The 72,089-nt window shown below is 35.1% G+C and overlaps 3 protein-coding genes across 6 annotated transcripts; 1 reads left to right on the top strand and 2 right to left on the bottom strand.

Annotated features, from left to right (window-relative positions):
- Positions 1–4,265: 4,265 nt before the first annotated feature.
- Positions 4,266–5,830, bottom strand: LOC142349309 (uncharacterized). The gene has a single exon (XM_075400780.1). It carries the CDS (start codon positions 5,629–5,631, stop codon positions 4,426–4,428), a length of 1,206 nt encoding a protein of 401 aa, XP_075256895.1. The 5' UTR covers positions 5,632–5,830; the 3' UTR covers positions 4,266–4,425.
- A 19,856-nt stretch (positions 5,831–25,686) lies between these two features.
- Positions 25,687–45,671, top strand: LOC142349452 (uncharacterized). 4 transcript variants are annotated; one of them, XM_075401026.1, is made up of 4 exons: positions 25,687–25,843; positions 26,267–26,373; positions 41,763–41,952; positions 45,306–45,671. In XM_075401026.1, exons 3-4 carry the CDS (start codon positions 41,818–41,820, stop codon positions 45,519–45,521), a joined length of 351 nt encoding a protein of 116 aa, XP_075257141.1. In that variant the 5' UTR covers positions 25,687–25,843; positions 26,267–26,373; positions 41,763–41,817; the 3' UTR covers positions 45,522–45,671. The 4 variants fall into 4 exon arrangements, with proteins under 4 accessions (XP_075257141.1, XP_075257142.1, XP_075257143.1 ...); XM_075401027.1 differs by having other exon boundaries at positions 25,688–25,794; XM_075401028.1 differs by lacking the exon at positions 25,687–25,843 and having other exon boundaries at positions 26,231–26,373.
- A 6,512-nt stretch (positions 45,672–52,183) lies between these two features.
- LOC142349577 (epithelial sodium channel subunit gamma-like) lies at positions 52,184–67,516 on the bottom strand. Its single transcript, XM_075401233.1, has 5 exons — positions 67,275–67,516; positions 61,905–62,051; positions 60,614–60,934; positions 58,863–59,051; positions 52,184–52,680 (listed from the first exon to the last, which is right to left on the bottom strand). Exons 1-5 carry the CDS (start codon positions 67,405–67,407, stop codon positions 52,274–52,276), a joined length of 1,197 nt encoding a protein of 398 aa, XP_075257348.1. The 5' UTR covers positions 67,408–67,516; the 3' UTR covers positions 52,184–52,273.
- Between the last annotated feature and the right edge of the window lie 4,573 nt (positions 67,517–72,089).

The raw sequence follows: 72,089 nt of genomic DNA, 5'->3' as shown, positions 1-72,089 counted from the left end.
TGAGGACTTCGAGCAGTTACATCGAAAGTCAAAAACTTTTTGTATACAGAGTCAGTTAAGAGAGCACTGAGACTGTTCATGATAACAAAACAAAATCAAACTTGTCAAAAATCATGCATCTGAAGTATCCAGTATCATTTTTTTCTGTGTGAAATATTTTGCGCAAACAATTTTTCAGCTGCTATTATACCTACAGCTGAAAACCCTGCTGACCACATCTACACGTTTAACCGAGCATCCGCTTTAAACTGTACAAGGAAAAGCGCAAGATCAAGCAAAATCTGCACTAAAAGACAGCTGGGTTTGTAAATGCTGAATGCAGAAGAGTTTTTTGGCCTTCATTGAATGCTCTCAGTAGTGAATCTCTTGCTGCTCTGACAAAAAGAAAAGCTTTGTTTTACTAAAAGCAGTTGGCGAAGTTTTGAGTCGCTAAATGCTAACCTGCCTCACTAAGCAAGCAAAGATTGACGCAACAGAGGTGTTTGACACATTTTTAAAGAGTTGGCTTCGGTACCCAGTGCAACGTTTCCCGGTAGAAATGGAGTTTTCCCGGTAGTTTTCCCGATAAATTTTCCTGATTTCCCGGCGGGAAAATACCAGGAATCCTACGGGGAATGACATTTAATGGTAACTTACGGTAATTTCTTGACATCGCGAGCGGGATTACCAGGAACTTTGTCAGGAAAATACCAGGAAAATCGGGAATCATATCAATCTGTGATTTTTCCAGTAAATCCTGGAATTTCCTGACAGGAATTTGGCGGACCAGGAATGGTAATTTTCCTGGTTTTCCCGCCAGGATTTACCAGGAATCATCCCACTGGGTAGACTCTCAAAACAAATTATTAATTCATCACTGTGCTCATATAGCATATAAAACAATATTTATTTTGGATCACATCATGGAATACTACAATTTTTTTTCCAGAATGCGGTCAATTCTGTCGAGCAATTTTCAATTGAAGACTGCTGCCATAGTTATTTTTACTCCACGAATAGCAGCGTTCACCATTATTTTGCTGCTCTCGAAATATGTTTTTACAAAAGCAATTCAATTTAAATTGAATCAATCAACAAAAAAACGACTTGAGTCCCCATCAATTCTTCTCGTGTTTACGGCTTTTAAGGAAAAAAATCTGGCCCGTTGTTCAACACTTTTGGCTGGTGGAAGATCGTCCCGTCCCGTACTGATTGCCCCTTCTCGAAAAGTTTTATCAAAGAAAGGCCTGACATCTTGAACGAACATGTCCTACAAAAGAAAACTTTTCTTGATAAGGACAAGTGCGAGCGATTTCTGGTCCGAAATGGAAATGACCACAACCGATCCAAAAATCTGAAATCAAAATTCTTGAACAAAATAATGGTAAAATTTACCCATGACCATGGATGAAGTCGTTTATGTCTGCAAGAAAACTAGTCTGCGACTTGTCTGTCAAAGAACCTCGAGAGCAGTTTACGGTGGCCTATATTGGCTCAGTATTAGCAATCACTGCCTCACTATTAGCAATCACAGGTTTGATGCAATCACAAGGGGGGGGGGGTCAAAAAACCGGGGTTCAAATTGCCCTCGTACATGCTGTTATTATTTAGTCACAATTTCAATCATGTCAGGATAGTGAATGTCCAATTATTCATTGCATAATTTTAGTTGAATGCAAAAATCATGAAAACTTATTAGAGTTTGAGAACTTGACTCTTAAAATTTAATTAGAATAAAGCTGACTGTAACTGATCTGATCTGAATCGGCTTACTTTCCTGTTATTTTCATTCAGCAATTTTCATTTTGAAAGAGATACGAGAATTTACTCATCCCATTTTGGAAAGTTTTTGTGTTTTATTACCATACAAAGCATTTATGCCAAAAAATGTAGGATAAAAAAACATCTTAACAACTCATAGAATCCCATACATTCCTTATTTCTGCAGTGGGTTGTCGAACTTGAACGCTTGACTGTTTCCCGACTTTCAGTTGGCTGTGCTCAGTAAAAATTCTGTTTTGAACTTGATATTGAGAAACGAGAAATATTAGCATTGCAAAAATTAGAGGATGAATTCAAAATCGATATTTTTTATTAAGAAGTGATTCACGCTGCCGGTGAAATAATATTAGGCAGGTAAAAGAAGTAGTAGATTGAAAATGATAAACTAGCACCTTCAAAATTTAGCCACGGGTGACCTCTACTAATGCATTTTATTATAATTTAAGTTCACTAATTACAGAAAAATTATGGTGTATAGTGACACGTTTCCCTGTCTGTAACATTTTGCCGATAGATATTAATTGAATTTGAAATATAAGAAAATGAATAAAATATTATTATTTTTCAACGGTTACTTAATTATTACTTTTTTGTTATGAATGGCTAGTGATATTAGTAAGTAGGTTTCACAAATTTTTGACATTCAGATAGCCATTGAATTACTCTCGCCATCAGATTTGGGAAGAGAATAGTTTGTCCTGGGTTGATCCGTGATTCAGTTATTGAGAAGGCATCAGTGAACGGCGTGAGTTGTTTTGATTTCTGGTGGCATTTGCCCCGCGGTCTCACGGGCGGTTGCAAATACCCACGGGGGGCTTATGATGTTGAAAAATTCCAGCATCATCTTGCCGTCTGTGAGGTCTTGGTAGTGAAAGCTCTGGTGGCGATGATGTTGCAGAATCACCTGGAATCTCGTATTCATAATGTCTGAATTCATTATCGTATACCTACTAACGAGGCCTTTTTTAAATTCAATTACTGCCTGTGGGGTGATTTGCATCACGGCAATACTTTGAGCTATTATTTGTGTTAAGACGACTTCATCTGGCTGTCGAGGTGTTTGAGTTTTTTGGCAATATATGACTGTTGCTCAGTTATTCGCGCTACAGATCAATTTTGGAGATTCGTCATGCGAGCACACTTAGCGTGTGCTATGTTAGAAAATTCTATGATACGCCGCTTGCATTGAGACGTCTGCAATGTTTCAATTTCTACCCAGTCTGCGCATGAGTGAACACTTTTACGTAGGGTTCAATTTTGGCTTGTGACGTTTTGCCAAGATCTCATGGGCCTCGCCTACCAAAAAAAAAATCGTTAAATTTTGCACTCTGCTCTTGTCCCTTGAAAGTGTGCTATTTCTCACAGTTAGTTATTTGTCCGAGTTCCTCAATTTTAGATCTATATTGATCCGTTTTGTAACTACTGTTTCAGGGCCAGAATTGTTTTAATAGCTCACAACTTGTCTATTTGTCAAAATTAGGCCACGCAAGTTTCATTCAAACGTTATTTTGCTGCCCTCTATTTGAAAATAAATTTGTCTCAGAGACATATTATTGTTGATTTTTTCTTGAATAGAACTTCAAGAAATATCTTTTATCGTGAAAAACTTCTAGAAACGTTAGTAAACAGTTTTCACTGTTAAAGAATATGTCTCGTTGAACTAAGAAATATTTATATCGGCATATATGTTTCAGTGTTCTCTTGGAAATCAATGCTGAGTCAATATGAACAGCCCAAAAACCAGAAATGCTAGTTTTTTTAAAAGAGGAAACCAGAGCGTCGACGTATGTTGTTAATTTTAAAAGTTTTGGACGCTTTGAAATTCTTAGAGGTTTTCCATAAAAATCACTCTACCTTTGTCAGTTTGTGGAAAATGACCAGATGACAGCAGAGTATTTTTTAAGCAATATACGCTGAAAGCGTTTGGGTTTTAACCGATTGAGCGGAAAATCAAATTCATTTTTCTTTCAAACTCGGCAGTTTCTTTTTTCTGGTTTACACTATAGCTATATCGAACAATAAGAAGATCACGGGTTGAGTTTATTCTACTTTCGAAGCAACAAACCCTTAACTTTCAATAAAATGTATTATAATATTTTGATACTTGAATGCTTTGAAGTAAAGTTTGAAAAAAAACTTCAGTAAAATTGTTGTTGTTAAAAATCTCTTTTTATGCCACCATTGTCAAATTTCGGCACTGATTTCATTTCCGGCAAAAATTCTGTCTCCCATGGAAAAGGGGAAGCATACTCTAATGTTGTTAACTGTTAAATGATTTAACTGTATATTTTATGTTTTTAACTGTTGATTCAAGAATATTATACATATTGAATTTAATGATACTTGTAGCTCTTTCAACAAGACTAGGATTATTGTCATCTACCAAGAACTTTGGTCGGAACTATTTTAGCTTGAATTGTTAGAAAACAAAATTTGCTGCCGGTATTTTTGCTGCCAAGTTCATATGAAAATTGCAGATGTCTGGTCACTCAAAACGCAGGAAATATTTGAGAATGTTTTAATTAAAGTTATCAATTGAATTATATCTTTGAATAATTTAGACAATAAGGGATAATATATTTTAAAAAAGACTTCAATGGTTTGAAGTGAGGTGTTCATGCAATTCTGTGTTCTAATTTAATGAGTTAGATTATCTCAATTAATTCATTTCTGCTTCATGTTTTCGAACACTCGAGCAATATCTCCCTGTGCTTTTTTGATCTCTTCAATCAGTTTCTCATCCGGCTGGAATCCCATATTCTTAAATGCATCCACAGCTTCTTTGATCGCTTTATCATCTCGCATTGCAGAACTTCCCAACCCGAACAAGAAGTTTCCCAGCTCGTTCAGCGGAGTAGCCGCAGTGCCCAAGTTTGGTGGAACCCACGACGAAGAAGTTGGTTTATCACATCCGCGAGGTTTCGTCGATTCGGTTGCTCTCTTCGTCTGGTCGCCCGAGTCTTCTGGTTCCTTTACCTCTTTGTCTTTGTCGCCATTTTTGATGAACTGCTTCAAACTTTCTCGCATTGTCTGTGCAACTGCTTGACTCGCCCATTTCGCGGCGAGTTTTCCGAAGTGTTCGTTAACTTCTTTGAATGCCAGACGTTCGGTTTCTTTAACAGCAGATTTCAACTTCTTGTTCAAACCGCGCTGGTCAACTTTCACAATTGAAATTTCCGTTTCGGAATCGACGTCAGAATCCTCGCTGCTACTCGATGACGACGATTCCTTCTTCAATTTCTTAGGAATCTTCTTGGCAACTTCAGCTTCGAAGCCTGATTTGGTTTGCACTACAACTGCTCTTTTGATCGCCGACCTCAACGCCACCTCAATGCATCCTTCAATGTCGTCAGAAATCTCAGGTCTGCAAACGTCGGCAAGTTTCATTTTCGCACCATCGCAAATTGTTCCGGACACCAAGTTCAGCTTCTCTTTCTGCTCAGAGGTCCAGATATCATCGTCGTCAACATTTGATTCTGGGCTAGTCCGCTTCAAGCCACAAGGGCTGTTCAAATCAAAAGCAGCCCCCATTTGGGCCAGGTTTCCCGCAAGATTCTCAACAAAGTCTCTCAGGCCACTTGGGTACCCGTTTTGACCACCCTGCTCCATTTCGTCTTTGTCGGCCATGTAGACTTTGAATACCCCGTTGGACACGGAGCCCAGAGCGTCAATCAATTCATTGTCAGTGCTGAACGTGATCAAATCTCCGTCCGAATCTTTCCACTGCATCGCCAGGCGCCCTCTAGCGGGCAAATCGAAGAACGTGGATCGAATTTTTTCCTCCAGAAGCTCAAATGAAGACGCACTTGAAGCTTCGATAGGAATTCGTCGGATTTCGTCTTTGAAAAATGCTTTCACGGTCAGAGACATTTCGTTGCAGGCGTTTACTGTAAAACTTTCAATCTTCAATTAAAAATCTGCGAGAAACGAAATTTAACTTGTAGCGAAATTAGCTTTATCAGCGAAAGAAAAAATGGAAACGGTTTAAAATTGAAATAGCAGCAGCTAAAATTTATTGAGATTTGATCACAGGTGAATACGAAGATAGAGTGAACTTCGGTTTGGTTAATAAGAGCTTTTATACGAGCCGAAAGCGAGCTTCTAGATTATTCCAGTAACGTAACGTTCGATAACGTTGCTTACTTCAGCAAACAAAGCGTGTATATTGCTGTGCTCGACTGGTATATACTTGGTTGGTATATACTTACCACCAATATAACGCTGCTTTAGTATATTACGTCATTTCTATTACTAGCATGGTAGAACACTGATGGATTATAGAGGAAATTCAAGTGACGGTTAAAACAAATTGTAAAATTGTGAAGAAAATTGACCGAGGAATGACTCGCAAAATTTTGCACGTCACGCAGCAACCCACAGAGTAAATTAAGATTATTGATCACGAACGAAGTACAGCTAACGAGAACAAAAATGATGACAACTAAAAACTGCAAGTCACGGTTGTCGTTTTCGAAGAATTATTACTCCTAACATAAAATTACCATAAAAATGCTTAGAAGAATTATGTGTACGGGAAAATACAATTACAGTTTTCTACAAAAGTAAAAAATGTCTTTAATGCGGTTAAAATAACAAATACCTTAGACTGATTAGGGGGGGATTCAAAAACATCCAAAAATTGTTCTTTGAATAACTGAGCTATGATCTTCAAAAATCGAAACCATAGCCAGCATAATGCCAAATATAATTGTAAACCGTTAATTGAAGATACCACAGATACATAATTGAATAGGTTGACCAATCTATAAAACCTAATCAAATAAACAATTTATAAATAAATTGTTGTCGAAAAATATAAAAGTTCTTGTTTTTATACAACATGTTATTGTTACAAAAATAGCCGCCTTTATTACATAGACGTACTTTACTGACCTTGAAAGGGTTTAGAGTAACCATAATGACCTGCATATACGTTATGATAACTTAACCAATTACTCAAAAGACCTAAAAACTCTGGATAGGGAGAGTGACAAAAGACTACAGGTGCGCAAATTCCCAGAGTAATAACGAAAGGTCACCCAGTGCTAGAACGCGTGACCTGCATGCAAGATATTGGATTAACCACTGTGATTTTTCCAACTCCACGCAAGATCTTGGATATTCCAAGAAACATATTAAAGTTTCGAAGATCCTCCTAACAACTTGCGTGACTTTCCAGGTCATTCGCACTTTTATTCGATTAGCCATAAGGACTTGAAACGCAGACAAACTACTTTTTGTACGACACTTCGAGTGTTCTGGAGGTCTTACTGGAAAATTCATTTTTTAATCAAAAAACGAAAAGACCCGCAAGATCTTAAATTTCCATGGGTTTCTATGATCAGGCAAGTTCCAAGCGATAGTTTTCAAGATAATGGAAGTCTTTTGTTGTCTTTCAAAGATCTTGGAAGTTCATGCGTTATTATGCACTGCGCATTCAAAAAATTTGACCTGTTCTGTTCTTTTAGTGAACAACTGCAACACGAAAAAGAGCGTCACGTAATGGAAAAAACAAATGAATACAGTTATATACCTGCACTGCAACAAGTGTGTAGTTTTGCATCTTCAAACAACAGACCAATCAGAGTATTACGAAATGTTCAGAAGTTTATTGGTAATACCACAATTACAATTTATGCCACTTGTCACAGTATTCTTTTGCGGCAATTAATTGCCTCTCAACACAAGCGCGAAAAATTCAGCGCATTTAAACAAAAAACCTGCAAGAGCAGACAGCACAATTGACGAGAACGGAAAATGCAAACGGGCAAAACAGTCAACGAAGAAATTCTTCCAGAAACAAAACTCCGAGAGAAAGCAGCCGCAAATAAGATTGCCCGTAGAATTTGGTAAATCCTATTTTTTTAGCCATATTTGCTCGTATGAATTCAACTGCTATAAATTTGATAAAAGTTCTACAGTAATACGTTGATGTACTATTCATGCTCATTTGTATTTAGTGATGGTTCACAAATTGGTCAGCTAGGCTTACGTTAAAAGATTAGTCAGTTGTGATGTGTTGTGGAACTAAAGAAGAAAAAGTAAGGTAAGCATGGAGCAAAACCTACTGGTAGGGGAGACTAGATATATCAACTAGACGAACATAACATTTTTAAGATTAAAGTTGGTTAAGATGTGGGTCAGACGCCAGTTTTAGCAATTTTTCGGGAAAATAATAATGTAGAAGGGAGGAGTGTCGAATTTGGGAAATGCTATTTCTTAGCAAAATTTTGCAATAAAAATGGATACAACGTAAAATTCGAAAATCGGTCTGCAACAAGTTGTCAGCATGTAGATTGGCTTGGCTTTTTGAACACCATTTGATTAAAGGAATGTTAGTGGGACAAATCAATGTGGATCTAAGAGTTGAGTAGGTGCAAAAATTATCTCCTCAGTGGGTTCTTTTTTATAAACACTGGCCATCTCCGTGTATTTTTTCGTAGCGTGATCCAACATAGTAGTGTTGGGACATACATAGGGGTAACGTTTTTCGTTGACACTTGTAGGGAAATAGTTTTAGGGATATCCTGGGGGGACTTTAAACCTCCAAATAAGGATAATTTGCTTGAGCTGATAAATTGACCGATTGATTACCTGGTAGCGTCATAAATTTGATAATGCTTTCAATTTAGATTGAACAGCTGGAGTAGAAATCAGCAATGCATGAAGAAGGCGTTCAGGTCATTCAATTGTTCATTTGAAGTCATAGAAAAGCAGAACTAATGTGGTCAATAATGAGAAGTGAACAGACCCTTTTGTTTGGATAACTTTTGTACGTTGATGCTTGATTAGTTATTCAGCAGTGGAACCGCAGTTAGATCAAGTGGCTTAGTGGACTAATTAAGAGCTAAATAGAGAACTGCTTTTGTTGTTGAGGTAGAGAATAATAGCTCTTCAGTTGAGAATTTTGTTACAAAATTAAAGTTGTGAACAACCTTTTATAGCAAAACTCTGGTTGGATCTTGATTTAATTTTGTGATCTTTTCATATCTTGTTCATTCATTGATGTTATTTAATTACTCGAATTAATTCATTATTCGAACCGGAGTTTGTTACAGCCGACAAGAGCAGCATGGGGACGAAATAACCCTCCAGTAGAGGTCTGAGAGCCCCCTTTCAATTTATTAGAGTTTTGGGCAGTAGTCGGTCCCCAGCTATTCAGCCTAAACAAAGTACAAAAATACAAAGTTACGCTCATGGGTAGGCTCTCGGGTTTTCCTGAAAGTTGGAGTTGATTAACAACTGTAGTGGTTGTAGTTGAACGTTGGACTTTGCATGTGCTAACAACAGGAGATTGAAAGAGAATAGACGTGTGCGATGACGAGTGAAGAAGAAAGACAAATCCGTGGAAAGTTTCAAGATTGAGCTTGACTGAGACAAAGAGAGAGAAAGAAGAGAGTGCGAGTCGCCACAACAGTTTTCAGTTGAATTGGAGCTCGACTGTTGGTATCGTTTTCGCTAAGTTGCTCTTGAGACTAGAAGATTGAGGGACTGAAAATTTGACAGAGTCAAGAGTGTAAGTTGTGTGAGGCTGAATTTGTGTAGAGAAATGAGTACAGTGTCGGCTTTCTTAGCAAAAGTTCTTACTGAGCGCTGGTCCATATCAAGAGGCAAGGTAGAGAGAGGTGGGAAATTGAGGCAGTCTAAAGTGAGAGAAGTTGAGTGAGAGAAAGCTCAGTGACACAGGTTGTTCTTGAAGACGAAGGCCAGTTCAGAGTATCGAGAGATTAAATGAGAAAATTGGTCAGCTGGTATTTGGCAAGTGACAGTTGTGATTGTAAGGTTTGTGTGCACAGAGTAGAATAGAGTGAGAGAGAGAGAGAGAAAGAGAGACAGACAGAGAAAGAGAGAGAGAGAGAGAGAGAGAGAGAGAGAGAGAGAGCGATTTTCCTTAGGTTTAATCTTTACTTCAAACTGGAGGAGCACGAATTAGAGAATGTTAACTCTGAAGGAAAGAGCAAGGAGAAGTTTGCATAGGAGGCCAGTGGTGGTTCAACAGCTGCAGGACTTTACAGTAGAGTGGCACAGCAGAATAAGTCAGGTTAGAGGAACAATAGTTACTGATAACATTAGAGGAACGGGGCTTAGCAGAAGTGAGAAGCTAAGGAAAGTAGAAAGACATAAAATGAGGAACACCACGAAAAAGTACAGGAAAAAAGAGATACATAATTATGTGTTAACATGTATTGGAGTGCAGTCCTGTTTCTAGAGTGTTTTCCGTCGAAAAGGTCCCCTAATTGAAAGGACTGGAGGATGTACTACTTTGACGTTGTAGACACGTTACAAATGAGTGAGGATCAAGCAATGTCGTCATTGCTTTGTCTAATGAGGGGGTGGGCGCAGCAAGCGGATTAGGAATGGCAATTCAGATTCTGGTTGTCGCAAACTGGTGAAGTGGTAATGTCGTTAGGATAATATTTTGACAACATTGAGAACAGGCTATTTAACAGTAGGGAAGAAAACTGTATCGTGCGGAGGGTAATAGAAGTTGGGAAAAATGTAATGGAAGAAAAATTGGAAAAAGGGAATGGTCCACGATAAATGAATCCTTAAGCGAGAACTCAGAGGAAAAATTTGAGCTCAGTGAAGTTGGTTCGGAATTAGTGGGAACAAGATGCAGTAACCAAGATGAAGCATTGTGGAACTTCCAGAACGTGATAGATTGCTACAATTGAGTGAAGAGCAAGCAGAACAATTAGGTCTGAGTGTGTTGGGAGATGCAAACAGGGAAGAGCAAGTTTCTATTAAGTATAGATTAAAGAGCCGGACAGAAAATAATTGTGATCCCTAGAGGAATGGCCGAGACAAATATTGCTTCTACAGAGTTCGAAAAGAAGTATTTTGAAAATTTGATGGAGAAGCGTGTTGGGGAAAAGAGAATGTTTGTAAAAGAGGTGAACAACGCAAAAAATTTGGTGAAGAAAAAGAATTGAGGGATAGAGAGTTACAGTCACAAAATGAAAAAGAAGAGGAAGAAGGGCAGAGCCTTGAGACGTTAACGCATGTTGATATAGTGAGCAAGGAGCAGAAAAGAATACAGGAGGAGAATAGAGGAAAATTCTTGTCAATGACGGAGAAAATAGTCTCACCTGAAGGATTCCAGTACTATGTAGATCGTTCATCGGTGAACCATGGAGGAGATGACTGTCTCTTCAAGAGTGATTTGGACTATGAGGTCAGTGAGGATGAGGAAACTGAGCAGTTTTCTGTGTTCGTTGGAGGTATTCAAGAGACAGGCCTTAAGGATGCACATCTCATGACACCTGAGTTTTCGTCTCTAGAAAAAGGCGGTGAATTTAACCTGAGAGAGATAGAGTCTACTTATAGAATTTTTGCAGTATGCCTAGCTGAGGACAATCTTGGAGCTAATTTCGCCGAAAAGAATGGCACTGTATTTGAAGAAGTCCCATGTATAGTTGAGAAAAGGGATTGTGCATCTAGTGGAGATAAAGAGGAGTCTTTTCGAAACGAATATAAAGTCCAAAGGAAAATTGTTCCCGTTCGTCCCACAAGCGTTAGTTCTGGGCGTTGGCTAAGTATAGACTAAAAAACACTCAGAATTGGAGAAATCTCTAAACAGGTTGATTGGAGTTACAACCCGGGTGATTTAAAAGGAAAACGGCCAGAACTGTGTAAAGTTATTAATCCACTGGTGGATGTTAAAGTTCACGATTTAGAGTTGGAGGAGGAAACAATTACACAGGCAGCTCTTCAGTTTGAAAGTAACTGAGACTTCGATGTAAAGACATGCAAGATAGGTCTCAATTTCTTTCGAGGGGTTATGAAGCAAACCTGTACTAGGATACAGCAAGAGTTTTTGAATGGTGCGGAACAAGCAAAACAACTGCTGACTTAGAAGAGGTCTTTGAAACCTGCACTTCAATAAAAGAAGAGGAGAAAATCAGGGTCGTTTCGAAAGTTTCCGAAGGAGTTGTGTCTTGGGAGACAGCTGAGGTGTTCACGAAAACCAGATCGGCAAAGAAAACGGATCATGTGATTTGCAACCCTAGCGCGTTGGAACAAAGCGTCAGCGCTCAAGAGGCCATTGGAAATCGGTCAAGCTTCGTTATTGGTTTCACGCTAGGAGAGCATTACAGAATTAAACGAAGTTGAAACAATTGATTTAAAGAAATAGCTCTAAGTACTAGGCAGAGCTTGTGATATCATTGTGAAGTGGCAGGCTACATCGGTTTTTCCTCGAGTTAAAACAACATTAGCGTTGGTTAATATGTTGGCGAGCAATTTTCACAGCTGTAACGAGGTAGTAGAGACTATTAGTCGCGTTCATCCTTAGTCGAGACCATTCGTCGAGATGGAGGAAGCAGCGATGTTACGGATAGGCGAAGGCGTGCAGAGTTTTGCGATCTTTTGTCTGTTTTCAGGATTTTGGTTGAAAACGTTTTGAGTTGGTTAGAGTGCTTGCTTGTTCCTATGTTGGGTATCATGGAAAGTTTTTGGAAGTTGGAAACAGCCAATGATTCACAGATCTTAGCAGTAAAAGCGAGAAACCCGAATCAGCAGGACCTAATTTTAGGATGTTTATTGGCAGAAACAAACAAGTTGAGACCAGAACCAGGTTTGAAGAAGCCCAATCATGCGTTTAAGATTTTCGGTTCAAGGTTCGAAAAATGTCCATTAGTTCCGGGGAGTGCGATGGACACATCAAACTTCCCTCCGCTTAGTGAAAGTTTGCAGGGATGTGAATGGTGGCTCATACAACTAAGCAGTTTGGTAGGTAGTAATCAGACGCATTGGTTTAAGACTGATAATTAAAGTAGGTCAAGTGTTAGTTTCAGCAATAAAAAAAACCTTTTGCTAAAGATGTCCTCAGAGTGAGAGAAAGATGTTTGAAGTTCACTAAGAGGCGAAGTGTGAGATTTGGTTGAACGTATACAAAGAAGTACTTGCAGAAATTTGAGAAGTTGAATGAAACAAACAGAAAGCAGGTTGAACTAGGTAGAGAAAAGGAACTCCCCGGTTCTGACGAATCAATCGGTGACACAGATGTAGAGGAGGAGCAACCAGACTAATTTCGCCGAAAAGAAAAGCACTGTATTTGAAGAAGTCCCATGTATAGTTGAGAAAAGGGATTGTGCATCTAGTGGAGATAAAGAGGAGTCTTTTCGAAACGAATATAAAGTCCAAAGGAAAATTGTTCCCGTTCGTCCCACAAGCGTTAGTTCTGGGCGTTGGCTAAGTATAGACTAAAAAACACTCAGAATTGGAGAAATCTCTAAACAGGTTGATTGGAGTTATAACCCGGGTGATTTAAAAGGAAAACGGCCAGAACTGTGTAAAGTTATTAATCCACTGGTGGATGTTAAAGTTCACGATTTAGAGTTGGAGGAGGAAACAATTACACAGGCAGCTCTTCAGTTTGAAAGTAACTGAGACTTCGATGTAAAGACATGCAAGATAGGTCTCAATTTCTTTCGAGGGGTTATGAAGCAAACCTGTACTAGGATACAGCAAGAGTTTTTGAATGGTGCGGAACAAGCAAAACAACTGCTGACTTAGAAGAGGTCTTTGAAAACTGCACTTCAATAAAAGAAGAGGAGAAAATCAGGGTCGTTTCGAAAGTTTCCGAAGGAGTTGTGTCTTGGGAGACAGCTGAGGTGTTCACGAAAACCAGATCGGCAAAGAAAACGGATCATGTGATTTGCAATCCTAGCGCGTTGGAACAAAGCGTCAGCGCTCAAGAGGCCATTGGAAATCGGTCAAGCTTCGTTATTGGTTTCACGCTAGGAGAGCACTACAGAATTAAACGAAGTTGAAACAATTGATTTAAAGAAATAGCTCTAAGTACTAGGCAGAGCTTGTGATATCATTGTGAAGTGGTAGGCTACATCGGTTTTTCCTCGAGTTAAAACAACATTAGCGTTGGTTAATCTGTTGGCGAGCAATTTTCACAGCTGTAACGAGGTAGTAGAGACTATTAGTCGCGTTCATCCTTAGTCGAGACCATTCGTCGAGATGGAGGAAGCAGCGATGTTACGGATAGGCGAAGGCGTGCAGAGTTTTGCGATCTTTTTTCTGTTTTCAGGATTTCGGTTGAAAACGTTTTGAGTTGGTTAGAGTGCTTGCTTGTTCCTATGTTGGGTATCATGGAAAGTTTTTGGAAGTTGGAAAGAGCCAATGATTCACAGATCTTAGCAGTAAAAGCGAGAAACCCGAATCAGCAGGACCTAATTTTAGGATGTTTATTGGCAGAAACAAACAAGTTGAGACCAGAACCAGGTTTGAAGAAGCCCAATCATGCGTTTAAGATTTGCGGTTCAAGGTTCGAAAAATGTCCATTAGTTCCGGGGAGTGCGATGGACACATCAAACTTCCCTCCGCTTAGTGAAAATTTGCAGGGATGTGAATGGTGGCTCATACAACTAAGCAGTTTGGTAGGTAGTAATCAGACGCATTGGTTTAAGACTGATAATTAAAGTAGGTCACGTGTTAGTTTCAGCAATAAAAAAACCTTTTGCTAAAGATGTCCTCAGAGTGAGAGAAAGATGTTTGAAGTTCACTAAGAGGCGAAGTGTGAGATTTGGTTGAACGTATATAAAGAAGTACTTGCAGAAATTTGAGAAGTTGAATGAAACAAACAGAAAGCAGGTTGAACTAGGTAGAGAAAAGGAACTCTCCGGTACTGACGAATCAATCGGTGACACAGATGTAGAGGAGGAGCAACCAGACTTGACAACCGGTGTGTTGTGTGTGATCACAACCGAGAGTTGGATTTTCGGTCTACTATTGACAGTGAAATTGGAGGTTTCTTGGAACAATCAGCAACTTTAAATGGCATGACCATAATAAGAATGGTAGACAGCTACGTAGACCCCCAATTGAACACAAAAGTCGAGAGAACAGAGTAGTGTCAAAGAATTAATGAGGGAGATATGAGGCACAGCAATGTGTGGATGGTTGAAAGAGACTCCGCTGACTTGTGGTTTCGATTAAGAGTGGCATTTAACTGTGTTAGCAGGGGCCCAGGTCCTGAAAAAGATTGGTATCTCTTTTCTTTTAGGTCTTCAAACAACTTTGGAAGAGAAGCGTGGATGTTGATTCAATTCCTATTATGTGGTCCCCACCTATTGATAGCACAAGTGATGTAGTCCACAACAGAAGGGACTCTCAGTAAGTAGTCGAATTGCATTATGCGTTGATGGGATCGATGGTGGATGTCCACAGGGGAAGGGAGGAGTTCTGTCAGAGAGGATGCTGTTTCACCGGTTGTCGAGACTCGATATCATAAGAGAAAATGTGGCTTCAGACAATTTGGAAGTATAGATGGACCTAGCTGAAACTGATGAGGAGATGGTGCTGGGAGACGAGACCTCCAGAATTCAGGTATCGGTTCAATGAAGAGATAGGAGGACATCCCTTCAAGCAACGAAGGATTAATTTTTTTATTTAGTGCAGTCGGTTTCATAATCTTCAGCACGACAGTTTCTTATATTTGTATCTAATCTTTTTGTTTCAAATTAGTTTCTGTGTCTAACCATTTGTAGTTACAGTGCTAACCAAAATATTGATTAGTGGTTTTAAGTTTGTTTATGTGGCGAAAAAATGCTTGATTTTGTCATCTAAACTTTAACTGACAGAGGATGCATGGAGCATCAGTAGTGGTTAAACACAAAAATTTGGTTTGTGAATATTAAGTAGAGCTCGATAGTTGTATATTTTATAACACGGACGCGTGTAGAATTTGGGAAATCCTACTTTTTTCAACAAAATGTTGCAATAAAAATAGATACAACTTCAAATTCGAAAATTGGTCTGCAACAAGTTGTCAGCATGTAGATTGGCTTGCATTTTTGAACACTATTTGATGAAGAGAATGTTAGTGGGACAAATCAATGTGGATCTAAAAGTTGAGTAGCTATAATAACTATTTTCTCAGTGGGTTGTTTTTATAAATATTGTCTATCCCCTTGTGTTTTTCATGGCGTTATCCAACATAGTAGAATGTTAGGACAAAAATAGCGGTAACCTTATTCGTTGTCACTTGTAGCGAAATGGTTTTAGGGATACCCGGGGGACTTTTAACATTCAAATAAGGCTAATTTCCATGAGTTCATAGTTTGACCGATTGATTAATTGGCAGCGTCATAAGTCTGATACTGATTTCATTTTAGTTTTCAGTTTGAATAGCTTGAGTAGAAGTCAGCAATGTATACAGAAGGCGTTCAGTTCATTCAATTGTTCATTTCAAGTGATAACAAACTTAACGTAAGATAAGTAAGAAAAGCAAAACTAATGTGGTGCATAATGAGAAGTGAACAGACTCTTTTTTGCTTTGATCACTCTTTGTACGTTGTTGCTTGATTATTTACTAAGGAGTAGGACCATAACAGTAAAATATCAGTATCAAAACAGAACTGTAGCGTAGGAGTTGATCTGTAGAGAAGTTGTGATAACAAAAACATTGGTGAGAGATTTGAATTGACTTGAAGAAATCAGATCACTGGCTTGCGCGATTGGAGTTCAGAACACCAGAGAACACCAGAGAACCGCAGTAAGATCAAGCGGCTTAATTGAAAACTATTTGGAGTACTTATTACGCTGTTGAGAAAGAGAATAGTGGCTCTTTAGTTGTGAATTTGAATGCAAAGTTAAAGTTGTGAACCATCTTTTATAATAAAACTCTGCTTGAATTTTGATTTAATTTTGCGATCTTTTACATTTTTTGTTCATTCATTCGATGTTATTTGATTACCCAAATCAATTAATTGTTCCAAATAGAGTTCTTTCAAGCCGACAAGAGCAGCATGGGGACAAGATAACCCTCCAATAGAAGCGAGAGAGCCATCAAAACGCCCCTTTGAATTTGTTAGAGTTTTGGGCGCTAGTCGGTCCCCAGCTAGTCAGCCTAAGTAAAGTACAAAACTCTACATTGTCTACGTAAAATTAAAAATCAAATTAGACAATATGCGCAAAACGATCATGTGATTAAGAGCATAATTATGATTATGTGATTATGTGATCATACACACAAAAATGAGTTATTAAAACAATCAATGAATTATTCTCCAGATAAATGTTTTATGAATTTGATGTTTTTATTTTGATCCATTTATTGAAAATTATGATCCAATTTTCTTTAAAACCGACTTGCCAAGGATATTAATTGAATTGATTTCAAGAAACAATTGGAATTTAATTTATCAAAAATTAATCCTGTTTGGCAATAACATTTTCAATCAAATTGCTTATTCTGATTGTTATTTGGGCCCAATTCATCTAAAAAACTATATTTTGCCAAAGTAATTTTAGCTCAAGTCAATCAAAATTTGATAACTGATTACTTCTATTACTAATGCCCAAATGCATCCATAATTTTGCTTCTCTCATCTTGCAAAATTTTGGCTTATTTAACAAAAGTAAAGACGTTTACACTGAAAGGTTTCCACCAAACAGTTAAATAAGAACAATAGAAACTTGATGCTACAAAGAACAAATTGTAGTCAACAAAGTATGAATTGATAGGGTTTTGCAGGAAGATGGAGTATAATCAGACTTTAAAATACCGGACCGACAATATTTGAGTATACATTATGGACTTTTAGGATATGATAAATTAGAGTTGATAATATAGATACCGATTGGTTGCGGAAAAAAACCCCACGGAAAAACCCCCACTTCATTTTGGATAGGAAGTAAACCCCTAGGGAAATAAACCCCCACGGAAATAAACCCCCACTTTACCATTAAAGACATGAGCAGTTAGCGCGTTTGGCCATGCCTCAGCGTACTTGATATGAAACTATCAAAACCGAACAAATTATCGCGACCGAAATTCGATTTTAAAATGGAAGTTTATTTGCGTGGGTGTTTATTTCCTATCTAAAGTTAAGTGGGATTTTTTCCCTGGGGTTTATTTCCTAGACCCGATACCGATGCTTAATGAATAAGTAATTTCTAGAAAAGATCCTCATGAATAAGATTGGAAGATAAATCTTTACTCAAAAAAATCAAAAGAATTATGTTGCGTCAGAAATGGCAGCCAACAGATCTAAAAGTTGAAAACTTGTAAGAAATAGTTTAACTTGACGCTGCTTCAACTAAACGCATCAATGCCATCTTACAGAATAAATGATTGAAAAATGAGTTTATCATAAAAACAAGATATCAGGGTTCAGCGTGCATAAAACTGTTGTTCAATGTACGACCACAAACACATTATGTAATCAATAACTAGACAGAAAAAAAAAGAAAAGAGAAAATTAGGCGACATAACTGGTAGATAAAAGATAGGAAAACAATAATTTAGGCAACTCTAATTAAAGGTAATCTTAACTTTAAAACGGAGTTCTTTTTAAAGATCCCAGTCTGACCAGAATTTGATATGTCCACACCAAAATGAACACAGAAGGCGGGCGTCGTGCGTTCAAAATTATACGGCCTGGAAACAAGAATGAACGTACGAAAGTTAGTTACCATGGTAAAGATAGCTGTTAAGCTACGATATCCAGCTTTAATCATCATTCGGCGATACTTCAGAGACGTATTGATTAGTGAGGAGTTACTTTTTGAGGTTAATTTCTTGAGGTAATTTTTTGAACCCACTCAATCCTGTTCACGAGAGCCACTGAAAACTTACCGCCACAGGGTTGCAAAACTTACGAGCTGTTCAAAACAGCCCATTCTGCGGATTCTCGAGCATTTAAGCATTTATATCAAGTAATTGATTTTTTGGGCGATTGGCTCAAGTTAAAACCCATTGTGGTTCCATTTGTATGTATAGGTTTAACCAAGTGCTCAGTATTGTTAAAGTGCTGTTGTTGATTTTAATTTTTCAATTTCAATATTGACCTTGAAAGAATTTTAGTTGCTTAAATCTATTTACTGCTGTTGTGGCGTTACTGAAACAAACACTAAAAACAAAAAGGGAAACGTTATTTTGACAACGTAATATTTAGCAGACAAGACAATAACTTTCAATTGAAACTGTTGCTTCAAAAATATGTCATCTAACAATAATTTTAAAAGCAAACATACAATTATCCTCGAATCTTGAACAATACCAGGTTCTTTGAGAGTTTGCTTTTAAAATTATTGTTAGATGACGTATTTTTGAAGCAACAGTTTCAATTGAAAGTTATTGCCCTGTCTGATAAATTCCCAAACTTCATTATAAATTGAGTTTTATACACTTATGCAGTAAATAAATTAATTGATAAACTCAACAACGTTTCCCATATAGAAATAAGCACTCAATGAGTTACCAACACGAAACTTTAATCCAAACTCTTCAAACATGCAATAATATCATACTACTAACTCTCACTGAAAAAAAATCTCTGCGGTTTATTTCGGATTTCAAGCAAGGCTATGCAAACGCTTCTTGTGTTGTGCTTGAAACTTAGGATAACAACTATATCTCTTCTTCTTTTATCTCTGGTGTTGGTTGTCTCTGGTATCTATGAAGCTGGTTTTCATTCTACCCACCTGAGAGAAAAGAAAAGAGTTTTACATAAAGTAAAAACGTTCTTTTTCAATTTTTTCAAATCAATTGAAAACTCTACCGTAATGTTAAGTTTATTCATACTATTTGCCACACCTCAGTCAAAGAATTTTTATTGCGGAAACTTAATCAAAGACCTAAACTGTATCTATGGCTTCTCCAAAAATATAGATTTCAGACAGAATCCGACAACTTCAGAATCCGAAAAACAGGGAGGCGGTGTTTTGAATTTAAAACCAAAATCGTTTCAACCAAAACTAAGAGAAGACTTTGGACTGTTTTTACTAATTACGGGTAGAATTAACTATCGGGAAATGTTTAGAATGTTTGATCTTCAAATTGCCACCCTTCCGATCCAAAATGCTTTAGCAACAGCTTGATTAAAAAATGGCATTCAATTTGAACCTGTTTTGAACTAGTTTTCAGTTTTTGAGAATTTTCAAATCAGCTACAACTTGCATCATCAAAAGGTACCCGGGTCGAGAAAAAAATGCAAAAATATGTAAGATAAGCGGTGAAAAGTTAGTTTTTTCATCGCAAATTTCGTACATAATTTTGCGGTGAAATGCGGTGAATGCGGTGAAATTATGCAAGTTCATCGCTAGACTAAGCGGTGATCTTACAAAAATTCACCACAATTCACCGCTAAAATATGTAATTTCGCCGCCTTTACAAGGGTACGAACCTCTCACCTCCTGCATGTTATCCACTTCTTCTTCCACTGCGCCATCTCTCACTAAATTCTATTTTTTTGTTTGAATATAAATCGAATTCACTCTACTTTCTGCAAAACATGCGCGGTGAATTTTTGTAAGATTTGCAATTTTTAGCGGTGAAATTACATATTTTAGCGGTGAAATGTGGTGAATTTTTGTAAGTTCACCGCTTACTCTAGTGGTGAAATTACATAAATTCGCCGCTTAGAAAAAGTGTCAAAAAGATGTAAGAATAAGGGGTAGTTTTAGTGGGAAGGCAAATCTAACAATTCCTCTCACACTCACCATTAATTTCAACACATTCTTTCTTGATCTCTAACATCTTTAACAATTTTTTTTAAGCGGTGAATTTATGTAAGTTCACCACTAAGTTGAGCGGTGAATTTATGTAATTTCACCGCATTCACTGCTTATCTTACAAAATTTGGGCACTTTATTCGAAGCAGTGAGTTTATGTAATTTCACCGCTAAATTCAGCGGTTAAATTATGTAATTTCAGCGCTACCAGGCGATAAAGTTTTTTTTCACCGCATTCACCGCCTGATTTATGTAATTTCACCGCATTCACCGCTTATCTTAAGAAAAATTGCCGCATTAGCCGCTTATCTTACATAATTTTGCGTTGAATGGCGGTGACACCTCGACCCGGGTAGAATACAGTTTGACATTTTGCTCTTATTAGTAGTATAATATTTCCTTCGATCCTCATTTTGCTCACCTTGATCTCGAAAAGTTATTTTTTGGCAATTTCTGTTCATTGCAACGGATAGACGACAAATTTAAAGAAGCTTGCTTCATTTGTGAGAATATTTAAACAAGAAGAACGCTCAACCATATTTTTATTGCCTGTTTTGTTTCTGACGAAAGTGTCATTTTTTAGACGATATTTCTCTATCAACAAAAACAGAAATTCAGCATAATAATATCAAGCTCAAATCAGTTAGACAGCCAAGCGAACCCAGAAATAAAAACAAGGACGATTGTTAGCTTGAGTTTGCACATAATGCTCTGACCCCGCTTAACCACGTTTTTGACTTAAGTGTCCACCAAATGAAGAGGAGAAGGAAAACCTTCAAAAATCACCTATTGTTCGGAAATAATAGGTGTGTCAATTTAAAAAATCAGTTTAAGCTCTAATCACAATACAAAAGAAACAATAACTCACTAGAGGGCCAATTATGAATGCCACTCATGAGAGTAAGAGACAAGACAAACAAAACCAAAAAAACAACAAGCATTATACGAACAAAACTCAATGAAAACTAAATGAAAAAGTCAAACAAGAGTCAGATAAAAGGTAATCTAAACCAAATGACCTCCATCTCACCGGAGAGAGATGGGGCCTGTCTTTATTGAGCGATGAGACGAAAACTGGCCCTGCTATCTTTGCGCAGCCGTTAAAAAATCATGTTAAATGAAATAATGCAAGATAAATTTTCCGACAAAAGAAAACCTTAATATATCGAAAACAAACTCCGCATTTTTTAAAAATAAATATCGGTTTAAATTAGCAAAAGACAGCAAAATTGTTAATTCCAGCAGCTTTGATGTATGCAGCACCGGCTAAACTGGACAAAAAGTGGAACAAGTAGGAATATTTGACGCCATTTTTTTAAAGAAAAACAAATGAAATTGCTGAATTTTCAAAAATTTAGAACAAAAAATTGCCAAAAGAGTTATAACAACTTTGCCAAAACAATTTTATTATGTTTTAGCAAAATTTGATCACGATTTGAGCAAAACATACAAAAAGTGTTAACAAAATAACGGAAGCTTGCCTCCCATTCACATTTCTTTAAACCCCATTAGCTCCTCAGAAAAAGCGAAAAAACTTTTTTTTTTCAATTAATTTCAAGTTCTACGCTTGACAAGCTTTCTAATGATATCACTCAAAACTATTTATGATGAGTATATTGATTCTTGGAAAATGACTGAACAAAAAACCCAGCTGAGTGTATAAATCTTGCCTAACTAACAACACAATTTAATGGCGGGAGGAACTGTATACGCAAACGGTTTTTTGGGTCAGTTTTGGCCGATTGATAAAATCCAGGTAGCTAGTTGTGCGAGATATCATTAGAAATCCCGTGCAGTTTTGCATATGAAATTAAAAAGTTTTTTTTATTTTTGCTTTCTACGGGGAGTAATCGAGATTAAAATTTTGTGAATAGTAGAGTATATTCATTCGGTTGTTTCTTTTTCAAATTTTCCGTATTAGTTACCAAATTTTCGTCATTTTTGCTAAAATTATGTTAAAATTGTTAACGGTAGTGTTATTGATTTTATCTGTAAAGATAGAGGAAGTTTGCTGAATTGTTCGATCCACGTTTTTTTCTGGCAAGAGTTTATACTAAAATTTTCAAACTTCAGTCCTTTTTCGTCAAAAAGGGACCAAAAATACCTTTTAGCCCACTTTCCTTGATTTTATTTGAAAATAGACACCTTAAAACTGCAATCATATTCTTTGTAAGCTCAAAAAGAGAGCTAGTTGTACTCCCGCTGGATTTAAGGGTCTTCTGGAATTACAGTTTTGCCATTTCGCAACTTTAAATTCCATAATTATTTTGAAAGCATTATTTATTTTTGATATACTGAAAAATTTATCTGTTTTGCAAACTTTTGAACCTAAGTGTTATCTTAGCCGTGCAGTATTATCAGGTCTGATCTTGGTCTCACCATGGATGCCTACTGTGAAAAATGTGAAGATTTTAATCAGGCCGCGGTTTTTTATGTAAATATATACTGTTTCTCTAAAAAAAGGTTCAATAACCATATAATATGGTTTCAGAGTTCTTTTCATGGTTTTTTGTTTCTGACCAAATGTTTTTGTAAAATTTTATGGAATTCTTATGTTTTGATTTCATTTGTTAAACTTTAGTAGTCCAATGACAAAATCCTGTGAATAGATGATCCAGTTGGCTTTCTATGAGGTATCAGTGAGTCTAGACATTGCTTTCAGTTGTTATCTAATGTCTTTTAAGACCTTGAGTTTAGTTGTTTTAAGAAAAGGTAGGCGAATTTTTGAACTTTGCCACTTTTTTTATCTTATTGCACAAAACTTGTGGCGTAGTCTCTTTATATAATGCAGGAAACCCCACTTACGATGAGTTCGAAATAAACTTCTGTAACCACTTTATATTTAACTAATGGTTTCTTGTTTTGATATTACAAGTTTTCAATTTTTTGATTTTAGAGCATAATTGCGCATTTTGTAAGTTCATTTTGTTTCCTTGTCAAATTAGCACATTATTGACAGATCCATATGAAATAAAGCTTAGTTGAGAAAATGTAGAGAGTGTAAAAAGACGTATCTGAATATGTCAATTGATTTTGTTGAATAGCTTATGTTTTTGAGACAGAGTTCTCTTGAAAATGATGATTTTTTTTTAAATTTTTGCCCAATTTTGTCTTTTTTGTTGTTGTTGTTGTAAGACATATTCCTGATAATGAAAAATCTCAATTGCTTCCCAAAGACGTAATATTGAAATTAGTTGACGATTTCAGTTTACAGGTTTTTTAAAAAGTCTTTCAATTTAACATCGTTAAGATTTTACATATGAGAATATATATTAAGGTTTTTTTATATACGAACATATATTAAGTTAAAAGAACATGTACCGATGGTTGTATATTTTGACTGATGGTTTCGACCACTTAGTTCCATAAATGTTTCGAGATTTTTACACTGTTCATTTTTTACTTCAATTTTATATACTGCGTTTGTTTTTTGGAGTCTTCTTAATAACAAGCCAAATTGGGTTCCTCACTTGCTGCAACTGACTCCAAATCTTTTTGTTGAAATCTTATGTCTATGTATATTGTATATGTTAATCTTTTATAAATGTTATGTTATGTATTTATCTTTTTTCTATGTATATGTTGTGTCTAGGTATATGATAATCTTTTGAAAGAGTTTGTTTTCAAAATAATATTCGGAGTTTTGAGCTGCGCTATTTTTTCAATCGTTTTCGGTCGATTTGTATCATAGTCTCCGTAACAACAGGTCACAACCTGTTTCCAATGATCTATAACTTAATCTCTATAACGGTTTTGGTTTCAACCAATTGTTTTAGGGCTTTGTTACTGCTGTTACTACGAGATTTAATAAAACGATTGAGATTTTATTATATTTGTACTTTTTAAAGGACCTTTGTTGTCTTTCTATTTTATAGCATTAATGGCAGATCCCATTGGCTTCGAAATCTTGCAAAAATGAGTATTTTTAATGCTCTTAGTGACAAGTTTTTGTTTTTAACGGCTTCACTGCCATTTCTGTGCAAAGTTAAAATTGAACTTTAATTTTACTGGTATTTGTCCTTCTTTTTGTAGTCGTATGACGAACACTGCATAACGACATGTCTGAAATGCTTCATATGGCGATGCAGATGAACATCTTAGTTATTTCAGTTAATAACTAAGGATATTGGTCATTTTGAATTTAGTTGTTTTCAAAAATAGAAACGTGTTTTTGCACTTCGCACCTTTTTGCTCTTTTTTCGCGACTTGCTACCCACTCGCATTGAGGACAGATCCCACATCTTTTTCAATGAGATATATGTTAATTTGTTTATTTAGGTTCTATCTGATAATGGTTTGATTTTTTAAATGATTTTTATTAATATAGACAACGATTTTTGGTCGTAATAAATGTTTGTTAATTGATTTTTATTGTTGTCTTTTCTAGTGGTCCTATTAACAACAAGTTTCATCGGCCCTCTAGCGTTGCATTACTGCATTCCATTAGTGGTTTATTGAACGTACGTAGATTTTTAGAAGTTTTCTATCTCTTCATCATTTGGTCAATCTCTTCAGCCAATTAAGTCAAGAATTTGGATGAGCGGAGTCGGAACGCACATTTCCGAGCCTCTTTATTGTTAATTCGATTCAAAGAGTGAAAATGTCAGTAATATGGCTCGATATTTTTGAAAGTTGGCAACAAACTCATCGAAATAACTATCATGAAAAACCTTCAATATAAAAAAATGTAATTTCTACAGTTTTTCCAATGCTGCAACTTTTTACTTTGTACGGGAACTATCTCGATCACTAAAAGTGACAGAAAAATATCATTCGAGAGTACAGTTCCTCTATATAAATTATTTGTTCTTTCAATGATAATTACTGAAAACGACAGAAAACGACAGAAATTCTACTGGATAGTCCCTCGGCTTTCATCAAAAGCTTAAATAGACGTAATCATTAGATCCATAGGTCGAGATAAGTTACATTGCAATTAGACTACAATGTTACCTCAAGCCCAGATTTGGAGTTGAAATCCTTCGAGTTAAGGAAAGTGTTCACAGTTTTGTCTCAGTATAATTTCATACAGCAGTTAGAAACTCATCAAATTAATTTGGTAAAAGTTCTGACAGAAAATTCCCTATATGGGCTAATATTTTGTAAGATGGCGTGGACAGCTAAAAATATTACATGGAACGAACGCTTGTTGAAATGAAAAATCAATACCAAAATTGATTTGATCATCTTTTAAAAGGTAAGATTAAAGTATGATCTTGGACACAAAGTCAGAATGACAGTCAAAATGTTAAATTTAGACACAACCACTCAAATTTATAATTTTTGAGCTATTTTTGAGCTAAGCTTATCAGACAATCAATGTCGTCCAAGTGCAGCGAAAGTGTTTGAGAAAATTGATTTTTGACTTAAACGTAACTATTTAGATGATTTCGAATTACGTCAACGATTTTTCAATTATAAGAGATTACTTGTTCAGTTATGACAGATAAGATATCGTATTCAGCCCAAAATACGGTCATATTTCTTTTGAGGGCTTGCAAAACGGCGTCATAAAAATTTCAAAGAAAAAAACAGTTTCTTCAAAAACCAAACCTTAATTTGGTAAATTTAATCAACCCTCAATGAATCGGCAGAACAAAATATTGAATAGGTGGCGGTCAAGCAAGCCGGTAGAAAAGCAAGCCGAATTTTGAAAATGAGGTCAAGTAAGCCGAAAAATTTTTGGATACCCGTATTTTAAGTTGCCCCTGGCGGGCCGGTGGGCGGCGACGCGGCTTCGCCGCGATAACCGACCCGCTATTTCCGGATTACATCCCACAGCGGATAAGAGGCATGGCCATGGACAGCGATCGGCTACGCCCGTACGACCCACTAGATGTCTAAAAATTGACGTACTTTTGTTTCCTTGGTGCATTGGAATACATTATGCACTATAATACTATGCGCAGTGTTGATTGTAATGGTTAACAATGTATTATTTCTGATAGATTACATAACTATTACATAACTTTCGGCTTGCTCTTCTGTCGTCTTACTTTTACTTCGGCTTACTTTGCGTTCACCTATTGAATAGTCTTACGAGTAGTTTTTGTTAAAAATTCCGTTATCAGAATTGAGCCAATACCTCCTATTGAAAACTCAGTGGATCCTACAATAAGGGTACTCTTTCCCACCCGACAGGTACGTTATCAATTCCAGTGAACATATAAAAATTCGGCAAAACCTATCTTTGTAATAGACCGCAGCGTTTAAAATTTGACAGTGTAATTTATAACGACATTTATGAAATCAAGTGTCTATCAATTTTTTCATATCTGCCGGCGGCAAAAATGAAGAATCAGAAAATGACAAAATGTCTAGCAAAGTTCAAAATGAAAAAAGAATTCGCATTTATATAAATTCCATTGTCATTTCTGTGTGTTGCTGTCATTTGTTTTCTAAAAGTTGAATTTTTTCTCGGCTGGAGTTGTCGAAAGTTATTCGGCTTCTATCGCCATCTTAGCTTTTACACGCTCCTCAAGCGCACTTCATAAAATCAGCTATATAACAACACGTATATTACAGCTGGGGTCATAAAAAATCACCTTTAGGCAAGATATTTTTTGGTCAAAATTGGTAAAAGTTTAATTGCTCAAACATATTATTATCGATGAAAACCAAAATGGCAAACTGTTTCGATACGTTTTAAAGATAATTTCAGGCAGATTTATGAAAAAGAAAGGTCCGAAAAACCAAACGATGGTTGTGAGATACGTTTCACATGAAATATCTATCTGAACTGATCAAAATTATGACTAAATAGCTTCCATCAGCATATGTTATTATAGCAATATTACCACGGAGACAAGAAGTTCATTAGCCCCTAGAAAAGGACTTCCCTCTCAGCTGACTCAATAAGGGGAAGTCAGTAAAAATGGATAGGCGCTGAAGAATTTACGTCAGCACACGAAAACTGAAGTATACAACAACTGAACTAACAATTGGTTTAAATTTATGATCCTAATAGCTTGTAGGTGCTCATTTTAACTGCGTCATTATCATCGATCAACTATAGTTACCAAGTAATGGGGACAATTTTATAACAACGGCACCAAAGTCAATTTTTTGAAAGTCTTTTCAGTCGATTCACTTACCGTGAACTAATTATCAACAAACGTCCAAAATGGGCCGCTTTTGGTGTGAAAACAAACCACGGTCAATGAATTTGTCCATATTATAGCATAAAGATTCTCATTTGATTACAAATTTGACTCATTTCAATAATATTGCTCTTCTAAATTAGCATATTTCGGGGTACAGCAGACGCGGCTGTGATCTTTTCACTCACCATAACAACTGATCTGAGGCCGAGAAAGAAAATTTGAAATTCGAAGTGACTTCAGCTTGATTTCAGCCCCATAAAAGGACAAAAAGTAAGTTTTATAACCACTAAAGGGAGACGAGTTTGGTCTTACATCATCAAACGTGATCCAAATACAGGCCATGGGCATTTTTAATAAAATTTACGTATTGGTTGATAATAAATCAAGAAATTGCTATTTCTCGATACATTTTTCCATTTTTAAAAAATTGTGAACCACCCGTTTTCTTTGATATCAAAAGCTAATCTATCATTTGACAACTTAATTTCTTCTGAAGTTTTGAGGACACTGACAAACAGCGCTTCTATCTAACAATCTTAGACAATACTCACAAAAAGTAACCCAATTAAGCCACCATTATCTGGAATATTAATATTAGAGATCACAGCCAATAAGACTCAACGAGGCTATTTACTGTTCTGAAACTATTATAATGCCTTCAAAACCGATCATAAATGTTTACAAAACACATTCTAAATCAGGTTTCTATGCTGAAAGAAAAGCAACACCCACTTGAAAAAAATTGTCCAACAAATCACTGAAACACTACTTTATCAACACATTAAGTATCTTTTTCCTAATCTCGAGGGGTCTTTCCCATCGTAGCCTCCACCAAAGCATTACAAGCAAAAGTTACAGGACTATGGCAACTGTTTAGGCACACGTAAATCAAACAAAAGCAGACTTTATGGCACTGCGTGAGAAAAAGAACAAAAAACAAAGTCAAAAAGGTCATAAAAGAAAAAGTATCAAAAATTGGAAATAAGAAATCAAGTTTTATGCTTCAAATAATACATTTTCGAGTTAAACTTGAAATGGGAACAGAAGCGACTACAGTGGAACACTGGGGGAGGGCTTATTTTTCATAATTGTTTCCTATTCATTGGCCTATTTGTCATTTTATTATCAGATATCTGCAAATTTGTAAATCACCAATAACCGAAAATGCAATCAAATTGCCACTAAGTATTTCGTTCAACTTCGTTTTTCAGCCCCTTCATTTTGCCATTGAAAAAACTGTCGGAAAAAAGAAATTAAGAGAGGTCACGATTAAATAGAATTCTTCTTTAAAATAACTTTGATAAATATTTTCTGTTGTTCTAAGTAATTGCAGTCGCGATAGCACAAAACTGGCTCGCAAAAACTGAATGTCATATTAATTGTTGGCTATATCCATGGATAATAATTTTTTTCACATTTTTTATTTTAAGGCCCTCTTTTTGACACAATTGTTATTCTAATAGCTTACGATAGTTACCAAATCCTTAACCAAGGAATTAAACATCCAAAAAGCGTAAGAGTGTATAAAACAGATTGACATCAGGCTAAATGAACGAAAATTAGAATAGAGAAAAGAAATCGCAGTAGTTCAAACATAACCGACTAATTGCTCTCAAAGGACTGGCGAGCCGTTGGCTGAAGTTTGGGAAAAAGGTGGCCGTGTAAACAGTGGGAGACTTGGGTTGGGTGGTAAGCGCGGGTGGGAGGGGCGGCAAGTACAAAGGGGGAGTTGATTGCGAAGAGTTACGGGTGGGAGGTTGTCTAAGAACGTAAGTACCGACCTGCACGCCAACAATTTATGTCTCCTAAACGGTTTTGGTTATTCGCATATTAAGAGATTAGTAGGGCGTAAGGCTCTAAAAGAACTTAACGACCTTCGGTATTTGTCTGTTTATCTCAATTTTGAGGACGTCAAATAGTCAGACGAAGAAAACGATTAGACGAAAATTTGGTAGCAAGAAAAATAGCATTAGAAAGACCAAAAGGACCAATATAACAGTTGAAAATTTTGTTTGAGAGCAATTAAACGTGGTTGTGATTCTATCGCTACTTTAGAATGAGCATTCAACTGTCAACTCTTTTCCACTCCTAGGCTTTTGCTCCATTTGCTCTTTCAAAAATCACCCAAAATTTCTCGAAGAAATTATTTTTTTAAATTGAATTAATATCATAAAGCTCGTTTAAGTTTTAGAAACCAGCCAATCATCAAACTCTTTGAGTTATGCAAAAAGAAAGAATCGATTCTCCTTTTTGAAAAAAAACAAAATGAAGATGCTTCTTTGAGTCGGAAAACGACACGCCTGTAACTGTACTCTTCGAGTCATTAGAAAAAAATACAGTACTCTGCCAAGAAAAGTTCAACTGATATAATCTATCAAATAAATCCCTTTTTTTTAAATTGGAAAAGATAAAAAGCACTTATTTAATCCCAGTTCTCGGATAGCAAAAAACGAGCAGGTCCTTAATCGCTGCCTCTGCGTCGCAGCTGATTATAGTTTTTCCAGAACTAATCTCTCAGTCACGCACAATCCATGTTTACACCACTGCTCAGCTATTGCATCATAATAGACGGAGTTATCACAGAAGAGGAGACTTGAAAAACGTCTCGAAGTCTCCAAAAGAAGAAAAACCAGCAAAAAACTTATTTATACCCGGGTCGAGGCCGAATGGTTATCTTGTAAGAACTTGCAAGTTTCTGGCAGAAACTTACAAGGCGATGCATCGCCTTGCAAGTTTTTCTTCCAAAAACTTGCAAGTTCTTACAAGTTAACCATTTGACTTACAAGTTCTTACAAGTTAACCCTTCGACTTACAAGGCTCTTACAAGTTAACCACTCGACTTACAAGTTACTTACAAGTTAACCATTAGTACACACACCACACACACACACCACGCATGCACACACCCGCGCGCACACACACACGCACACATAAAACGCACATACACATAGACACACACGCACGCACACACATACACACACATACGCACTAAACCGTAAATAAAACGTTGCAAGACATGAATGTAAACGAATGTTTAGAAAATAAAGAATCTGGAAAAGTGTGAACTGAATTGTAAAAAAGGGTATAAAAGGCCACTAAATTATTTTGAGAAAATACTCACATATGAATTTGAAAATTCAATCAAAGTAAATATATTGGGAACATTTTAAAAAAACCGATCGTGAGGAAGCTAATTGAGATCTACAGTTTTTAATGGAATTGCACAAGGAAATCTCTTGAATTGATAATATTAAAACAAAATCATTTTGTCTGCTTAGGGCAAATTTTTTTATGTTATCCAAACAGAACAACTAACTCCCACGCGCTTCTTACGGTAAATGACTGAATGTTAAATTGAATTAACCAATAAGAGTTGTGCTCGACCGGAACGAACTTGCAAGAAACTTACAAGTTAGCCATTCGCCTTGCAAGTTCTTACAAGTTAACCATTCGACTTACAAGTTCTTACAAGTTAACCATTCGACTTGCAAGTTCTTACAAGTTAACCATCTTTTGCAAGAAACGTGCAAAATCTTACAAGTTAACCATCTCTTGCAAGAAACTTGCAAGTTCTTACAAGTTAACCATTCGGTCTCGACCCGGGTAGCTATTCTTTTTTTTCAAAAACATGTAAATTAATCAGACTATAACCCTAAGGTTAGATATGTACATGCTCTAAAATGTTAAATAAATTAATCAGCATTGTTATTAATATAATAATCATCAAATTGTGGCTGTTCGTTTTCATAGGTAAAAATAGGATTTGGAGGCTCCTATTTGTCTATTAACGGGAAATTTCTTGTGTTGATCGAGCAAAAACTCGGTTAAAACTTTTCTAAAGCATGTTTTACTGTTAAAAGTTCTTATTGAAGAGGGCAATTTGTTCCAATTTTGAACGCTTTTCAAGATTAAAGATTAGTTACTCCACTTCGTTTTCGTTTTCTTTTTTATAATAATTCGATTTGTTCTCTTGTTCTGTCTAGCCTTATGGCGACTAGTAAACATTTAAAAAATTTCGTATATTTCCCATTGTCTTATATCTGTTTGTAGCTTCATCAGGCTAACTTTTGAGACAAACAATTCGGCTGGCAGGATTCGATCCTTAACGAGAAGATCAATGGAGTTGTCAAATTTTTGACAAAAAAACAAACTTTTATTCCCCAGTTAATTTGCCTGTTTATGCGGTTCATGTTTTTCACTATAAGAGTTTGAAGGAATACTCCACTGAAAGAAAGATGAGAGAGTACAACTGACTTGAAAACAGCAATTCTTACTTTCAAAGGTATTTGTTTTCTTACAAGATACAAAGAACGAATTGCATTAGCCATTTTGCTTAAAACTGAGTTCAGGTGATTTTCAAAGGTTGGGTTTGTATCAATTTGTGCTCCCAGATAATGACATGCATGAGCTGGTTTGATAAATTCGCCTTTAAATGAAAACCCTGGATCCAAGATAGTATGATTTGTAAAGAATAACATCTCTGTTTTATCGGCATTTAAAATTAGTTGATTCTCTGTCAGGTATTTGTCTGTTTCACCTCTCCTGTTTGAACATCATTTTCACCTTCCAGCTTTTCAGAAAAATCGTTGACATATAACCGAAAAATAAGAAGTCCTAACACAGTTCCTTGTGGAACACCATGATTAATATTTTTTTTATCTGAGAAGTCAATACCCAGTTTTACGCATTGTGTTCGATTTTCGAGAAAAGATTTGAGAAATAAAAATGTTGATTGAGAGAGGTTGAAATTTTCAGCTTTCTTGAGAAAGATCACATGTGAAATTGAATTAAAAGTTTTTGCAAGATCTAAGAACACAGCACCATTGTCGTTGTTATCTTCCATATTTCCTATTTTTTTTCAAAAAAGTAAAGCACAGCATCAGTAGACGGCTTTCGAGATTGGAAACCGAATTGTTTTTTGTTCAAGAGCGCAAATTTTCAAGACATTCCACTAATTGATTAGGTAAAAGTCTTTCAAAAACTTTGCAAAAGTTGGTGTTACAGAAATTGGACGATAATTAGTTAAAACAGAAACACCTCCATTCTTGAAAATTGGTGTGATGTGTCCATCCTAAAGAATTGTTGGAAAACCTTTCCCTTGAATACAATCGTTAAATATAAGCTGATGATGTGTCCCAATAGCATATTTTCCTGATTTGAATGCCCAGCAATGATGTATTCCGGCCCTGGTGCTTTGTTGTTGTCTAGATTGTCAAAAACTTTATAGTTTTCCCTCAAAGTAAAAGGTCTAAAGTTAAACTCTTGAAATTTTTCTCTATTTTTTCGAAGTTCAATGGAACAATCTGCCCTCTGTTGAACCCCAATTCGCTGAAAACTCTGTTAAAAGCGTTGCGTATTGATTTTTGGTCTTTCGTTTTTTTTACCATTTTCATTATTTTCAGTGATATTTGGACTGTTGTTTTTCTTTCCAAGTTTTTTCATAATGAATTTCCACTTACCCTTCAAGGTTTCAATTTTCTTAAAAAGAACCTCTGAAAATTGATTTTGTGCTTTTTTAACTTTCGATTTACAAGGTTCCGATACTAATTAAATGACACAACTGATTCAGCTTTTTGTTTCAGTTTGTAGTCATTGAAGTAACGATGTTTCTCAGCAATTAAATGTTGAATTACTTTTGTCACCCAAGGTTTTTCTGAAGTTAATCAGACTATAACCCTAAGGTTAGATATGTACATGCTCTAAAATGTTAAATAAATTAATCAGCATTGTTATTAATATAATAATCATCAAATTGTGGCTGTTCGTTTTCATAGGTAAAAATAGGATTTGGAGGCTCCTATTTGTCTATTAACGGGAAATTTCTTGTGTTGATCGAGCAAAAACTCGGTTAAAACTTTTCTAAAGCATGTTTTACTGTTAAAAGTTCTTATTGAAGAGGGCAATTTGTTCCAATTTTGAACGCTTTTCAAGATTAAAGATTAGTTACTCCACTTCGTTTTCGTTTTCTTTTTTATAATAATTTGATTTGTTCTCTTGTTCTGTCTAGCCTTATGGCGACTAGTAAACATTTAAAAAATTTCGTATATTTCCCATTGTCTTATATCTGTTTGTAGCTTCACCAGGCTAACTTTTGAGACAAACAATTCGGCTGGCAGGATACGATCCTTAACGAGAAGATCAATGGAGTTGTCAAATTTTTGACAAAAAAACAAACTTTTATTCCCCAGTTAATTTGCCTGTTTATGCGGTTCATGTTTTTCACTATAAGAGTTTGAAGGAATACTCCACTGAAAGAAAGATGAGAGAGTACAACTGACTTGAAAACAGCAATTCTTACTTTCAAAGGTATTTGTTTTCTTACAAGATACAAAGAACGAATTGCATTAGCCATTTTGCTTAAAACTGAGTTCAGGTGATTTTCAAAGGTTGGGTTTGTATCAATTTGTGCTCCCAGATAATGACATGCATGAGCTGGTTTGATAAATTCGCCTTTAAATGAAAACCCTGGATCCAAGATAGTATGATTTGTAAAGAATAACATCTCTGTTTTATCGGCATTTAAAATTAGTTGATTCTCTGTCAGGTATTTGTCTGTTTCACCTCTCCTGTTTGAACATCATTTTCACCTTCCAGCTTTTCAGAAAAATCGTTGACATATAACCGAAAAATAAGAAGTCCTAACACAGTTCCTTGTGGAACACCATGATTAATATTTATTTTATCTGAGAAGTCAATACCCAGTTTTACGCATTGTGTTCGATTTTCGAGAAAAGATTTGAGAAATAAAAATGTTGATTGAGAGAGGTTGAAATTTTCAGCTTTCTTGAGAAAGATCACATGTGAAATTGAATTAAAAGCTTTTGCAAGATCTAAGAACACAGCACCATTGTCGTTGTTATCTTCCATATTTCCTATTTTTTTTCAAAAAAGTAAAGCACAGCATCAGTAGACGGCTTTCGAGATTGGAAACCGAATTGTTTTTTGTTCAAGAGCGCAAATTTTCAAGACATTCCACTAATTGATTAGGTAAAAGTCTTTCAAAAACTTTGCAAAAGTTGGTGTTACAGAAATTGGACGATAATTAGTTAAAACAGAAACACCTCCATTCTTGAAAATTGGTGTGATGTGTCCATCCTAAAGAATTGTTGGAAAACCTTTCCCTTGAATACAATCGTTAAATATAAGCTGATGATGTGTCCCAAAAGCATATTTTCCTGATTTCAATGCCCAGCAATGATGTATTCCGGCCCTGGTGCTTTGTTGTTGTCTAGATTGTCAAAAACTTTATAGTTTTCCCTCAAAGTAAAAGGTCTAAAGTTAAACTCTTGAAATTTTTCTCTATTTTTTCGAAGTTCAATGGAACAATCTGCCCTCTGTTGAACCCCAATTCGCTGAAAACTCTGTTAAAAGCGTTGCGTATTGATTTTTGGTCTTTCGTTTTTTTTACCATTTTCATTATTTTCAGTGATATTTGGACTGTTGTTTTTCTTTCCAAGTTTTTTCATAATGAATTTCCACTTACCCTTCAAGGTTTCAATTTTCTTAAAAAGAACCTCTGAAAATTGATTTTGTGCTTTTTTAACTTTCGATTTACAAGGTTCCGATACTAATTAAATGACACAACTGATTCAGCTTTTTGTTTCAGTTTGTAGTCATTGAAGTAACGATGTTTCTCAGCAATTAAATGTTGAATTACTTTTGTCACCCAAGGTTTTTCTGAAGTAGTCTTTTTTTTATTGGAAACTAATTTTTTCTCTGTTGGTGCGTTTTTCTCGAGTATTGTCAAAAAAATTCTGTTAAACTCTGCAAACATTTATTCGCAGTTTTTTTGTTGATAAACTGTTCTCCAATCTGCAAGAGATCTCTACTAAATTATTCATTGACAAAAATTTTTTGTATCTCGTTTAATAAAATAATTTTGTTTTTCTTCTAACAAAAAGTTTGCTCTGAAGAAAATCGATATGATAGAATAGAATATGATCAATATCGAAAGGAGGTAAGCAGACTTTCCAACAAGTTATTCGCTCATAAGTTGAAAAACAGTGATCTATCAAACTTCTTTTACTGTTGCTTATGCGTGTAGAAATATCAATATTAGATAACTGTAATCCTAGTCCCGCCGGAAAATTCTGAAGGCTTTTTTGCCCATTTACACACAACATATCAATGTTATAATCACCAACTAAGAGAATAATATTTGTAGCTGAGAACGCATTAGAAACCTCTGCACTTAATTCGTTTAAAAGGAAGTCACCCAGGCTTTAATGTGGACAATAGGAGATGTCAACGAGACATTTTTCAGTTAAAGGGTTGCCCAGTTCCAGCCACAACGTTTCAAAAAAAACTTCGGATCAGCTAACTCGTATTCTCTTCTGCGTTTAAAATTTAATTTTTGCGGAATCCAAATTCCTACATCCCCACTCTTAGCTTCTGTTTGATGTGACTGATTTTTATGCAAAAAATTGTGCTGAGCGCAGAGGTTTATATTCAAGCTTTGTTCTTCGCTCATCCAAGTTTCAGTTACTATAACAATAGTTTCCGAGTCCAGCTGATGGAGCAAGTTTGATATATCTTGATACTTATTTTGTATGCTGCGAGCGTTGAAAAGTAGAAATTTAATGCCAGTTTGAGCGCCAAATATAGCATCATCCAAAGTAGAAAGTTTTGAAGCATCAAAGGGTCCACGATTTTGTTCTGTCTCACCACAAAGAAGCAAAAAATTCCTGTTAGGAAACAGTGAAACACTACGAAACACCGCAATGAATAATAGCATCTTTTATTAATAACAGCATCTTTTTTGAATAATCTTGCATTATAAACATCCTGTCTCGACTAGGGAGGGCTTGAAAAGGAAATCGAGACTTAATTACAGCCTGATACGATCAGATTCCTACCCACAAGTAAATCCATGTCAGGTGGAACGGCTAACGTGCCCTTTACATTGTAAAGCGCAGTCAAGCTCAACTTGAAAAGGGGTAGAAATCTCTGGGGATTAATTGTAACAGAAGCCTAAGTGAACAGCAAGTGAAAAAGCTAATAAACGAGATGAGTTATAAAAACTTGATTTTTTGTCTCTTAAAGTGTTTTAAATCAAGATCTTACCCACAAAAATCATCCACGGCTTATTACAGCACATTTTACAGCAAAAAATACGTGAAGAAATTCAGCTACAATCATATGGATAGAGTATCATACTGTTGCAAATAACTCACCTATTATTCAAAAATTCTACCATCTTTGAACAAGCATAATTCGACAGGTTTTATGATAAGAATATACAGAAAACTTGGAAAAAAAGTAACAAAAAATCTGCTTTCTTTTGACAGCTTTAGATAACTAACCAGACAACTAAACAGATAAGTAGACAGCTTCTCTAATTTTACTTTCGAAAGAATTGCTCTCGATCGACCGCCGAGGTAGGTCAGCAACAGGGGGGGGGGCAATCGTACCAAATTTTGTGAAGCTACGTTGTGCACTTAGATGCATGCAGACTTGATTCCGTCGGCCGGAACCAATAAATCCAATTTATTTTGACCAAAAGTCAAAGTGTTTCAACAAAAAACACAAAAACCTTTGAAAAGAAAAAAGGTCAGGTAATAAATATGGATAAGAGAGTCTCACGACACCAATAATTGCTTCAAACTTTTTGTTTTTCTTCTAACAAAAAGTTTGCTCTGAAAAAAATTACATTATGATCAATATCGAAAGGAGGTAAGCAGACTTTCCAACAAGTGATTCGCTCATTATTTGAAAAACAGTGATCTATCAAACTTCTTTTACTGTTGCTTATGCGTGTAGGAATATCAATGTTAGATAACTGTAATCCTAGTCCCGCCGGAAAATTCTGAAGGCTTTTTTGCCCATTTACACACAACATATCAATGTTATAATCACCAATTAAGAGAATAATATCTGTAGCTGAGAACGCATTAGAAACCTCTGCACTTAATTCGTTTAAAAGGAAGTCACCCAGGCTTTAATGTGGACAATAGGAGATGTTAACGAGACATTTTTCAGTTAAAGGGTTTCCCAGTTCCAGCCAGAACGTTTCAAAAAAATTTCGGAGCAGCTAACTCATATTCTCTTCTGCGTTTAAAATTTAATTCTTTCGGAATCCATATTCCTAGACCCCCACTCTTAGCTTCTGTTTGATGTGACTGATTTTTATGCAAAAAATTGTGCTGAGCGCTGAGGTTTATATTCAAGCTTTGTTCTTCGCTCATCCAAGTTTCAGTTACTATAACAATAGTTTCCGAGTCCAGCTGATGGAGCAAGTTTGATATATCTTGATACTTATTTTGTATGCTGCGAGCGTTGAAAAGTAGAAATTTAATGCCAGTTTGAGCGCCAAATATAGCATCATCCAAAGTAGAAAGTTTTGAAGCATCAAAGGGTCCACGATTTTGTTCTGTCTCACCACAAAGAAGCAAAAAATTTCTGTTAGGAAACAGTGAAACACTACGAACAGCCGCAATGAATACTAGCATCTTTTATTAATAACAGCATCTTTTTTCAAGAATCTTGCATAATAAACATCCTGTCTCGACTAAGGAGGGCTTGAAAAGGAAATCGAGACTTAATTACACCCTGATACGATCCGATTCCTACCCACAAGTAAATCCATGTCAGGTGGAACGGCTAACCTGCCCTTTACATTGTAAAGCGCAGTCAAGCTCAACTTGAAAAGGGGTAGAAATCTCTGGGGAGTAATTGTAACAGAAGCCTAAGTGAACAGCAAGTGAAAAAGCTAATAAACGAGATGAGTTATAAAAAATGATTTTTTGTCTCTTAAAGTGTTTTAAATTAAGATCTTACCCACAAAAATCATTCACGGCTTATTACAGCAAAAAATACGTGAAGAAATTCAGCTACAATCATATGGAGAGAGTATCAAACTGTTGCAAATAACTCACCTATTATTCAAAAATTCTACCATCTTTGAACAAGCATAATTCGACAGACTTTTTATGATAAGAATATACAGAAAACTTGGAAAAAAGTAACACAAAATTCTGCTTTTTTTGATAGCTTTAGATAACTAAACATAACTAAACAGATAAGTAGATAGCTTCTCTAATTTTACTTTCGAAAGAATTGCTCGCGATCCACCGCCGAGATTGGCTTTGGTTGTAGCAAGCCTATACATAGTGAGGTCAGCAACAGGGGGGGGGGCAATCGTACCAAACTTTGTGCAGCTACGTTGTGCACTTAGATGCACGCAGACTTGATTTCGTCGGCCGGAACCAATAAATCCAATTTCTTTTGACCAAAAGTCAAAGTGTTTCAACACAAAACACAAAAACCTTTGAAAAGAAAAAAAGTCAGGTAATAATTATGGATAAGAGAGTCTCACGACACCAATAATTGCTTCAAACTTCGTTCGAGAGTAAATAAACATTCAAATTTGCAAGCCTGAAATTTGAAAACAGTTTTGAAATTTGCGAACCGGAATCTTTTTTGAACGCAAAACTAAATTAGTTTCATTCAGGATTTCACGGGATTTGAATCATTATCCGACTTCTATTACCATATATCATATTGGAAGTTTTGAGTCCGTACTCAAAATTGAAGTATTCTTCACTACATTTTGTAACTCTATTGTCATTCTGCCTTCAAAGATTCAATTATACTTCAAATTAAACGCTTCCCATATTTTCACTTACTCTCAAAAAAAAACTTGGGAACCTTCTTTTTTGAGAATAACACGTAGACAAAAAAAACAAAAAAGGTAAAGTTATAAATTACGTTTACATTTTTTGAAAACAATAATTTCGAAAAAGAAAACATAACTATCAACTGAAATTACCAAATGAGCTTATTATGTCTTTTCCCAGAATGTCATATAAATACAGGCAATAATCAAACAGTAAAAGATAATTAAATTTTGCGACAAAATGGTGTCGAACGCATATAAATCTTATCGAATATAAAATTTGAAAACTCGTAGTTTCAAGGCCAAAAAATTTAATTAAATAATAAAAGAGCAATGGTGTTGAAGGCTTTAAAATCATAACATATTCACCACCACATCAAACACATTGAATATAATCAATAGCGCTTTCCATCAATGACCTTGGTGTGATACATGTTTTTTCTTTGTAGTGAAAATAGGAAAGGACAGCAAACAAAAAGACAAAATTAGATTTAAAAAAGGAAAAAAAAACTGAAGTAAGATCTGAAAACTCGTAGTTTCAAGGCCGAAAAAATTATTTAAATAAAAAAAGAGCAATGACAACCATATTCCACATAACATAAAAAAGTTTTCAACCTCTCTGTTTGGTGACCGCTACAAGATGACAGAAAGTTGACAAAAAAATGCCGAATCTTAAAAAAATGTGAAAACAAATTATTTAAAACCGTAGGTAGTAACAATGAACAATCATAAACATTCAACTAAAATAGAATAGAATTATTCTTTACTGCCTACAAGAATTGGACGTGTCGTCGCTGAAACAGACAGGACTCTAACTTTAACAAAATACTTACGCAAACACAGTGTTGTAGCAAAAAACTATCAGTTTTTCCGCTGAAACCATAGGCTGTGATTGTTGGCATTCAATTGCACGTTGTTTTTAGTCAATAATTCAGCTGTGATTTGAAACAATTCTGGTCTCTGTTAAGTTGAAAGGAAAGACAAAAGTATTAAAGAATCAGCGCCCCCTTACAATCCCAATATTTTTTGAAGTGATTCAATATTCCACAATTACATTATAAAACGTCCCAAAGCTAGTCCTACAATCAATTAATTTTCCAAATTTTACAGAATTAGCTAAATTGACAAAAAAAGGTAATGTTTCCGAAATAAATGATGAATTTTGAAAACTATCAAGTTATAGTAGCAGGAAAACCAATAGATATCAACTGAAATCATTAGATATACTTTCCAATAGTTCTTTAAAATGCAAATAGGACCTTTGATTATTTGAACTCAGTCTTAACACCACCATGATAACCAATGCTAGCAAAGTTCAAGAATTCAAAAAAAAATATACGAAAACAGTTAGTTCGTCGGAGTAATGAAAACAATGAGCTTTTTTCGGAATACACAAAATTGATTTATGTGGACATTTGAACTGCAAATTGACTCGTCGTAAACGTAAATTTGAATTCAGTAAAGGAAATCAGATATGTCTTTGATTCAAAAAAATTACAAAAATATTTAAAAAGGACAGAGCGAAAACACAACCCAATTCTTTTTGCATTGCGAAAGTCAACAGTCTGACTAAAACTTGACTTTCTGTAACTGCACGACTGTTAAAAACTGTCATTGTTCCAACTAGTTGCGTGCTAAATACTTTGTCGAAAGAACTTATTATAATATCAAAAATATTTTATGCAATTTATTTGAATATCGATTCAAATTAGCGAAGGCCGCCAAATTGCTTGTTTCAGATTATTTTCGAAAGAACCAGAGGTAAAAATAGCCCCCATTTGTGTAAACGAATATCGTCTTGGCGGATTGTTTGTCTGCACTACCGGATAGTGTGGACAAAGTGGGCTAAAGAAATAATTGGAGCCATTTTTTTAATGAAAAATGAAAAAGTTTACTTTTCACAAACTTAGCAAAATTTCAACGAAAAGAGTTTGTTCGAACAATTCATTAATTCTGTATCATCTTTAAACATGTAGACGTAGAGGTAAACAAATGAGACTATTGTAAACAATTTTATTATATTTCTTAGCGAAAGAGATCAGAATTTCAGCAAAAGTTACGAAAAAAGTGTAAAAAAAGAACGAAAGTTAGCCTAAATTTCGCAAAATTTTAGGCCACCTCAACTACATGGAGAAAGCGAAATTGAGAAAAAAAATAATGTTGAAATTCTACGCTTGACTATTTTTCTAATGATACCACTCACAAATCTGGAAGATGAATATATCGATCAGCGAAAATTGACTCAACCAAAAAACCCAGATGAGCATACATTCCTCCCCCTAAAGTGGGTCGGAACAAAAAATAAAAGCGAAACCTGAGTCCCCTGCTAAGTTAGAATCTTACAATTGAAGTTGAAAAAAAACGAGGTTAGTATCGGAGGAACTTACAACATTAATTCGGTAACGGTTTTATGGAAACAAAGATATACAAATAAAATTGAGGTTTAAGTTCGCAGATCAAATTTCCGCATCTTTTTGACGGGTCACAGAGAATCACTGATGAATAGTGAACTCTCAATTTTTATCGAAGAATTGAGGTTACAGTGAATATTACTCAATTGTTACCCCCTTCTGGAATGATGATTCAAATTTTAAATCAAACTTAATATAAATATTTGTCATTAGAATAGCATTATTATGCATTGAGTTCGGAAACGAAATCTTCTTTCTCTTTATTACGATCCCGCCTCAATTTTCCAGTAGAAAATTTACCAGGTATTTAGAATTCAGTGATAGCTTTCATTCTGTAGCAATTATGGATAAAATGAAATACACATTTACTATTTCACAACAAACAAATGTTTTTATTAACAGCTGAACCATTTCTCCATCAACTGTAGTCTGTTCGATACTAAAACAACCAATCACAATGAAGCCTGCTACTTTGTACATGTTGAGTGCAGCCCTCTTCCTTGCCACCCTTGTGTCCACTTACTCACCTCAGTCACGTGTGCCCTACCCAATCAAATTCAATACCTGGTTACAGCAGCCTTATCAGCAACAGGTGAGTCAACTACCATATGCATATAACCGCGCAGTTCCCTCTTTTCTTACTACAGAAAACGCTAATAGAACCAAATTAAAGAGTCACGGGTAGTAAACAGCCATCACAAGACATTTATTTAAACGTTTCGGAACTGTCCCCGTCAACATAAATTTTAATTTCATTGTGCTGTGTAAACAAATGAATTCGCGTTCAGAAAAAAACGTTGTTAATTTCCTCTAATACGCATAAGAAAAATGCAAATGGTTAAAGGGCAATGTACATTTAAGAATATATCATTATGTAAAATTAACAAAAACATTAATTTATGCAAAATTTTTATGTAAAGCGTGAAGATTTTCAATGTAAAAAAGTCTTTTTTTTTACATTGGACGTTTTCAAGGACGGTCTCGATGTTGTTTTAAGTCTGATATTAGACGCCAAATGTCTATTAATTGGAATGGCTTGTGCAACAAAAAAACAGCTCCAAAATTTTAACTTATTGTAATTTTTAATATCAAACGATCTTCTTTGACCAGTTGTGTTGTTTTATACTCATTTTAGAGAGAAATCCAATTTTATATGGTGGAAGATCGTTGCTGAGTAAGCGAAAAAATATTTTGCACAAAACTTGAGAAAAAAAACTCGTAAAATTTATAAGTCGAGATTAATGTTTCTCACAACCCCGCAAAAACTAAAGTTGAATAATGAACGTGAAAAATTACAATTGCATTGAGTAAAAAAAATTTTGTTTTCTCCAACAAGCTTTTATTTAGTGTACTCAAAATCTTTATTCCCCAAGCTACTGTGTGAAGTGTCTTTTTCAAATATCCATCAAACTTTAGTTTGCTATCAATATATACACCTAAAAATTTGACTGTTGACTGTGCTATTTTTTGTTACATTCAAAACAGTATTTGTCAACCTCTTCCTGGCGAAGAAAAATATATACTCTGCCTTTTGTTCGTTCGCCATTAAATAGGACTTAAAAAAATTGACAATTTTTAAGATGTTATCTTCAATTTTTGAAATTGACGAAATTTCAACGATGATGGATGTCAGAAGAAAAGTGTCCTTTGCATACTGGACGCCCTTAGAATCATCTGATAATTGAACACTGATAGTTATTTAGTTAGCCTAATAAGAGGTGAGAATGCCCATTACAAAAATGTACCATTAAAAAGATGTAAAAAAACTGAAAAGGGTTGCATCTTAAACAGCCAGAGGAATTGAAAGCGTTCCAAAAATGTAATGCAGTGTTCCAACTACATACACATCCGGTTAAAATACCTGGTATTCACACTTAAACACCCATTCTGAAATTTATCACTGTTACCCCCAGAAAGCCTAAAAACTATAATGCATCGTTCAATCTCAACAAAATACTTAAGTTTTTGCTAGCAGCCATGTTGTAAGCTACTTATTGTTTGGGTACTTTCAACAATCCAAATTTTCGCTACCACATAACTCGATTCCTTCATTATTGTTTAAAAACTGGGAACCATGAAACATTTTCTTTTATGAATCTGGGCTTTAATGAGCCAAGACAATACAATTTATTAAGTTCAACATTTGAGTAGGACACAAGATTGAACTGATTTGTCCTAAAATACCATTTTCAAAGTAAAAATCGACGACCTATCGTAACATACCTCTAAGATCAAGAAAATACAAACTTATTACTTTTTCGTATTTTCTCCTCACTGTTTCGTGATTTTTATTCTACTAAGACACAATATTTCCTATCAAAAAACACAATTCATGGAATGAACATGACGACGACATTTTCACAGATATTTGTAAATTCTGACGGGGGTTTCTCTTATTTCTTTACATTAAGCGTTTAAAAGAAAAACCAGGCCTTTAGTTGTTTTCTTTCAACATTTTTGCTTTTCTGGAAAAAAATAAGGTCTGTTGCATTTTTGAATTCAGAGGACAATTTTCGTTCACAAAACGAACGCTAATTAAAGATGCAGAACTTTAGTAATAAAAAATTCAACAGTCTTTAAGAAAGTAGTGCAAATACGATGATCACCAATTAACCTGGAAGAGACTCATTTACACTGCGTACGCCTAATTAGGAAAACTGATAATTTTTCATTTTAAGTATGGGTTGCAAGCTGGATGCCACAAACGAAACTTACGCTGGTGTCAATGATTTTTTAAAAAAATTTGTGACAAATTCTGATCCATTTTGTAATCAAGCTTAAAATTTTCCTGATACATCATTGAAGCACTCACAGAATGTTCTCTTAAGTCTTTGATAAATTTTAAGCGCATAATTTTTAAATTGAGCTCTTTTGAGATACTTTATATCAAATTGAGCCGTTTTTAAATTCTTTTTATCAAACTTTAATCAATTTCGACAAAGAAAACGAACAAATCCTTCTGAACAATAACGGGGCTATGATGACAAAAAAGATGTATCTCTATTTTTGATATTTATCCTTATTTTTGTTTGCACTGGCTATTTAAACAGAAGAGGACATCAAAATCAAAGACCGAAAACGTTATGAGTAAAATAATCTCTAGTTTTTCAAAATTTAAGTCTTCTGTTAGAACTGCTTGAATATTTGTGACCAGTATCAAAAAAACTGAATTTAATGGTAAATTTGTTAACGTCAATAAATCATTCCTCGTCGTATCAGTTTTTGTTTTCTAAGAAACTTTTTGAACTAGTTTTTTTTTGCAAAAAAATTGTCGAACTTCAATGAGTACAAATTTGTTTTCTCACGGTGGTTGTTCATTACAAAATTTGCAAATTATTCGACTCCTAACTTTTGCATGTTATTTTGCACGTTTTTATTGGAACAAGCATTTACTTACAAGTTGAATTATGAGGCCAACTACGTTCGAGTCACGAACATTAACCGATATATTGTGATATTTTTTGAAGTCTCAAAAGCTATTTTTGGAGGTCTTTTAACGTTTATTTTTTCAATTTTTAGACATTGTTTTTGGCTTTTTTTGGATGGTGTTTGGATGTTAATCTTGCAAGAATCTTGCAGGTTTTGGTTGTTAATCTTGCAAGATTCTTGCAAGACTATGTTAATCTTGCAAGATCTTACAAGAATCTTGCAAGATCTTGCAAGATTAACATCCGAATCCGACTCGGGCGGTTGTTACTCGTGACTTGAATCTTCGGAAAACAACACTTTCGGCATTCTCAAAAGACTAGTAGGCACAAAAAAGACGTGTTAGAACTTTTGAAACATGCAAAAGGCATGTTTTGAGCAACGTATACATGACTCTAAAGAATTTCGATTCTTCGAAATCCTGTCTAATTTCTCGAGTCTGTCCGATCAATGCCACAATTTTTCAGTGACTATAACATAACCTATACGTAACCTATACGAAATGTGTTTTTGATCTAGGAAAGTTGGCCAGATATGACTCACAATCCAGCATCGCCTTGGGAAGAAGAAAAAGAAGCAGAACGAGATCTGTTAGAGCAAGAGAAGAGACGAAGCGTCCAATTCCCAGAAGGAGAAACCCTTGTTCACATTCAAGCCTCACCTCTTACTAGCCACTGGCAACAGAAACGGGCGTACGAGAAGAGAAGAGGCAATCTGTGGACAGGAAAAAAATAGTCAACAATCAAAAATCAAAACACTTGCTGATAAAAAAACTGGCGCAAATTCTCTGTCAATATTTGGCCTTCTTATTTGTCAATTAATATCAAACAACAAACAATGCCGTAATTTAACATCTAAATAATTAATGTCTCTGATGCTCTTTGACTACCTTCAATTTATGAAACAAGCTTCAGTATCGCTACCTTATCAAAAATAAAGACATCTCAAAAATTTCCAACGTCTTTATCATTTTAGGCAACACTTTAATAAGTACCCGTGTCTGTAAGCATGTCAAAGAAACTACAGAAATGAACTCAACATGGAAAATAAATAAATATATCTGAAATTCAAACAAGATTTGCAGGAATTCAAGTAGAACATAAACTGAACACCAATGTTGGACAAATTGCTCTCAAAAAACAAATGGGGTTCGATTTAATTCTAGCCTAATTAAATCGAACTACTAGGCCTAATTAAACTACCAATTAATTCTATTTAATTATGAGTTAGTAGCAATATATCCTGTGAGTTTTCGTCAAGACAATAGAAAGATTTGAAAGGCAAACTGGAACCGGTTTCGGCGCCATTTTCATTTAAATTTTAGTAGAAAATTGTCGTGATTTAAGGTAGCGCGACTGCGACTTTCTCATAATAGCTCCCCCTCCCCCTCCCCCCCCCCCCCCCAAGGAATTATTCCAGCCCCCGTTATGGTATGTTTACAATTATTGGGGGCTGCACTCTTAATGACCAGTCAGGGGGCTGGGATCTATTCTGTTCCACCCCCCCCCCCCCCCCACAGTGTTTTTTGACCCCCCCCCCCCCCGTTACAAATTTCATGTTGTTATATAGTATATAGCACGTTACTTTGTAAGAAAATAGGACGTGCTCCTGGGGATCACAAAAGATTTATGCTCACTAAGCTGGGGGGGGGGGGGGGGGGGGGAGGGCAAAACAGAATAGATCCTGGGGCTATAACAAGAAAAACCCAAAACTTTCTCTCTAAGTATGGATTCTATGAAAGTATGCCCTTTGGGGCTCATCAGTCCCAGTTCAGAAGAATTTGTGCAATTTTAGCTGCCAATTTATCGCAAACGAATTTATAACAAACGTATCGGATCTTTTCCGTTCGTGTCCTCCCCCCCCCCCCCCCCAGCTTAGTGGGTGCATATTATTTGCACCCCCAGACGCACCTTCCATATTTTTACATGATTTACTATGTAATGACACGTACTCTGTAACTAGGGAGCGCATAACGTATGTCAGATTTTCTCTGTGGCTTAGACAGAGTCACATAAAATATACTTTTCGTAGAAATCGAAAATGAACGATGTAATTTTTATAGAAGCGTGCAAAGATGAGGAAGAATTGAAATGGCATCAACCGAAGATGCATTCTTAGATACAACGAATATATTTAGTTTCATCTTGGATCTTTTCCCTTTGTGCCCCCCACCCCGCCCCAGTACCTTTTGCGCCCCCCCCCCCAGTTACAGAGCACGTGCCATTAGATGGTAAATCATTATTCAAAAACATGGCACGTGCGTCTGGGGGATGCAAATACTATGCGCCCACTAAGCTGGGGGGGGGCACAAACGGAAAAGATCCTCCATCTTAATGGGCGTAAAACTTTTTTACACTTACATACCAGGCGCACGAGCTACGTATACATAGCAGCGTGTAATATAAGGGATGCTTTCCGTTACCCCGCAGCTTAGTGGGTGCATCTATTTTTTGCACCCCCAGTGCCCTATTTTTTACATAATGATTTACTGTGTAATGAAACGTGCTCAGTAACTGGTGGGTGCATAGAGGACTGTGGGGGGGCACAAACGGAAAAGATCCGGTTTACGAATGCTTTACGAAACAAAAGTGTTTTTTATGCCAGTGTTTTTTACGCCCCCAGTTACAAATTATATGATGTTATACAGCACGTTACCATGCAAAAAATTGGCAAAACTCCAGTATCAGTTACCGCTCTAATAATTCGACGAACTTCGTTGAGACATCATAATTGGAAAAAAATTGCAATCAAATTGATGAATTAGAAAGGCTAACCTTTAGTGGTACCTAAACCACCATGCAGTCAGCTTGACTCACGTCTAGAAGAAGTAGAATTAATAAAAAGATTCAGATGAAAACACTTAGGCACGATGATACCTGCCATTATGGAGAGTAATAGACGAGACAAACAACAAAACCCTTATAAAAATAACAAGCATTTCTTACGACCAAAACTCCATGTCTATCTGTTTTTTCGCAAAAACGTAATGAAAAAAAAAACAAATTGGCATCAGATAAAACGTAAACTAAACCAAATGACTTGCTTTTAACCAGAAAAGATGTGGGACCTGTCCTTATTCAGAATAATTAACGATTAGACAGAAAACAGAAAAAGCAAAATTAAGAATACGATTACACTTTTGAAAAGAATGCAATTCAAAGTTAAGAAAGTAATTAGCTATCAACTGAAAATATTTAATGGCTTCATTAATACCTTCATACAAAACCATCAAGACCTATCATTTTCAAGAATGTCGTACGGCTACAGCAAAAAATGTAAAATCAGTTCAATTTTGTGAGGAAATAGCATCGAAGCCTAGAAAATCATAATCTAATCACTAATGTGATGATCAGACAAGACATTTCAAGAGAACCTCAAAACTTGGAACCGTCAAAAATTATAAAAATGTACTCGTATTAAAAAACTCGTAGTAACAACCGCAAAACTATTATTTTAATAAAAGAACAGCAATGAAGACTAACTTATATTTCACCTGAAAAAAATATGATCTCTTTTTTTGCTGAGACTACGGTAAAAAGGTGCGGGAATAAGATTTGAAGTTGCAAATTTCAAAAAATCATCATTTTTTGAAAGCACGTTTCTTAAAAGCTCAACACATAACAAAAGTGTACTTTCAACTAAAAAAAGTCAATTTAATTCAACGTTTTACTGCCTATATAGACAATTGTAAATGTGATTAATGAGACTAAGTCAAAAGTCTGCACATCAACACTGAATACAGGCAGTAATCAAAGTTTCACGAAAAATTTTATGCAAAAGACTTTAAACACAGAAAAACCATATGCTTTTCGCTGAACCTATTTTTTGTACCATCATTGATCGCTTCTTGCATGTAAGTTTGACCTGTTAGAAATTAAAGTTGGATTTGAGATCATTCTTGTCTGTAACTAATATTAAAAGAAGCAAAAATATGCAGAGGTATTTTGTAAAAATTATATACAGCGGCCCACTATAAAAAAAACTATTTGAACTTTATAAACCCACAACTACAGCAAAACTAGTTTTGCTCCTACTGTTCTTTTGTATAAACGAATCGAAATGTACGGAAACAGCTAATTCGACCAAAATTGATTTGATCGGAAATGAAATATCAATTTTGACAATTAACGAGGTATGTTCTCAAAATGTATCAACTGAATGCCTCAGATAATTGTTTTGACAGCTTCAAAAGAGTGCAAAAACATTAAATGATGGAAAATCTCAAGAGGTCATTAAAAATTTAGGAAACATATTGTAAGAGTTATAAAAACTATTTGCTGTACGCTTGAAACTCAATATTGTTTCGTTGGACCTTTATTTGAACATAAAGGAACCAATTTTTTTGAAACCTTGAAATGAAAAAGAATCTCTTGCAACTGGTATAAAAGAACGCAAAATTATTTCAAAACGGACAGACCGAAATTCATTCCGAATCTTTTCTTGCAAAAATCAACGATGAGGTCAAAAGCGGCCATTCTATCGCAGCGCAATTGTTAAAAACACAGTTGTTCTGAACAATTGCGTAATATATTTTTGACAAATAGTAATCTTGATATGTCAAAAGTAAACAATGATTATTTTTTAAAAAAATGAGTTTAAAATTGGCGAAAGACAGCAAGAATGTTTTTCCAGAAAACAGGCCCAGGAACCGGAGAAACTGTCAGCCCAGTTCTGAGTAAAAGAAAAATTTGTGATTTTCTTTGTATCTGCATCACCGTTTAAACTGAAAAACATGGCCAAACAGGCATACTTGATGCCATTTTTTCTGAAGAAAAAAGAAAAAAATGTTGAATTTTCAAGAAAAAATCTGAAAATTTTGACAAAACAGTTGATTCAAATAATTCACCAACTTTTTTCTATCTCTAACGGTAAAATTTAGCAACCCAAGGATCAAATACTAAATTTAATGGGTTCTTGGTGTCATTTTTGCGTGATGGCTGTAAAATTACCTAATGTGAGGATGCATCTACGACAACGTAGATGTAACAGTTTTCGCCTCAGTTTGGTATTCCAAGCAATTTAAATAAGAAAGTCTACCCATGTTTTGAGGTTGGGGAAGTAATATCCTTCACACATTTGGCATATGTTTTCTCAGGACCTGGGTTTCCTGAGATTTTTTGTGAGTCCGCTTCGTAAAAAGCTGTTAATAATAAAGAGTAGAAAACATCTTGAAGAAAACATAAACGTTCAATTCATTCGCTTAGACTTAGATCGTTAAAAAGCAGGTAGCTGTTTAGTAATACTTTATTTGCTCGAATAATAATTGTTCATTTGTCTGATCGATTTTTGTATATTTTCCACAGGAAGTTAACGAATAACTGGATTTTGTTGTTGTACATCTAACAAAAACGAGTTTGCAACTATTGTTATTTCGGAGAAGAAATAGTTATATATCTGCAGTGTTTTACGTATAAAAATATCCATTGCGGGAAGCAAAAAATTAACTGTATTCTAATTCAGCATAATATACTGCTCTAACATTTTGAGAGATAGGTTCTGTTTCTTTTCACTTTTAGGGTAAAATCAGTGTTGTATAGAGGGATGAGTTTCAGTATTTGGGTTAAAATATAATAATCAGGAGTTATTTAATTTTTTATTGTTTTAAATGATAAGGCTTTTGATGTGCACTCCTTTTGAGAGACTGGTAGAAATGTGTTCATTCTCTAACTGAACTTTAAAATGGTTGTCCTGTGTTCCTGGGTATACACGAAAATGTGGTGAGTCGTGTGGTAAATTTCTGATCGCTCTGTCAACATATTCTTTCAAGACAGAGTAGTAGCAAGGTAGAGGTGAGGTATTGTGATTGTGAGTATTGAAAGTTGATTTTGATACGGCCATTCCCATTGTTTTAAGACGATATTTGGTCGTATGTAATTAAAGGTCTTAAAGGTCGACTGAGTAGATCGCGAAGTGAGAGATTTTTTCCTTCTGTCCAAACTATATGTTTGTTTGGGATTTTCATAGGATAATTTGAATTATATATACCCCATGATTTGGTCCATTTTTTGTGTAAATAAAAAGAGAATTGGTTGTTTGATTCGTGTAGAGGATAAAAGGATGTACTTACCCTTGCATTAAAAATTTCTATTCTGAGAGTGCATGAATGATTGCTGCGCACTCTCTCAAAATGGTTAAGAGCCTACTTTCGGCTACTGAGAATAAATGGGAGTTAACTGAGGTGAGTTCATTTTTTACAAATTGATTTTTTGCAATGGGCTGTGCTCGTGCCATAACTCAAGGCGTCGCATAGAAGATCATAGAGTTTTCTTGAGTACGGAATTGCAAGCCTGAGTGTTCCATCCGTTAGTTGGTATTTACCTTTTGAAAGGTGTGTTGTAACACAATTCAACTGAGTCTCAAAAAAGTGTGATCATGGCTGATTATTATGTGGAGGATGTTAATCATTTACGGGCATCTCAACTTAGATATTGTCAACTAGGGGAGAAAGTAGTTACTAATTTACATTGACCGATTTATCAGAATTTGAGCGATCAGATGGTGCCTTCTGAATGTTTGCACGATTTGTTGATTTGCTAATAAATATATGCTAGTGCATCAATGGCATTTAAAACCACCAGGGCCTTGAAACTTTCACTTGTTACAAAAAACAAACTTTCTCTCAATTTTCATCATATTGAAGCAGAACATTAATTGTCGGCTGTACTGTTGAGCCAAAACTTTTTATCTCTTCACTTTCGTTTCGAACCCAAAACAAGGTTTCGCTGATTTTGGCAAGATCTTTGCTTGATCTGGCGTGTCTTTCCAAGTTATAGTGGCTTCTGTCCTGATCAAATAGAACAACAAAATCGATTTACCGGTTACTACTTTCTCTGTTTTGTGTTAATTTCACGTAATTTTGGCATTTCTGTCGGATTGTGGAGCCTTTTTCAAGTTTATGACCGCGACTATTTGGCAACTTTTGGGGAAAACTGAAACAATTTTGTGCCTCACAAGTTTTCTTGAAAGAATGGGAAGACCCCATATTAATTGCAAGAAACACACCAATTCTTGGAAAGTCATTTTGTTAACCCCAAAGATGACCTCTAAGTCTCCTAAGTGTTCTAATCACAAGTTTTGATTCCAGCAAGCTTCTTGAGATCTTGGAAACCCAAGAAAATTGTTTTTCAGTTCGTGCAAGTCGTCAACACCCTTGACAAGATCTTAGCAAGATCTTTCAAGTCTGATTGTGGATCTTTCCAGGACCTTGCAAGCGTTTGCGTGCGTCTTTTCTGAGAAGAGTGAAACAGAATATAAACAACAAAATACGTGAAATAGAGTATAGACTCAGCGCGTTCATTACAGCTTCAGTGTCTGCTTTTGATTCCTATTAAGGATCAATAATGAAGTGTAAGCAGAGAAACAATGCGAATTTAAATATATAATGATTTCTACTGATATTTTGATATTTTTAAAATAAATAATTGTTAAAATTGTTTCTTGAAAAAGTTTTTGAGACGACAGGATGTGAATAGATGTTATTGTTAGAGTTAACTAGGTGTCACCATATTTCGTTGACCGAGACGCAATGCCCAGGTACATACGATTTGAATACCATCCACCAGAAGAAAGCCGATTTCGATAATAGTGACGAGACTGGCCCCAATAAAGAGTCCCCCTAGTCCCCCAAAAGCAGAAATGACATCTAGGAATGAGTACTTGAGAGTGACAGAGATATCGGTGGAGATGAGAGATCGGAAGTGGATGTTGACATCAAACACTCTCTGTCTCCAGAGGTCAAAGGTCAAGTTATTAGCTCGGAGTAGATTTGGATTCGCTTTTTTGAATAGAGACCTCATTGTATTGAAGGAGCTGAATGAAGAAAACTTTGCTGACTTTGAAAAGATCTCGTATGTTGTGAAACTACATTGAGGCCTGCACGCGCGATTGCATTCACCTGCAACACATATAGTCATTCAAAAAAGTTAAAACTTGTCCACCGTTATAAAAACAAAGCATATAGAAGCATGTCAGGTTAAAACCCGGGCCGAGGAATTTGGCCAAAATTATGTAAGATCAGCGGCAACTAGCGTTGACAAGTCGGAAAATTCACCGCAATTTTCTTACATAATTTTGCGTTGAATGCGTTGAATTTTTGTCTTAAAATTCAACGCATTCAACGCAAAATTATGTAAGAAAATTGCGGTGAATTTTCCGACTTGTCAATGCTAGTTGCCGCTGATCTTACATATTTAGCGTTGAATTTAGCGTAGATCTTACACATTTAGCGTTGAATTTAGCGTAGATCTTACATATTTAGCGTTGAATTTAGCGTAGATCTTACATATTTAGCGTTGAATTTAGCGTAGATCTTACACATTTAGCGTTGAATTTAGCGTAGATCTTACATATTTAGCGTTGAATTTAGCGTAGATCTTACATATTTAGCGTTGAATTTAGCGTAGATCTTACACATTTAGCGTTGAATTTAGCGTAGATCTTACATATTTAGCGTTGAATTTAGCGTAGATCTTACATATTTAGCGTTGAATTTAGCGTAGATCTTACATATTTAGCGTTGAATTTAGCGTAGATCTTACACATTTAGCGTTGATTTATATAAGATTTAATAATTTAAAATAATGATAATAATTAAAATAATTTTAATAACGCTAAAATTCAACGCTAAATATGTAAGATCTACGCCAAAATTCAACGCAAAATTATGTAAGATTAGCGTTGAATGCGTTGATTTTATGTAAGATCTACGCTAAAATTCAACGCTAAATATGTAAGATCTACGCCAAAATTCAACGCAAAATTATGTAAGATTAGCGTTGAATGCGTTGAATTTATGTAAGATCTACGCTAAATTCAACGCTAAATATGTAAGATCTACGCTAAAATTCAACGCTAAATATGTAAGATCTACGCCAAAATTCAACGCAAAATTATGTAAGATTAGCGTTGAATGCGTTGAATTTATGTAAGATCTACGCTAAAATTCAACGCTAAATATGTAAGATCTACGCCAAAATTCAACGCAAAATTATGTAAGATAAGCGTTGAATGCGTTGAATTTATGTAAGATCTACGCTAAATTCAACGCTAAATATGTAAGATCTACGCTAAAATTCAACGCTAAATATGTAAGATCTACGCTAAATTCAACGCTAAATATGTAAGATCTACGCTAAATTCAACGCTAAATATGTAAGATCTACGCTAAAATTCAACGCTAAATATGTAAGATCTACGCCAAAATTCAACGCAAAATTATGTAAGATTAGCGTTGAATGCGTTGAATTTATGTAAGATCTACGCTTAAGCGTAGATCTTACATAAATTCTACGCATTCAACGCCAATCTTACATAATTTTGCGTTTTTTAGCGTTGACACCTCGGCCCGGGAACATCTTTACTCCGCTAGCCAGTAGTGTAGACGGTATAAAAACCGCAGAAACTAAACTTAATTCTAAGCAGATAGATTGTCCTAAAAATCATATGCAAAATTTATGAATAGGGTCAAAACGAGATTGTGTTTTGCAATGCTACAAGCAATCAAGCTGAGTAAAGAAGACCAACATGCAAATGACAAATCATTTCAATTTGCTGACGATGCTTTTGTTAACGAAGACTGTACAAACCCAGTGAATAGAAATTAGATAGAGTTTATAAACAACTATAATAACATGGATACCCTGGTTTAGGTGCGCGACCCCAGACCGCTCTGACATGATAATTTAATATTGTCGAGACCTTGCCCAGGAAAAATCAACATCAGATAAAAATTAATCTACGTAATTAAAAGATTTTTATATAGGTATCAAAAGCAAGATTTTAGGAGGATAAACAATAAAAATTAACCATGAGACGGCAAGACAAACCAATTTGTAAAAAATCAAAAGCACCTTTGAAAAAATTGTAGCACAAATTCAACAAATTTACAAAATTGAGCAAGAATTACAAAAATTATCAAAAATTATTACGAAATATTGGAGAATTCAGCTCAAATTAGTTAGTTTGATTTTATTAAGAACTAATTATACTATAAAGGAGAATATTTTTGAAATAATTACGACTACATATTCTAACAAGCACGACAACAAGCAAGTAATGAACAACATCAGGCAGAAATAAAATCATATTAAACAGACTCACAAAAAGGGTATATTATAGCGAAGGAGTACTGTTAACACAAAACTTGAAAAAATTTCTGCATAGATGTGGAAAAACGGTCTTCTCCAAACGTCTAACAAACGCAAAGACTGAAAAAAACAGGTCAGACATAAGCAAATTTTTATCCACAAGGTCAAAAAATCAAAATGATTTTAAAACTGTAAAAATGAAGTGACTTTTCGCCGATGATCCCCAGTTCTTTGAACTGTTGATTTCTACCAATCTTTCGACGTAATTGAAACGCTCGTCAGTAATTCTTACAAATGAGAAAAGCTCCCAAACCTCGGGAGCTGTTAACTGACATTTATACATTTTACAAAACAACAGTCAACCATGTTTCTTCAAGTAAAAAACTTAAGAGATTGACAGGAAACAAAAAGATAAAACAAACACAAAGATAAACAAATATTTCTTCACAATCAGCGCACATTTATTTTGTAGCTGAGATCTATTATTTTCACCAGGGGAATATATGGCTGTTTTTTGTTCCGACCCCTCTTGAGGGGGAGGAACTATATACTCAAATGGGTTTTTTTTGTTCAGTCAATTTTCGCCGATCGATATATTCATCGTAGAGAGTTGAGAGTGGTATCAATAGAAAGCTCGTCCAGCGTAGAGTATGGAATTAAAAAGATTTTTTTTCATCTTCTACAGGGAGTTATCGAGGTTTAAACTTCGGAAAAAAGTAGAGTGAATTCACGTTGTTTTATTCACATTTTCCGGAATTTTTGCCTAAATTTTCGTCAATTTTGGTAAAAATTGTTGAAACTTTTAACAATAGTGTCGTTGATTTTATTTTTAACGGCAAACAAGCCTTGTTGATTATTCTGATTTACTTTTTTTGTCAAAAAATCTGGCTAAATGTTTCAAAATTCAATCTTTTCAATCAAAAACAGCACGAAATAAGTCTCTTTAGTCCACTTTGATTAAATTTGCAGGAAGTACACACCCAAACATCACTAATACAATCTTTGTAGACTCCGAAGGGGGCTATTCCTACTTCAACTTCCGCTGAGAGTGCTCTGTAATTAAAACTTTGCCGTTTTTTGCTAGCTTTACTCGTTTATTATCAAAAATGCAGAATTTTTTTTTGAGTTTTCAACTAACAAATTATCTATATCTACAATATTCGGAAAATCAATAGTTGCTAAAGGACATTAAGCATTAGCAGGGCTAGTTTTGGGCCAATCTTGGACTGTTACAATCCAAAAAAAATCGGATTGCAATCAGTCGGCCTTCTTATTTTTTGAAAAAAGACCTTATTTTTAATAATAAAGAACAGACCATATCAAATGAAAGCTCAGAAGTGAAAGTTTATGATCATTTCGACTTTTAAAAATAATTGATTTTTAAATAAATAATGGCTTAATGAACTTTTACTCCATTTTTTTTCTTAATTTGGTCAACTTGCAGCTTAGTGTCAGCAAAGAAAGAATGCTTCTCCATTCTACTGATTTGAAATTTTGTCTTGATTGCGTTTTTAAGCCTGAAGTTATTGTTTTCTGGCATTGATACTACTAGATTTCAGATTTTTTTTGTTTTTAGAAATTTGCAGTTTTCACGTTTTCTAGTCACATTAGCACATTACTGACAGTTCTCATATCACAATATTTTCACTGGTTTTTATGGAAGAATAGAGGAGCCGATTTTCTGATTTTAGTAGATAGCTGATGGCTTTCATGACTTTGAAAACAATCGTTTTCCAAAACTAAAAAATAAAAAATTTTTTAACTGCGCAAGTTTGTTCTTTTTATTTTTCTTTTTGGTGCCTAATCTTGTTAATTACAGGTCATTTATGACATTATGGGTGTCATGGGAGGTTGTCAAAAGGGAGTAATGTCCCAAAATCCATTTTTTAAAGAATTTGTTATGACCTTACTGGCTTCGACACCGGTTTTTCACAAAAAAAAAGTAAATTGATTTGATTTTTGTCATGTTTGACGTTCTTTTTGTAGACGAAAGAATTATTCTGGATAATGTCAGGTCTAAAAGATTTCCTTTGGATGAATAAACGACCCTATTTATATACTTCATTTTGTAATTAATGTTTTTCATGACTTTGGATATAATTTTGTTTCGAAAAAAAACCCCGAAATTATTACAAACTTTTGCCTTTTTCTCTTTTTGTCTACTTGTTACCTGGTCTCACTAAAAAATGGCTAAATAACACACTATCTGTGTTTTAGGAAGGCGCAAACAAATATATTTTGAGGGCCGAAATATGGCTTCACGGTCTTGACAGCGTTTCATGGCAAGTTTCAATTGAACTTTTGTTTGTTGTTTTTTGTTGTTCTTTTTAGCCGCTTAGAGAAATGATTAAGGACAGGTCCTAATGCCCTTCTGTGGAAGCATTGGTAATCGTAAGCCGTTGGGATTTTTTACTTGATTTCTAATGGTTTTAATTACTTTGAAGTTAATTGTTTTTAAAAAATAAGCGAAATTTTTAACTTTACTGTTTTTGTTCTTTTTTGTGTAATTGTTACCAAACCTTTTTATGGACTGGTCCATATCATTTCTGGTGATTTATTTATTATTTATTTTGTTTAGCTTTAGGTTCATCTGACGGTATGCTGACTTTGTTATCAAATTTTGTTTTTTAAAACGGACAAAAAGTTTTTGATGTAATTAATGTTTGTTGTTAATGTTGTTTGATTTTGCTGTTCGTCTTGACTCGCTTTCTTAATATTGGCATATCACAGCAACTTAACGCTCAATTTTTACTCCACTGAGTTATTTGCTTTTGAGGCTATCTTATCGTTCATACACAGTTTTTTTGAAAAATACTTGGGCTTTTTTGGGATTCCCAAAAAATAGTTGTTGGGTTTTCTATCTGTTCCTCTTTTGGTAGACAATTATGCCAAAATTGTGGATAGGCGGGTTTGGAACCTTATGTGCCATCGCACATTGCTGAGCGGCCTTGTCCTCATCTGGGACCGAGACCATACAAGTTTTTTTTCATGAAATTTAAATGATTTTTGCTTATTTTTCAATCGTTCGGTTCCAGTCTCAATTAAAGGACAATAGGATCTTTCATCTTCGTGTACTACCAGGCTAATGTTCTAGAACTTACATTTTCTGTTCTTCTATGTGTGTGTGGGAATTTTTGCAAGCGGAATAAAAGCGTTCTTAAATAAGTTAAAAGATGAAGTAATTAAGAATCAAAGAATGACAAAATGATCTTTAAGTCGAACTTAGAGTGTACAGGAGAGACCTTGTTAATAGAGCAATAAGGTGATTTGGAATTGAGAAAAACAAAAATCTGCCCGTATATATACCCATTATCATTGAGAATAGTCATAATAGGAATCTAAAACCATAGCATCATGAATTATAATGGGGAGTCCTAAATCTGACCAAATATGGCAAGTTTTTTCAGAAATTGCCGGAATTAAATCTATTTCCGGAGGTATTTTGATCATATAAGCACATAAAATGGGGATAGGAAAGTTCAACATCAGATAACTTGCAACTAGTTATAATTCTCTAAATCAGAGTGCAATAACAAGATTTTGATCTTATCTGCTACATTTAGCTTGTTTCGTTCCAATAACTTCAAATCAACTTCCTCTGAAGTAATCTTGGTTAATAACATACTTCATCTTTAAGTTTAAGTTTCGATCTCTATTTCTAACATATGCAAGCAATTTTTCCAAAAGCATTGACAACGCAAAACAAATAATCCAATTTTCCGACCGCTCACGTTTCGTAGTAGTGCTAAAAAACTTGCTCTTGCTAAAAAAAACAAAGATGAGGTACATAAAACGAAATTAACTTTGAACTCAAATCAAACTGAACTTAAAATAATTTTTCAAATTCTCAAACTTTCCGAGAACTAAATTAGTGCTATACGCCAAAATGGAGATTTATTAGCTGCAAGAATTGCTGTAGATACCTTGGCACCTCAAAAAATTGAGTAAATAAAGTGTGCACAAAGAAAAAATGAGGTCGCTCAATTGATACCTGTAGCTTTTCCAACATCAAAAGCACAAAGTGTCATATCAAACACCCCGCAGTCTGGAACTCTGTCATCTGGTTGTGCGTATGAAAGAGAGTTACAGCCACAGTTCTCTCTCTCCTTCACAGCTACACACTCGTCCACGCAGAGAGCATAAGTGTAGCCGCCGTAAAAGTTGAGAATTCCTTTTGCGCCTAAAGGGAAGCAATTAGGATGAACTCTAAACAAAGTTCAGGCAAATTTAACTAAGCAAAACCTGAATTTAGCTGAATAGTTCAGGCAAATTGTTCTTACCTGGTCGTCACCTGAATTTGAAACGTTTACGAGCAAATGCCTGATGAAAAACACCTGAGAAAAAAATTAAAACGCTAACCTGTCGAGGTTGATGGAAAAAAATTTCATGGAAATCAACTGAATGTGTTGAAAATATATTTTGAGATGCTAAATGCACTGGAAAACTTTTTCAGCACAAGTCAAATCAGTACTTGTAACAATTGAACACGTTTTGAACACGTTTGAACACGTTCTTACGTAAGTTCCACACCTCGCAAAAGACGAAACCAATGCTTTAAACATACTTTTTACATAAATTCCGACATATTCTTATTAGAATTTCATATAAATCAACCACCTAAGCACAAATTTTTAGTTCTTAGTATAGTTTTTACAATTATTCCATTGATTTCTTACACCATTTAAACATTGCTCAAAGCAAGTTTTTTTCAAATTTTTTTGTACAGTTGAGAACAAATTTGAAAATTTGAAAAAAAAAATGCAGAAAATGTGAAAAAATAGTGAAAGAAGAGGCAAATGTCTGGAAACAATAAGAGGAATAGTGTTGAAAAGAGACAGCCCTAGTCGAGACCTGGAATTTATGATAAGAACTGTTAACTCCAGGTTGGGGGGGGGGGGGGTAAATATTGAATTAAATTACACGGTCGAGACATTAGTTAAATTCGAGGCCAAATTCTTTCCATAATTCCAGCCAAATTCTTTTCAGATGCAAAAATGAGACAAACTAAAATACCGAATATCTGTCGAGGACAGTCTTTTAATATTTCCAGGTCCCGACTAGGGAGTGCAAGATAGGTACGGTACTACAATTGTAAAAGCGATGCCGGAAAATTATGAAATTAAGTAAGCGAAGTTCTGAAAGTGTGGAATTCATGCAACCAAAGGAGTAGGGAAAATGTAGCGAGTAGTTGGTGCAAGTGTGGAAAAAAACTGAATAAAGCGTGCAAAAAATGCTGGATGCTTGAAAAAAAAAACGTTAAGAGAAGTGCCGAAAATTTTGAATTTTTGCACTGGAAAAGTTAGCGCTAAAATTTATTGCTGAAAAATCATCGTAAAAATCATTTAAGCAAACAATCGAAATTCGTCCTAATTGATGGACAAATGACGCATTGGAAGAATAACAGGAGTGATTATTATGTTAAAAATGTGCTGAAGGCATGGAAAGAAACAAACGAATGCTGGGAAAACATGCAAGAAACGTGCAGTCGCTGAAAAAATAAGTTTTAGTATATAAATTCACAACTATAACTTAAATGTGTTATAATAAGTACTGACTTTTTGAAAGAAATGCGTTGAAAATTGAGCACAGCGAACAGATATCTCAGATTTTTCTGCTAAAAAATGTTATTCACGGCAATAATTTCTTACATTTTTCGAAAGAACCTCGACTTTTTTGGGCCACCCAAATGTTCTATATATAATTTCTAATATGAGGTCCAGAGAAGCAAGCAAATGAACAAACCTTCCTGTAAACAGTTGGTTGTTCCAGAAACATCATCATATTTCGTCAGTTTCAAACCAATGTCATGATAGTGTCCAGAGCCAACTTTTGCCATGATAGTGTGATCCTGCAGAGATAATTGAGATCCAGGCATAGAAAAGAACAACTGAACCTGCATGTCATTGTACGCCAGAGCACTGGCCGATGCTGGATCAACAACGAAAGTCATCTCCAAGGTCTCGTAGGGTGTGCGGACAGTGGGTTCTGGAGGTTGGAATTTGTGGCAATAGATACCTCTGGAATGCTCGGTTACCCACAATGAAGTATTGTAACAACTTCTGCCTGAAAGCATTCTGAAATTTTTATCGGAAGAAAATAATCGTTTATGCCTTAATGGTTCACACCCGGATGGAGGTTTTTGGGTGAATTTGCGGTGAATGCGGTGAATTTTTGTAAGAAATGCGGTGATTGCGGTGAAAGCGGTGAAAAAAATATTTCACCGCATTTCACCACATTTCTTACGAAAATTCACCGCCAAACCTCGACCCGGGTACTAATTAAACCTAGTAGTAATGTAACTTTTGTAAATTCTGCAATCAATTGTCTTCCTGTTCTTCGCTAAGGAATATTGACTCAATCAGTAAGTTTAAGTAGAAATGATAAGTTTGATCGGAGTCTGTATGATTCTGGTTAGCTTTGGTTAGAACACAAAACCTGTCAGGAATTCACACAAGTAGCTCGATCATATTCGCAATAGACGTGCTATTGTATATTAGGTTCAGTAATTCGGAACTAAACAGTAACTTGAAATCAAAATCAGGATCTATTCTGTTTCCCACCCCCTCCCTCCCCCCACTCCCAGCTTAGTGAGCATAAATCTTTTATGACACCCAGGCGCACGTGCTATTTTCTCACATAGTAACATGCTATATAACAACATATAATTTGTAACTGGGGGTCATAAAAAACAGCAACAACAGAATAGATCCCAAAACAGAATAGATCCCAAAATCAATATCTGATCTTTGAGGTTAAGGTTGTCAGTTATTTCTTTCGAATAGCAAAATAGAACCCTATGAAAATATTCCTGGATTTCCCGCCGGCCTAATCTGTGAATATTAAATTGGCCACCAAAAATTTGCCAACATCATGCAACTTTAATCACGGTGTGATTTTTGAATTAACTTATTTCAGATTTTTCAAAAATTCCGCGAACTCCAGAAATCTTAAATTGCAAGGATCTTAGCGGGGAAAATGGAGTTCTAATTTAAGATTTCAGGGAGTAGTATCACAGGGTGCGTGTAATCGAAACCTTTCCAAAGACATCTGATGAAGAATAAGTTGAATTTGGGTAAGAGATCCAAAAGGAGCGTGTCTGTGTTTCCAGTTGATATTGTCTGGTCCGTCTCTTTCTGCTCTGCAAACTTCTTAATAGTTTCTCCAACTGAGGCTTCAATTCCTGTTAATTGAAATCAGATTGAATCATTTTTTATAGTATCAAAAACAGGATCTACTCTGTTCCCCCCGGGTCGAGAAAAAAATGCAAAAATAAGTAAGATAAGCGGTGAAAAGCTGGTTTTTTCACCGCAAATTTCGTACGTAATTTTGCGGTGAAATGCTGTGAATGCGGTGAAATTATGTAAGTTCACCGCTAGACTAAGCGGTGATCTTACAAAAATTCACCACAAATCACCGCTTAAATATGTAATTTCACCGCCCTTACAAGGGTCCGAACCTCTCACCTCCTGCATGCCATCCACTTCTTCTTCCACTGCGCCATCTCTCACTAAATTCTATTATTTTTTGTTTGAATATAAATCGAATTCACTCTACTTTCTGCAAAACATGCGCGGTGAATTTTTGTAAGATTTGCAATTTTTAGCGGTGAAATTACATATTTTAGCGGTGAAATGTGGTGAATTTTTGTAAGTTTCCCCTTACGCCGGTTACCCTGGTTGTAAGTTCACCACTTACTCTAGTGGTGAAATTAAATAAATTCACAGCTTAGAAAAAAGTGTCAAAAAGATGTAAGATTAAGGGGTAGTTTTAGTGGGAAGGCAAACCTAACAATTCCTTTCACACTCATCATTATTTTAACCGCATTCTTTGCTGATCTCAAACATCTTTAACAATTTTTTCTAAGCGGTGAATTTATGTAAGTTCACCACTAAGTTGAGCGGTGAACTTATGTAATTTCACCGCATTCACCGCTTATCTTACATAATTGGTACACTTTTTTCGAAGCGGTGAATTTATGTAAATTCACCGCTAAATTCAGCGGTGAAATTATGTAATTTCAGCGCTACCAGGCGATAAAGTTTTTTTTTACCGCATTCACCGCCTGATTTATGTAATTTCACCGCATTCACCGCTTATCTTACATAATTTTGCGTTGAATGGCGGTGATACCTCGACCCGGGCCCCAGTGTTTTTTATGACTCCCAGTTACAAATTTCATGTTGTTATGTAGCACGTTACTATGTAAGATAATAGCACGTGCGTCTGGAGATCAGATTTATGCTTACTAAGCTGGGGGGGGGGGACAAAATAGATCCCAAAAACGCTTGCAAAGAATGGCCATTTGAAATGGTCCATCGATGAGGTTCAATAGAGTTACGATCATCCATCGTTGGGATTTTTTGGTCCATATCTGAGGTTTTCATGGGCAGCAAAAATCAATTCTTGGGTCCCTGAGTGAAAAAGCGGCTCATGTGACATTATTTTAATACATAAGATGCACCCGTGTCGATATCATCCCCGCCACCTCCCCCCAAACTGATGCAAGAGTAGGGGGTAATTGTCTATGGGGCTAAAACGATGTAAGATCAAGGGGGTTGGCGAATTTTTTGATTTTACCCCCACAAAATTTTCATCCAAAAAAATTTAGGGGTAACTTTAGGGGGGGGGGGTAAAATACTGTACTGCGCAAAACCCCTGCTCTTGCATTGTTTTACCCTCCATAGTCACCCTCTACTATTGCACCATTTTACCCATCCCCAAACACAATTACAACTTAACCCCTCAGTCTTGCATCGAATTCCCCCTACCCCCAAAAAGATGGGAATTTGAGTTTTGAGAGAAAATTTTTTAGAAATTCCACTGACTACCCCCGTATCTTACATCTTTTTTGGGTAAAAATGACACGGGCAAGACTTGATATGGGAAGTGGGTTACAATGGTGGTTTTCTGATATTGATAAACACTTTTAAAATTAATTTTCGTTACACTCATGGACAAATAATGAACGAAATGCAGAAGAACAATTTGAACAGGAAATGATTTAGCTAATTTTGAGAGTTACTTAAACTATGTTCAATGCTCAATGTTGAGTTCTTTGTCACCTACCCCGTTGTCTTTTGCAAGTTCGGTTCAGGAAGACGAAAAAAATTTGATATTCTTTAAAAAAGTTTTTTCTGAAATATACTACTAACTTCCCAGTAATGTACGGTCATGAGCAAATTTCAAAATTTGGGTCCCTAAGTGAAAAAGCGGCTCAAGTGATATTATTTTTATACATAAGATGAACCCGTGTCGAAATTGCCCCCATTACACCTAAACTGATGTAAGAGTAGGGGGTACTTGTCTATGGGAGTAAAATGATTTAATATCAGAAATTCAAATTTTAACCCTCAAAATTTTCTTCTAGAAAATGTATGGCGAGTGTGTAATTCTAGGGGTAAAACTATGTAAGATAAGAGCGTAATGAGGGTTTAATGAGGGTAAGGGAGAGCAAGGGGTGGTTGGTAAATTTTACCTCCCAAAAATACCATCCAAAAATGTAAGATTGTGTGGGGGGTAACTTTAGGGGGTAAATACTGTACTCCTTAAAACAACCTGCTCTTCCATTGTTCTACCCTCCAAAGTCACCCCCTACTGTAGCACCATTTTACCCATCCCCAAACACAATTACAACTTAACCCCTCAGTCTTGCAACGAATTCCCTCTACCCCCCACACCGCTTAGCCCAAAAAAGTTAGGAATTTGAGATTTGAGGTGAATTTGATAAAAAATTCCCCTGACTACACCCGTATCTTACACCTTTTTGGGTAAAAAATGACACGGGCAAGACATTTATTTTTTCTGGGAAGTGGGTTAGAATTGTGGTTTCGTGATGTTCGTAAGCACTTTTAAATTTAATTTTGTTTACTTTCATTGAAAAACAATGAAAGAAATGCACAAGGACAAATTGAAAAGGAATTACTGGTTAACGGATTTAACAAATTTTGAAAGTTACTTAAACTAAATTCTTCGCCCAATGTTGGGTTAGTTTTCACCTACCACGTTGTCTTTTGCAACTTTGGTATAGTAAGATAATCAAAAAATCTGAGGTACAGTTTTTCCTGAAATATACAATTAACTTCCCATTAAAGTACGATCATGAGCAAAAATCAATTCTTGGTCCCTAAGTGAAAAAGCAGCTCCAGTGACATTATTCTAAAACATAAGATGCACCCGTGTAAACATTAACCCCACCACCATTACCCCCAAATTGATGTAAGAGTAGTGCGGTAATTGTCTATGGGGTAATAAGATGTAAGATCAGGGGGGTTGGGGAGTTTTTAGATTTTACCTCCAAAAATTTCACGCAATAAATGTAACATTAGTGGGTGATTTTAGGTGGTAAAACTATGTGAGATAAGAGATGTAATTGGTTTAATAAAGGTTAAGGTGGAAACAGTAAATTATACCCCCAAAATTACTATCTAAAAATCTAAGATTATGGGGGGGTAAATTTAGGGCGGTAAAATACTCTACTCCTCCTCTTTACTCCTGTTTTTGCATTGTTTTACCCTTCAAAATTATTCCTACTATTAAACCATTTCAACCCCCCCCCCCCCCCCCAGAAAACAATTACCCCTTAACTCCTCAGTCTTGCATTGAATTACCCCCAATTAACCCCAAAAAGATGGGAATTTGAGTTTTGGGTGGAATTTGTTAAAAATTCCTCCAACTACCCCGTAATCTTACCTCTTATTGGGGTAAAAAATTGACACGGGTAGGACTTGATTTGGGAAGTGGGTATAATGGTGGTTTTCGATGTTGGTAAACACTTTTAAACTTAAGTTTGGTTACACTCATGGACAAATAATGAACGAAATGCACAAGAACGAATTGAACAGATGATTTAACTCATTTTGAAAGTTACATAAACTAAGTTCATTACCCAAGGTTGGGTTCTTCACCTACCCCGTTGTTTTTTGAAAGTTTTCTACAGGAAATTGAACAGAATGTCGACATTTCGGTGGTACAGTTATTTCTGAAATATACGACTAACTTCCCAGTTAAGTACAATCATCAGCAAAATTCAATACTTGGGTCCCTTAGTGAAACAACGGCTCAAGTGATATTATTTTAAAACATAAGATGCACCCGTGTCGAATTTACCCCCATTACCCCCAAACTGAGGTAATTGTAGGGGTTAATGGCCTATGGGGGTAAAGCGATGTGAGATCAGTGGAGTGGGGGAATTTTTAGATATTACCACCCTAAATTTTTAATCCAAAAAAGTAAGATTAGGGGTTAATTTTAGGGAGTAGAACTATGTGAGGTAATAGGTGTAATGGGGTAATGCAAACAAAGAGAATTGGTAATCCCCTCCCCCAAAACAAAAATTACCATCCGAAAATATAAGATTAGGGAAGGTAACGTTAGGGGGTAAAATACTCTACTCCTCCTCTTTACCCACTGTTTTTGCTTTTACTTACCCTCAAGAATTATACACCCCTCCTAATAAAAATTACCTCCTTAATTTCTCAGTCTTGCATCGAATTGCCCCCTATTGACTCTAACTCTAACTTTTACTATAACTCTGACTAAACGGTTGCTTTGAGAGCAGAGATTGGAAAAAAACAACAATTACAAATGAATTTTTGCTCTCAATTTTTTATGCCAATAAATATTTCCGTCTTACGGACACGAGTTCTCTCCAACAATGCGTTTGTTATAACACCAGCTTAACACGTTTACTTATTTTTTTAGGCAGATACAGAAGCTTCCAAAGAAATTTCATTCATGCGTCGACAAAAACATATTCTTCTGAATTTATGCTACCCTATTGGTGGAAACCAATGGACCCCAGCCAATGTAAGTAGCGATAGCATCTCTTAAAAAGTCATTCGATTGTCTAGGTTCCGGCCAAATTAAAAAAAAAACTGTCAGAAACGTCCCATGTCTAGGTCCAGACATATGAAGAGGCAATGCTTGACTGAAATGTAGCATGAAAGGAACACACTTGACTCTTATGAGCATTGAATAGACTGTAGCCGGACTTTAAGCCTGTCTGGACTTTAGCTCGACTTTAGCTGGATCCAAAAATTTTACAAAAGACTTTAGCTCGACCAAAAATGAGGGCTGGACTTTAGCTCGTCCCAATGTTTAGATAAAGTTGAGCAATGTCTCATCATGGGTTCACCGTGTGTTTAAACGGTAGTTTCCTAAACAAACTATCAAGAACGACAGTCTCCCAAAAAAGCGTTCAAAAGCTATAGTATCCTAAAAGAAGGATCAAAACAATCGAGAATCATAAAAAATATAATTTCTGAAAAATACCGGTCAAAAAGGCTCGAAACCGATCAAAAACGGTCACTTGCCACATTACTTTGGCCATTTTGGATCGGTCTTGTCAACCGGGGCCACAAATAATTTTTCGTAAGTTTTCTAAGAGTGGTGAACTCGAAATTACCGTAAATTCTGGCCAAATTCTCGTCAAAATTCAGTTGATTGTACACAAAAGACCATTGTTTTTCCACATTCGGGAACTTCTGCAGCGCTTCCGAAATATTCTGGGAGAGAGAAGTGCGAAATGTCTCCATCATGGGGTGTTGTGAAAGGAAAAGTAAATACGTAAACAAGGGTCCAATATTTCCTGGGAAGAAGGCTTCAAATGCTGAAATGTTGGTTAAAACTGGGCAAACTAAAATTGATGGCATTGTGATTTCTTTGTTATATTCCTGTTTGATTTCAGTTACAGTTGGTTTGTTCACAAAAAACTCATGCAGTGATAGCGATAAATAGTAGAACCAGAAGCATATAAAAGTCAAGGATATCAAAGTCCATAAAATTTTGTTTCGAAATAATCTTGGACCAAATAAATGATTCACACCATGAAATGAACTTTCCAATGCAAATTTCTTCAACAAATTTGCAATTTGATTCATTTCTGAACTGATAATTTTTGAGTTATGTTTACGTGTTCACGACTCTCGTTTTTTTCCAAATGAAAAGATTACGGTCGTAAATTTTGCGAATAAAATTTTAAAAAATAAGAAAACGCCCAGTTTTATGAGTCCCTTTCATCTGAATTTTGCTATTCAATTAGGACAAAAACCGTTTTATTTTATGGCACCGGAAAACTTTTGAAAAAATGCTTAGTAGTATTAGCTAAGCAAGAGAGGGGGTAAAACGATGTACCCATGTATCAACACATTAGGTAGAGCCTACTTTCATCGATTTTTGAAGGATGTACCAATATTTTACCGCTTGAGTGAACATGTACCAAAAAATCAAGACTTCAAATAGATCCGTTCCCCCACAGTTCAGCTGCGCCTCAATGCGCAATCAGAAGCACTGATCACATCAACTTGCGCGAAATCACATGACAAAAACAGTATATATTAGTTTTTTTTCAATTCGCCGATTTTACTCATTTCCTCATATTCTTTAAAAATTATGCAAACTTATCTACCCAGTTTTTACCTAGTTTATCCAAAGTCGTCTCAAAAGTTTTCAAAAAAGACCAAAATTATCCAACTTGCACAAAAAAGTACCATTTTACCAAAAAAAGCAAATTTCTTCCAAAAACAACCAAACCTACAAAAAAACCGAACTCCTGCCAAAATATCCAATTTTTGCCAAGAAATACGCAATTCCTCTGATAAAAACTCAATTCCTACCAAAAACCACCACCCAAAAATTTGCAAAATATGCCCAATTCTTATTAAAAAAAATTACCTAATTTATACCAAAAATACCCAAGTCATCCCAACAACAAACCTATTTCTTCCCAAAAAAGACATAATTCTTCCTCAAAAACACGCAAATTTTTGCAAAAATCTGCTCATTTTTTACCAAAATTTACCAAAATTTAACAATCGTATCAATTGTAACCTAATGTATGAAACGTTACTCAAAGTTCATCACAATATTAACTGGAAATTACCATTCTTTAGGAAAAGTTTCCTTTTTTGCCAAAATTTGGAACCAATTTAAAACAAAATTTTACCACAATTTTAAGAAAAAATCACCAATATCACTTTACTTCTAACCAAAATTTTCCATAAGTTAGCACAAATTTTTATCACAAATGACAAATTTTGAACAATTTTTGGCCCATATTACTCAATTTCTAACTAGGTTAACACATTTTTTTCAATAGGTCAACTAAGTTCGTACTTTTTTCCAAATTTTGTGTATACAGGACAAGTATAACCTTTTTCAACAATTTTTCAAAGACTCCTGTGTATTAACCACTTGAGCGAGAAAGAGCTATATGTTATGAAAATTACCAATTCAAACAAAACCTTTTCTCCACGATCCAGCTCCCTCACTGCGCAATTAGCAACATCTATCAAACCAACCTTTTGCGAACTCATATGGATAAAATGTATATTTTTTTATTTTTTGCTTTTCTTCCGAATTTTCCCAATTTTACCTAATTTTTACCCGATTTCTGACGAATATACATAATATCTCCTCAAGTTTTCCCATATTTCTAAAAATTATCCAGATTTTATCAGAAAATTTCGCAATCTTAACAATTTTTGCCAGACTTTCATCCAATGTGATCAAATTATATCCAATTTTTAAAAAAATTCATCTAATTTTCAATCGTTTTCAAAAAATTTGTCAAAATTGACTAAAATTTTAAAAAGTCTTGCATAATATCTGCTCAATTTTAAACAAACTTTCATTAGGTTATCGACGATTAAACCAATTTCAATCATTTTTACAAGTTTTTGCAAAAAAAGTACGCAATTTTTTTACCTAATATTCCAAAATTTTGCCAATTAAACCGTGTTTTTCAAAACTTTATCAAAATTTATACACATTTTCACACAACTCGCGATATTTGTTCCCCGATTTCTGCGATGTTTACGCGAACATTTAGAATATATTTCAAAACTTTTACCAATATTTTCAAAATCTAACCACATCTTACATTCGTTTTAACCACGTTTTAAAAACTTTGACCTGATATAAACCCAATATTTTCCCAATTTTTCGAAAAACTACTCAAATTTCAAACAAGTATACCCAATAACTGACAAGTGTTTTTATTAATACCTGTCAAATCTCCCCGGATATCGTGATTTTAGATACGTGGACGCTTTAACATCTTAATTATTTTGACAAAACATCTCAGGTGAACCAATTTATCGTAAAAAGTTGCGTAACATTAATATTGGAATAAAAAGTTTTGTTCAATCTATGCGTGATCAAAGTTGTCCCAACAACAAACCAATTTCTTCCCAAAAAAAGACATAATTCTTCCTCAAAAACACGGAAATTTTTGCAAAAATTTGCTCATTTTTTACCAAAATTCACCAAAATTTAACAATCGTATCAATTGTAACCAAATGTATGAAACATTACTCAAACATCATCACGATTTTAACTGGAAATTAGCCTTCTTTAGGAAAAGTTTCCTTTTTGCCAAATTTTGGAACCAATTTAAAACAAAATTTTACCACAATTTTAAGAAGAAATCACCAATATCACTTTACTTCTCACCAAAACTTTCCAAAGTTAGCACAAATTTTTATCACAAATGACAAATTTTGAACAATTTTTGGCCCATATTACTCAATTTCTACCTAGTTTAACACATTTTTTTTCAAAAGGTCAACTAAGTTCGTACTTTTTTCCAAATTTTGTGTATACAGGACAAGTATAACCTTTTTCATCAATTTTTCAAAGACTCCTGTGTATTAACCACTTGAGCGAGCAAGAGCTATATGTTATTAAAGTTACCTATTCAAACAAAACTTCTTCTCCACCATCCAGCTCTCTCACTGCGCAATTAGCAACATCTGTCAAGCCAACCTTTTGCGAACTCATATGACTAAAACGTATATTTTTTTTATTTTTTGCTTTTTCTTCCAAATTTTTCCAATTTTTACCTAATATTTACCCTATTTCGGACGAATATACATAATATCTCCTCAAGTTTGCCCATATTTCTGAAAATTATCCAGATTTTATCAGAAAATTTCGCAATCTTTACAACTTTTGCCAGACTTTCATCCAATGTGATCAAATTATATCCAATTTTTAAAAAATTTCATCTAATTTTCAATCGTTTTCAAAAAATTTGTCAAAATCGACTCAATTTTTAAAAAGTCTTGCATAATATCTGCACAGTTCAACCATTTTTACAAGTTTTTGCAGAAAAAGTACGCAATTTTTTTACCTAATATTCCAAAATTTTGCCAATTACACCGTATTTTTCAAAACTTTATCAATATTTATACACACTTTCACACAAATCGAAATGGAAATGACCATATTTATTCAAAGTCTTAGTGACAATTGAGAACACTCCTGATAAAAAGGTTTCTTTCGGAGAATAGTTCTTCACGTTATCGAACTATTATTCACTAAATCGTAACAAAAACATCATAAAAACAACTGAATTAAATCATAATATTGTAGCGATTACGTCATAATCATACCTTAGGGGTCATTGGCCTCTTGTGAACAAAGTCAGATTTAAGTTATAATCATATCGTTTTATTATCACACAAATCAAAAGCTTGTTTTACTCCACTTCTTCATTTGATTTCTGTTCGGGAACCAAATTTTAACTGGAGTGTATGTCTTTCCGTAGACTTTCCCAATCTTATATTTAACACAAACCTAAGTTGTCTGCTCGAAACATTCCAACAAAGATTCTTCAAATCGCAAACTTCCGACAATTTCCCATTCGACGTAAATGATTTTTATTATAGCTTTAAAAAACAACCCATATAATTTAAATTGCTAAAGTAAAATGCTTTTCTTTGACATTTTCGTCTTTTAATTATTACAAAAATGTCGTTTCGTTATGTAACTTTGACAAGAAACTGATATTTCTAACAGAATTTTAACCAAATGTCAAAATTAAAATTTGACGTTGAAAAATTTCATTTTAAAAAAATCGCTCTAAGAAACATGCGTTTTAGAATACAATGTAGAAAAAACAGTGAATTTTAAAATTTGTTTTGAATAGAAAAATTCTTTTTACAATAGAATTTTTTCTAGAAAATTGCTTTTCTGATCATATTGTAGTTTTTATTGTAATTTTCATATAAAACGATATTTCTATTTAAAAATGCTGTTTCTGCAAAATTTGTTTTACAAAAAATTTTTATATTTTTTTGCAAATTTACGTTTGCAAAATTTCTCATTTTGAAATTTAAGTCGTAAAAGTCAATTTAAAGTTTAAATTGCTGAAGTAAAATGCTTTTCTCTGATATTTTGATATTTTCGTCTTTTAGGTGGCATTTACTTCCTTTCCAGC

Source organism: Convolutriloba macropyga, chromosome 11 (genome assembly GCF_964194025.1).
Source record: "Convolutriloba macropyga chromosome 11, txConMacr16.3, whole genome shotgun sequence".
In the NCBI taxonomy this organism is placed as follows: Eukaryota; Metazoa; Xenacoelomorpha; order Acoela; family Convolutidae; genus Convolutriloba; species Convolutriloba macropyga.
The sequence above is the reverse complement of the archived record's forward strand: the minus strand, read 5'-3'. Positions and strand labels throughout refer to the sequence as shown.

What these genes read in the sequence shown, in the direction of transcription:
- LOC142349309 (XM_075400780.1), bottom strand. Translation starts at nt 5,631, where the DNA reads ATGTCTCTGACCGTGAAAGCATTTTTCAAAGACGAAATCCGACGAATT.
- LOC142349452 (XM_075401026.1), top strand. Translation starts at nt 41,818, where the DNA reads ATGAAGCCTGCTACTTTGTACATGTTGAGTGCAGCCCTCTTCCTTGCC. An exon ending in AGCAGCCTTATCAGCAACAG is followed by an intron (nt 41,953 to 45,305) that starts GTGAGTCAACTA and finishes TTTTTGATCTAG; the next exon opens with GAAAGTTGGCCAGATATGAC.
- LOC142349577 (XM_075401233.1), bottom strand. Translation starts at nt 67,407, where the DNA reads ATGATGGAGACATTTCGCACTTCTCTCTCCCAGAATATTTCGGAAGCG. An exon ending in CATCAGATGTCTTTGGAAAG is followed by an intron (nt 60,935 to 61,904) that starts GTTTCGATTACA and finishes GAATGCTTTCAG; the next exon opens with GCAGAAGTTGTTACAATACT. An exon ending in AACCAACTGTTTACAGGAAG is followed by an intron (nt 59,052 to 60,613) that starts GTTTGTTCATTT and finishes GCTTCCCTTTAG; the next exon opens with GCGCAAAAGGAATTCTCAAC.